The sequence below is a fragment of the Nelumbo nucifera genome, chromosome 1, assembly GCF_055504915.1.
Source record: "Nelumbo nucifera cultivar China Antique chromosome 1, China Antique-T2T, whole genome shotgun sequence".
Lineage (NCBI taxonomy): Eukaryota > Viridiplantae > Streptophyta > Magnoliopsida > Proteales > Nelumbonaceae > Nelumbo > Nelumbo nucifera.
The window spans coordinates 133,492,003-133,563,540 of record NC_142649.1 but is presented as its reverse complement, the minus strand read 5'-3'; the positions used below and the strand labels follow the sequence as shown (position 1 = coordinate 133,563,540).

General features: G+C 40.9%; 4 protein-coding genes and 1 long non-coding RNA gene across 8 annotated transcripts; 2 read left to right on the top strand and 3 right to left on the bottom strand.

The window, feature by feature from the left end:
• Positions 1–8,795: 8,795 nt before the first annotated feature.
• Positions 8,796–11,113, bottom strand: LOC104608244 (uncharacterized). Of its 2 annotated transcripts, none has more exons than XR_016080185.1 (2): positions 9,213–11,113; positions 8,796–9,119 (listed from the first exon to the last, which is right to left on the bottom strand). It is a non-coding gene; the product is annotated as an uncharacterized LOC104608244 (long non-coding RNA). The 2 variants fall into 2 exon arrangements; XR_737069.3 differs by having other exon boundaries at positions 8,796–9,077.
• A 2,035-nt stretch (positions 11,114–13,148) lies between these two features.
• LOC104608243 (uncharacterized) lies at positions 13,149–19,608 on the bottom strand. The gene is made up of 4 exons (XM_010274179.3): positions 18,968–19,608; positions 15,728–15,880; positions 14,014–14,085; positions 13,149–13,888 (listed from the first exon to the last, which is right to left on the bottom strand). Exons 1-4 carry the CDS (start codon positions 19,118–19,120, stop codon positions 13,220–13,222), a joined length of 1,047 nt encoding a protein of 348 aa, XP_010272481.1. The 5' UTR covers positions 19,121–19,608; the 3' UTR covers positions 13,149–13,219.
• A 160-nt stretch (positions 19,609–19,768) lies between these two features.
• LOC104608242 (pentatricopeptide repeat-containing protein At2g20710, mitochondrial-like) lies at positions 19,769–26,281 on the top strand. Of its 3 annotated transcripts, XM_088894332.1 has the most exons (3): positions 20,032–20,170; positions 20,548–20,931; positions 24,822–26,281. In XM_088894332.1, exon 3 carries the CDS (start codon positions 24,834–24,836, stop codon positions 26,070–26,072), a length of 1,239 nt encoding a protein of 412 aa, XP_088750458.1. In that variant the 5' UTR covers positions 20,032–20,170; positions 20,548–20,931; positions 24,822–24,833; the 3' UTR covers positions 26,073–26,281. The 3 variants fall into 3 exon arrangements, with proteins under 3 accessions (XP_010272480.1, XP_010272479.1, XP_088750458.1); XM_010274178.3 differs by lacking the exon at positions 20,548–20,931 and having other exon boundaries at positions 19,769–20,170; positions 25,107–26,281; XM_010274177.3 differs by lacking the exon at positions 20,548–20,931 and having other exon boundaries at positions 19,769–20,170.
• Positions 26,282–27,239: 958 nt separating this feature from the next.
• Positions 27,240–29,795, bottom strand: EXPA12 (expansin 12). The gene is made up of 3 exons (XM_010274175.3): positions 29,468–29,795; positions 29,050–29,359; positions 27,240–27,868 (listed from the first exon to the last, which is right to left on the bottom strand). Exons 1-3 carry the CDS (start codon positions 29,619–29,621, stop codon positions 27,556–27,558), a joined length of 777 nt encoding a protein of 258 aa, XP_010272477.1. The 5' UTR covers positions 29,622–29,795; the 3' UTR covers positions 27,240–27,555.
• Positions 29,796–38,894: 9,099 nt separating this feature from the next.
• LOC148803845 (uncharacterized) lies at positions 38,895–42,413 on the top strand. The gene is made up of 3 exons (XM_088896758.1): positions 38,895–39,211; positions 41,584–41,858; positions 41,935–42,413. Exons 1-3 carry the CDS (start codon positions 39,124–39,126, stop codon positions 42,085–42,087), a joined length of 516 nt encoding a protein of 171 aa, XP_088752884.1. The 5' UTR covers positions 38,895–39,123; the 3' UTR covers positions 42,088–42,413.
• The last annotated feature ends 29,125 nt before the right edge of the window (positions 42,414–71,538 follow it).

Below are 71,538 nucleotides of genomic sequence, written 5' to 3'. Positions count from 1 at the left end.
TGCAAAACAAATGTTAGATTACAGTTTGCAGTTTCATAAACTGCAAATCGTAGATAGCGAAACCCTAATCTACAAAATCTCCTCCTTCTACGCGATCAGCTTCGAACTTGATTAAAATAAAATTGAAAAACCCTAATTTTCTATTAATATTACATTAAATCAAATTCCTATACATTCAGTCTAGAAAATTAAAAAAAAAAATAATTATAGACCAGAATGTAAAGAATTACAAATCGCAGTTTTCCTGCGCCATTAAAGAATGCGATCTCCACCGTACGAACATCCCATAAATCAAGAAAAATATAAAGAACTATTCTAAATATAATTCAAATTTATAAAATTTAATTTCAGATCAACAACCCTTAATCTGGGAATCGATTTCCCAGAAAATCTCTTATCTGCGCAAATCGAGTAGAACGCCTTCTGCCCATTTGCACAGTTTCAGATCTGATCAATTTTGGTTCAAGATTTGAACCTGGCTCTGATACCACTAAAGGGATGATAGATCCATCATATGGATAGAAGAACCCTGCAGGTAGGTTGGGCGAAATTTCAAAAATTTCTCTCTCTCCCATGTGGGAATCACATTCCCTATTTTAGAAAACTGCATTTTCAATGATCAATCTTGAACCCTAAACCAGACCAGATCTGAAACCAAAAAGTAGGAGAGGGAAATATCTGATACGAAAGTGTTCACGCTCAAGGAAAACGCCAAAGACTGCTCCCACTGAAGATGACACAGCGTAGGGTGGAGCAGAATCAACAGGTGGTTCTTCAGCAAGAACCGAACTCTTCAGCAAAAATTCGATGGAGGGTGAGTGAGCACGACTTCAGATCGGTTTTTCACCAAAAACTGATATCAAGAACTTTTCTTGATCGCTCCTACAGGTGAAGATCGAATTGGCAATGGCGGCAACAATAGGAGGAGGCAAGAATAGAAGATGGCGTCAGTCTTACTGGAGCTGTCTTCCCTCTTGAATCTGTAATATGATTGGGTGTAGTAGGGTTCGCCCTCCTCCTCTATTTATAGCCTTAAAGAGAGCTTCTCCTAATCCCATTAGGAGTTTCCCAATCCAAATCTCATTTGGATCTGGACTCTCTTTAAGAGATAAGGGTAAACCCTTATCTTATCTACAAATAAAGATTAGCCCTCCTAATCTTATTAGGAGTTTCTTAATCCAAATCTTTATTTAGATCTAGACTCTCTGAGTGGATAGGGATAACTCCCTATCCTATCTGCTGATCTAAATCCCAGAATCGCCCCTCTTTAAATAATCATATTATACTCGTTTGAATTGGGCTTTAGGCCCATTAAGTCCATGTGCTCACATATTCTCCAAACTATTGCCCAGTTGGGTATCTTTGCATGGCATGGGACCCAAACATTGATCTACACATCAGCCACATAAGTTCAGCCCAGTCTCTGTTACAAGGCCTGGCCGAATTCACTGTAGAAGACAGTGAACCCCTGAGTCCATCACCATGGGCTCTTAATGGGCTCAACATTTACACTAAATGGTCCCTGGGTCAGGCCACCTTAGAAAAACCCAAGGACTGTTGGCAGATGCAAGATTAGCCCATCAGGTATTACCCTCAATGGTCTTACACTTAACCTCTCAACCCATAATAATCAAACATTGCCCGACAAGAGAGGACATCTCCCTCGGCTGCAAGGAATAGTGCTGCACTCTCTACTCACATGGATCCTGGGAATTAAAACCTTTTGCAAACATTTTGAAACCATAATATATAAATATATGTATATATATATATATTTATATCGCTATATAAATATATTTTGCAAAACAAATTTCAACGATTGAAATCGGGCTGCCAGCAGCTTTGGTTTCCATCAGAGAGAGTGCATCCTCGATCATTCACTTTGTCCGACAAAGGGGCTGATCCTGTCACTATGATCACCCACTTAGATGAATTCTCGGACTGTCCCAACATACCCAGGTTTTGACCCCCTCTAAGGATCTCACTAATTGGCATATCAAAGACAATCCAATCCGACACCTAGTGTAGTATCATAATCGAGTCTAGGGTTCAGGTGTAACATTCCAGTTTTGCCCATCTATCTCTAAGGTCCAGGGCAATACTGGAATTTTGGTCCAGTTCAGGGTTTCAAGAAAACCCACACTACATGTACCTTAGGTCTCACCCTGGTAGTTAAGACAAGCCACCGCAACCAACTTGGCGGCACATCAGTGTCAGCCTTGGCAGGATAAATCTCCCCAGATCTATCCAACGGCTATGAAGATTCTAAACTAACACGAGTCTCATATGTGTCCAGTTTAAGGGTATTACACAGAAACACACCATAATAACATGAAGCAAATATGTACTTTATTCATTTACATTAAATGTCATAATGTACATCATTCTGATTGGAGCTAAGGGCATACACTGTCTAACACCTACGCCCGTACGGGCCACGGTCACACAACCTTGACCTAGAACAATCCTTTACTGACATAGTCGACCTCGGCGCCTGCCTTCACACACTCAAGGTGGTCATCTCATCTTATCACCTCACAATGAAGTTCCCTATAAAGCGTGGTTTAGGAGTAGTCAGGGGAAACCAAGCTGCCAGACAATGCTACATTGCGGCACTAAAAGGAAAGAACAAACCCTACCACTAAAGGGGCTCGACCTCAGGGCAAACCATTAGGCCGAGGCCAGTCGGAAGAGAACCTCATCTCGGTTCCCCTAGATGAGGCCAAGCCTAAGAAAATGGTATAAGTCGGGTTTCACCTCCCTTAGGAAACACTTTCTGAATTGGTAAGCTTCCTCAAAGCCAATACCGGCGTGTTTGCTTGGTCTATTGCTGATATGCTAGGAATTAACCCATCGGTCATTAATCACAGGTTGAGCGTGGACTTGACTTGTAGGCTTGATCGACAAAAGAATAGGAGTTGTGCACCGAAGCATCGAAAATCCATCAGAGGGGAGGTGATAAGCTACTCGGGGCAGACTTCATAAGAGAGGTAAACTGCCCTAAATGCCTATCTAACATGGTCATGGTTAAAAACGCTAATGGGAAATGGCACATATGAATTGAATTCATAGATCTCAACAAGGCCTGTACCTATTAGTTGTGAACTAGGTGAATAGGGAACATGAGGTCAGGGAGCTAAATATGGTCAAATACTTAGCCAAGGTTCAATAGTTAACTGGTCACTTCCAGTACTTTGCTTTGCAGCAGGTCCCACGGGTCGAGAACGCACGAGCTGATGCCCTGTCAAAACTTGCAAGCTATTTTGGATCAGCCCTCGGTTGCACTGTGCACATTAATAAGTTAACACATCCCAACATCGAAGAGAGGCAAGTGTATCCCATCCAAGCTGAACCTTTCTGGATGGATCCCATTCTAGCATACTTGGAACATAAGCAGCTACCATCCGATAAGAATGAAGAAAGGAGAGTTCGATGGTAGTCAACATGGTATGTCATACTTGAAGGCAAGTTGTACAGAAGATCCTTCACCCTATCCTATCTCGGATGCCTCCTCCAAGAGGAGGGTGAATATGTGCTAAGAGAAATTTATGAAGGTATCTACGACAATCATTTAGGGGGTGGGGCCCTGACACATAAAACACTCAGACAAGGATATTTCTGGCTGACCATCTAGAAGGAAGCTATTTAGTTTGTACAAAAGAGTGACCAATGCCAAAGGCACTCCAACATCCTCCATCGTCCTGCAACGACCTTCTTAGCCCTCAACAGCCCTAGGCCCTTTGCAAAATGGGGAATGGACCTACTCGGACCTTTCCCCTTGGCCACAAGGAACAAGAGATACCTCATCGTGGTAGTAAACTATTTTACCAAATGGGTCAAAGTTGAGGCCTCGGCAACCATTACGGCTAAGAAGAAAGATTCAAAGCTTCTTTTGGAAGAATATCATTTGCGAATTTGGCATCCCATACATACTCGTCACCAACAACGGTCGATAGTTCGACGACTCCAAATTCAGAGAATGGTGTGGAAGCCTGGGAATAAGGCACCAATACACCTAGGTTGGTTACCCTCAAACTGACGGGCTAGTTGAGGTCACTAGTAGAACATCTTATACGAATTGAATGCAAGGTTAGATAGAGCCGAAGGGCTTTGGGTGGATGAGCTGTACAACATTCTATGGACATACCGAACGACACCTCGGATTTCCACGGGAGAAACTCCCTTCAACTTGACATATGGGAAAGAGGTCGTCATCCCAATAAAGATTGTCCAGCCAATACTTCACACCGAGACATACTATGAAGCTAAGAACAATGAAGAGTTACGAAACAACTTTGACCTCTTGGAATGTGTCCGAGAGCAAGCCCAAATCAAGGTCGCGGCCTACTAGCAAAGAGTTGTAAGATATTATAACTCCCAAGTTACAGAGAGTCACTTCAAGGAAGGTGACCTTGCCCTCAAAAAGGTCATGGTTCCCGAGTCTAGCATCGGAAAGCTTGGTCCAAACTGGGAAGGGCCCTACAAAATCAAGCAGGTAGTAGGACCCGATACCTTTCGGCTAGAGTACATGGGTGGAAGGCCAATTTCTCATACTTGAAACTCTAAAAATCTCCGAATGTACTATCACTAGAAGTGTAAATACTTTATTGGAAAATTGTAAATGAAAAGTCCAAGTTCCTCTCACTTCGGATCTTTCTTTGTGTAAACGTTCTCATCCCCCTTCAGCCGCCAGGACCCCTTGGCCAACCAATCGCAACATACAACATTTCTTAAGGTTATATGCTCATATCAAACATTAGCCCCCACGGCTGACTGACTGTAGCATACGACCTTCTTTAAGGTTATACACTCAAACCAGACGTTGGCACAAGGCACACGACATTTTGTGAGTCATACGCCTAGTTGCCTTTTGACCTTCTTTAACTAAGGCAAGAGCTTTTGGGACCTCGGCAACTGTTGATAAATGGCCGACAATCCCGGCCTCGGCCTCAAAGACCCTTAAAGAAGCGAGTCTTTTTGAAGGCCAAAGAGTCAACGTCGACCAATTATCTAAATAAAAAACATGATGAATGACGTACTAAGTAAACAATCACTTCTCCACTAGGGAACTACTCGTGGCCTTGGCCGCAGAATCCCCGCAGAATGACACACTAAGAAAAGGAAATTTTTTCACTAAGCCAAAAAGTTTCAAGACCTCGACAACTATTATTGAGTGACTTGTGACATCAACCTCGGCCTAAAGGACACTAATATGAAACTTCTTCACGCAAGGCTAAGTAGAGAGCACTTTAGCAAAAGAGAAATACTTTATTTAAGGATTGTAAGTTTCTTAACAAAGATGCCTCTTCAGGTGGAGGCATCGACCCCTTGCACAAAAAATGCCTTTACCAAAAATATTGAGAAGGAACCATTGTAAAGACTCAAGTGTCTTTACAAAAAATGCCTCTTATGGTGGAGGCATTGACCCCTTACAGGAAGAAAAAGTATACAAGTTTTAGGGGCACGTAGGCCCAAACAAAAGAAAATTATCTATTGACCCCCTTCGGTTTGAGTAATGGCATTGACAGTCGATCTTTTGCCCGTCCCCAGTATATCCACTAACTGTTGAGCTTCAGTAGCGAATAGGTCCATCTGGTCGACGTTGAAGCTTAGAAGAATCTCCAACACTTGGGCCTTGCAATCGTCGAAGCCCTCTAAGTAAGACTAGGAGGCAAAGGAGGTTAGGTTCATCTCGTGCTCCTCCGAGGCCTTATACTTTTTGACCGCCTTCGCGGCCGCCTCCTACAATTGCTGCTCTATCGACGCTAGTGAGGACTTCAACTTATTCACGAGCTCACTCTTAGCAGCCACCTTAGCCTCGACCTTTTTGTGACATTTGTGCTCATCACAGATCCGCCCCTCGAACTCTACCAATTGCTACCTTAGGCGCTCAATCTCCTCTTGCGCCTATTGAAGCATCTGGATCAACACCTCTACCTTGTCGTAGAGAGCAACCAAGTAGGAGACCATCTGCACAAAAAAGGGAAAAACATTGGTCATATTCCACCAAAAAGGCCTCAACCACATAACGGACTCGAGAAGTATGCGCATATCTCCGAGTTGTGCTACCGATAGCACCCTTCTCGGCGGCTCTCTTAGATGCCACGGCCTCCAACAACTTCACGTTTTTGTTGTCGTCCATTTTTGCCAACAAGAGAAAACCAACATGTTAGAAAAGCGACCACGAAATTCAAGTAATGTTACAACTAGCAAACAACAAAAGTGCCCATACCGGGGGGGGGGGGGGGGGGGCAAGACTAAGGCCAGCCATCACTAAGGCCTCCTCCTTCACCTAGGGTTCGGCATGAATTGTCCCACCTAGCTGAAGCCGATTCATCATGGTCTTCTCTTCATCACTGCTATGTGGCACGATCCTCTCGACCAATGTATTTGAGTTCCCCTAACCGGACCGAAAGGACCAACCCTAGGGGCAACTAACAGAAAAGAATTTCTTCTTCCAATTATGGATGGGCAATGGGTTGTCCACCACCTTTCCTTGTCAGCCTTGGAAATACCACAAGCCTTCCCCGGGTGCTTCCATAATGCGAACAAACTCCGAAAAATGTTTAGAGTCAAAGTCACACCTCAGAGATGGGCCATCACCAACAAGGCCACTACCATCATAATGACATTGGGAGCAAGTTGGCTAAGGGTGAGGTTGTGGTGGTTCAAAATCTCGGGGATTAGGGAGTGTAGGGGAAAATACAACCCAAAGTGGAGGTAATGCTCGTGAATGCATACCTCCCCTTTAGGAGCAAGCCACTGCCGGTCAGCAACGTAGGGGAGCCAGTACTCTCATTGGCAGAGTCCCCACTTTGCTGGTCGTGCTCGACCCTTGAGACGTGACCCTCTCCCTCAACACCTGGACACTAGACGTCTGAGAGGAGCTCTTAGAGTCACTATTGTCTTTCTCATCATTCCTAGGAGTGCTATTGGGAGTACTCTAGTCGGAAAGGTTGTAAGATTCGAGGCTGACATGTCGAGGATGGAGGTTATTTACCTAAGAACTGTTTATGAAATGAAGTCTAAGGAACTGGTTGTGGAAAGCTGAGGTGTCCTCAATAGCTCCAAGACTAAAGGTTTCAAGCAAATGGTGAAGTCTCACTCAACCAGCCCCCCTATTTAAAGGAAAATGTATAGCCTAGATTCAATTGATCCAATGGCCACAAATTGACCGATCAAACAGCCCAAACCAACGGGTTTCATGTGGTATTGACCTCGGGAGATGAAATGACACCAAGAGACGAGGCCAGTTTGCCCATCGACTTTAGCTCAAGGACACACCGAAGTAAACCCCCCCCCTCCCCCGGTGTCATCTTGCAAATGGCTTCAATCAGTCAACCCTAGCACCCATCCTGTGTATGGACCTATGACGGATGGCATTAGCACCTGTAGAGGCATGGGCAATGCACACAGGTAGCCTAGGCCCATACGAAGGAGTTGTTTCCACACAACCATTGAGAAGAGCTCCACAATCAAGGCCTCAACCATGCTTTCTTTGGCCAAAGCTGAGGCCTCAATGCAACTCGCCTAACAACATCGACTGCTATGACCTCGAGAGTAGGGGGCAAGTGATGTAGGGATATTTGGCCGACCCGCAGATCTTGACATGTGGCATCAATCGGATGCATCCTGGCCATCCATCATCAAGCACTACCAACCACCACCACCTACTCCCAACTACCCCTCTTCTAAGGCAACTTCGGCTATTAAAGGGGCTCACACATTGAGGTAAACACACACAGATTTAAGTTCTAAGTTTATTCTCTTGCTTGGTTCAACCCCTCACAGCTCTTAGTTAACTTGACCATCAGAGTTTACGTTCCTAGGATAACTCTCAGGGCCTCTGATGTCTTCTTTCTCTCAATAAGTTGGACCCGTTGGCTATGGATACCAGAAATTACGTTGTTGCCTTCGACAATGTATTTGATAGCAACACGATATTTTGCATTAGATCGTTTCACAAGCATTCCATTTCAGAAGAATAAGTGTTTTTGAAAAAACACAAAAGACGTCGGGATGTAGGCTGACTTGGCATTTAAAGTGATTTGACTTAATATTATAGGGGAAAACTTTGGCTGTCTACAAGAGATAGGAGTTCTTATTGCCTACCTATCAACCTCTGTATGACACGTGTCTAATTTGTTTCAATTTAATTCTTAACTAACAATTTTTTTTTTTTTTTGACGTCAGGAAGGCTTAACTAACAAACCTAAATTTGTTTGTTTGAAATAAAAGACATTTTTCATTTTATAAAACCTTTTCCGCATTTTTTTTTCATTTTGCCCAATTCATCTCTCCCATTTGCCCCTTTCTTCCTCATCTCCTTTTCAGCTCTTCCTCAACTCTCATCTGATCAGCCACAATCGTTGTTGTCTAAATACATGACCATGAAAGTTTTTTTATTTGCTAAAATAAAATTTTATTTATTAAAAATGAAAACGAAAATACAATAGGAGGGACAAATGACCAGATTATTTGCACCTATGATGAAAATAAAAAGCAGCTAATCGGATAGATGACCTAAAAGATCAAAGCCAAGATAGGGAAGAATTCAACCAAAAAACGAAAAAAAAAATGAAAGCATTTCACAATTAAAGTCAGAAGAGAAGTTAAGTAAGAAGAAAAAAATCTCAGCCTGGATTTATGGAGAGGCACACCTAAAACCATACATGTTTCACTCAACAATGTCTCAAACCATGTAAGAACTATTAAGATAAGACGAATGTAATATGATGCAGAGAGAGTGAGAGAAAATGATTAAAAAAAAGAGAGTTAGAAATGAGTTCAGACAGTTAAAGAGAAAGATCTTCCCAAGTTATTAGTCAACACTTTGAGTGGAGTTTTCTGTAGAAAGAACAATTGATGCCTGAATTAATACTAGGCCAGGCCAGACACAGAGCAACCCAGAGGGAATTGCAAAGTCGATCTGCAACTCCAACACCACCTTTGAAGTCTGCAACTCCGACTAATGTCCCACTAAAGAGCTGAGGATCTAGTCATCAATCTCTTTCATGGCTAGAATGAGGTCAGGTGTCAAAGACCGTGGAAAACTCCGATCGAAGGTAGTGGCCAATCTGATGAGAGAGAGAGACAAAAGAACAACAAAGCAGGCAAGACTGTTTCAATAAGATATTTTAAAAAATCAGATTTTTAGGATAAAAAATAGGGTAAATTTCTTAAAAAACGAAATTGACTTGCGCTAGCCTTACTATTTCTCACAATTGATTAGACATTATCGCGCCGCTAAACATGGACGTAAAAATGTAAAATGATCATTTCACCCTTAAACTCAATCGTCAACCGGATGGAGGACGACGATGCTCTCTTCGCCTTCAGCTTTGATATTCTGAAAAAAGTGGCTGCTGCTAATGAGGACCACGACGACAAGTGTGAATCAGAGAATGACGGTGCTGACTGGTTTCGTTATGAGGTAGTTCTTCCTGGTCACAGCGGACGGAGAATGGAGGACTGACTGAAATGTTCGTGCAGAAGGCCGACTGGTTTCGTTAAGATGCCGGCTGGTTTCGTTACGAGGCAGCTCTTCCCGGTCACAGCAGACGGAGGACGAAGGATTGACTGAAATGTGCATACAGAAGGCCGACTGGTTTCGTTACGAGGAAACTCTTCCCTGTCACAGCGGATGGAGGACGGAGGACTGACGCGTGCAGAAGACTGACTGGTTTCATTACGATGCCGACTGTTACGAGGCAGCTCGGCCTTCTGCACGCACGTTTCAGTCAGTCGTGCCTAGAGGACAGGCCAGATACAACAGAGCGAAGCGATGACCCGAGAGCTGATTCCCCACTCGCAAGGGGACAGGAGACGGCCATCTCGAATCACATCACGACCTACAGGAAACACCGGTGAGACCTGCGAAGGCAACCCGATTGGGAGTCAGAGGATCCATAGTACCTGCAGCCTCCCGTTTGTTGATGCATTCAATTACTCCATGTGACCTTGAGAGAAGTAGAAAACCCTCTCGTTCGTCTGAGGAATGTCAGTGGCAGCTATCTCCACATGCCATGAAACCAGTTGCCGAAGCTCCCAGTATATAGTTGCGAAATCGCTGAGACAGGGGCTTTTTTGTTCGCTGACTCCTGAGTTCAAATGCTTGGTGACAAAGTCAAATTGCTTCCATTTAACAATCAGAGAGAGAAAGCATTAGATTGATAAGAAAGTGGGGGTAAGGGATCTCTTTTCTGCAACGGAAAAAAAGCAGAGCAAATTTGACTCGGCACAACCTAACGTGCTTATGAGGAAGTGAATCAGAATCCGCAGCTATTGAAGACAGTCTTCTTGGCTTTCGCTTTCCCGGGATCTCTCCTGTTGCTGGAATAACTGGTGTTGATGGAATAGAAGTTACCGCTGCAAATCTGATTCGGTCTCTCCGTCAGCCATTAGTATATCTCGATCAGCAGCCTCTCATTTCTTCGTGAGCCATCAGTATATCTCGATCAGCAACCTCTCGTTTCTCCGTCAGCCATCAAAATCCAGATTTGCTCCTCCGAGGATTACCCCTACACAGCTACACGACTCTAGGTAAGAGAGGGAAAAATAAAGAGAGGTAAGGGAAAAGAGACCGGAACTATGAGAAAGAAGGGGTTGCCGGTCAGAGGAAGGGGATAAGGGAGGGAGGTAATATTGTGTTTTAAAAGAATTTTAAATTAGTCAATTGTGAGAAACAACAAATGTAATGTCAGTGAATTTTCAAATAGTAAGGGTACACTTAGTCAATTAGCTAATTTAAAAGGGTAGTTTGTTTAAGAAATTTATCCTAAAACAAATATTAGAATAAATTATTTTCATTTGTTATAAGAATCGTTTAGTTTTTAGCTCTGGTTAGATTATAATGGTCTTAAACTGTTAAACATGCGTTATATTGTTGATAGGCAACAGTAATTCTTGTCGCCGGTAAGCAGTCAATGTTTTCCCATGGGGGCATTCTTTTTTTGAATTTTGAAAAGGAGAAAAGTTGGTTAATAAGATTTTGATTCCCATTGACTAAGAGATTCATGTTCTTTTTTCAGATTTATTAGGGATCAATTGAAGTTTATATTCTAGGTATCACTTACCTGAGTAAGTACTATCCATATCCTAGGTGGATAAATAACTTTCCCACTTGGGGGGAAAGTTACCAACACTTAATGGGGCAAAAATGCCCCTTTTAATGTTGGATTTTTATGGCTAAAATAGTCATTGCCTTATTTACATGGGAAATAAAAAAACATGGATAAATGCATTTACCTGGGCAAGTCTTTCTTGAGAAAGATTTACCTGGGTAAATGCATTTACCCTAATAACTAATTTATCGAAAAGTGAATAATGTATTTATAATGACAACTTTGTGACATCTAAGAAAAATAACTAGCTTTTTCAAATTTTGATGTGCCATGTCACCAAAGCAATTCAGTATGTGTTTGGTTATGTAGGTGTTTATCTTAAAATGTTTATTGCTTTAAGCGTTTATTTGAAAAACATTACTTTAAACTTTTTTTTTTTTAATTTTTGTTGTTTGGTTGAGCATAACTTCAAACATTTCTTACTTTCCACTCTAGATTAACATCCCATAAAATATGCCACATAAGCATTTCATTTCAAGAAAAAATATTGGAGCATTGGGGAAATAAGAATTTAACGTTTCCTCAAATGTCTCATGTACATAAATCTAAACATTTATGATAAAACGCTAAAACCAAAGAGTGGTTTCATGCACAATAAACACCAATGGTTTCATGCACAATCGCTAGGTGTTTCAAGAAACCCTTCATTTTCCAAATTCGAAAACCAAATGTTTTTTATTTGAAAAATCAGATCATCAAATGAGAGTTTTTTTGCCAATTCCATTTAATTGTTGATGTGACACGCATGACACATAACACTTAGATTTTAGATCAATGACTTGGCAACAAAAACTTCTCCCAAAAATAAATATTTTTGTTGCCCAAAGTTGCACAACAGAAATAGATAGATGAAAAACGAATGATATGAATCCTTACCTTCTTTTCCTAAGCATTTGGTTCTACTTGAAAACACAAAACCGAATAGTTGAGAGAGAATAATATGGCTGTTGCCAAATTTGAATTGAAATTGTGGCCCGGACAGTAAGAACCGATTCCAGCCCAATTATCATTGGAACACAAAACTCAAAACTAAAGGTGTAAATCGGGCTGCCGCCTGCGGCCCGGTATGACGGTCTGTGGGCCGTGCCAGGCCTAGTACAATCATGCAGACCGTGCTGGGCCTAGGGTTTTAGGTCCACGGGCTGGGCCGCATGACACAACCAAGCGGGCCGTGCTGCCTGTGGCTCGTGTGCCAGCAAGACCCAACCCGCAGCCCAGCCCAGTATCACCCATATATATTATTTATATAAATTATAATTATATAATAATATATGGTATATAATATATTAATAAAATAAATCATTTTTAAATTTTATTATACTAATTTATTTAATTTTTATATATATAAGCAATTGTGTACATCAAAATTCATATAAAATTAAAATTTTAAGGTTTTGGTCAAATTTTTTAAATAAATAGCTTTGGCCCAAGGCTCGACCCACGGGCCTGGGCCGTGGGCCATTCTGGGCCACCGACAGGTCCGTTTCACACCTCTACTCAAAACCGTAACTGGTATAATTGGTTTGGATCAGTTTGGTTACATCGGATAGATCCGATCCACTGTCGTTTTCTTTCAACGGATTATTTTCCATGGTCACACTACATGTAACCAAACAACAGAAGACGGCATTCAAAGGTGAGCTCTTCTCACTGCCTTACTTTTTTTTTTTTCTTTTCATCCAAGCCTTTGTAAAGTATATGAAGATTCAAGGAGAATAGCTCAACACAAGGTTGAGTGTAGCCAGTAGCCCGGCCAGACAGGTACATGTCCAAACGTCATGGATGGTCTAGAATGACATTCCTTCTACGCCAAACAAGTTATATAATAGACAACCGAAAAGAGATCAGGACTCGGAGGAAAGCCAATTTGACATCTGAATATCATACAGTTTTCACATCCTCTAATGGTTTGAATGGTTGTGGATGCGTTGCAATCTTCTCAAGCTTTTAAGGGCTAAAGACTGAGGCTAATTTGGTCGTATTAGATTAACTCTACTAATTCATACTGTCTTATTCTCATTGTTCTTTTATTAAAAAGCGAGAGAAAATTGGAAGAATTTATCATTGATGTGTAAATACAAAGTACAACAAAATGTTTATTTCATCAAATCCAAGAATACAAACCCATTCCATAGGCTATGCAATAGCATTGACGCTACCAAGTTCCTTGATCTTGCAAAGACAACACCCATCACCACCCCAAGGAAGAAAAGTGGTAGTATCCTCTGTGCATTGAAATGTGCCAAAGCAAAAGCCACTGAACTAACCAAGATTGAGCACCATACAGGCATGTATTTAGTCAATGAAGGGAGAAGGAATCCCCGGAAAACAATTTCTTCCCACACAGGAGCACAGATAGAAACTACTATTGCATATAAGGCCATTGCCACGGGGTCCCTAGCCACAATTGATTGCTCAACACTTGATACAACAACTGGTGTGGAGGGAAGAAGAGGCAAGAGATTGAGGTTGACCTGAGATAGCTGGTTCACTAAAGGAAACATGAGGCATCCCAATACAACATCTAATTGCCAATTCCCATTCAGACTGAACCTAAACCAGTCAGAGGGAAGAGGGCGGAACCTGTTAAGGCAACGTTGGAGGATTGCAATGCCAGCAAGACCCTCTGCCACATCCGTAAGGAGACTGTATAGGGCTTGGCCTCTATATGTCAGAGACTCCTTACTAAAACCTGCTGCATGAGCCAGAAATGGAACTATCCAAGACCCAACAAACCAGAATGAAGCAATCCAGAGAAGCATAACCTGCAGCACCAAACAACTTTTCTTTGTTTTTCCTTTCATCTTCCATTAACCCATATCATAAATTAATTTAAAACAGGAATGTTTCAAATAATTCATTCTAATAGTTAAAAAAACTTAATGCTTACCTGAATAATGGTTTCTGCTGTCCATGGCACTGTCCAAGGTTTTCCAAGTATTCCCAACACTGCATCTGCAGCCTGAAACAAAGATCAAGTAGTAGTAGCACTAGTGCTAATAATTATAATAATAAAACCATTTTCTTCATCTTAGGCTTTTTACAGACTTGTCAAAAAGTTAAAAACTAAACTAAAAATTAAAATATATAGAAAAGTGATTTTACCCAATTTTTAATCCATATTTTTCATATATGTACTCATAGTTGTCAAGGCGATGCCTAGGCAACAAGGGGTCCTTGGAGTCTCACCTCGCCTAATTGCCAAGCAGTTTTCTATAGTGTGTTATAACAAACTTTTATATTCTTAATTTTTTGAGGTTATAATTATAAAATAGACATTTTTAAACTAAAATATTCATTTTGTGTGTTTATATACTAATTTCTTTTTGTTATTTTGTTATTTGTTAGGGTTTAATCAACACAAACATTGCTAAATGCTATATTGAACCCTCAAAGACTTCAAAACCTGAACCAATAAGTAAGAAAGAACATAAAATGTTGTCCAATCAACACATTTTCTTCTTTTTCTTTACTAATTTTGTGTTTTTATATACTAATTTCTTCTTCTTCTTCCACCTGTTCTTTTCTTCTTTTCCTACAACAGAAATAGGGGTTCAGCCCCTATATTTTTTGAATTTTCTTTTCTTTCTTCTTTTTCTTCTCATGAATATGTTGGAATATGTTGATTTTCTATACTTTAACATGGTTATACTTTTCTTATGAAAATTATGGATATTTATTAAGGAAATATGATTATGGAACCTAGGTAACTACCCTAGGATACATGTTTTTAATTAAAAAAAATCCATCACCTAGGCAATGCCTAGGTGACTAGGAGCCCCCCTGTCACCTAGCCTCACCTTGGCGCCTTGAAAACTATGTATGTACTTAAAACAAAAGAATATACTATTTGTGCATTAGAAGCCTATGATGAGATAATTAAGTCAACTTGAAAGTCAAACTAATCCATATACCATGGCTTTTTAGCCTACATAAGGTGGTAAAAAAGTCAATGTGTTCCTAAAGTGTCTTAATAACCTAAATAAATCATTTTCTATTAAGCACTTCAAAACAAGAGTCTCTTGAAAGGAAGTAAAGAAACAAAGAAATGACAAGTAGAGAGACATCTTATTTGAATTGAATTGCATGAACTGTATTAATCATAAAATTCATGAATTGCTTTATGGGGTTCAAAAAGAATTGCAAGATTTATGCAGAAAAATCATTCAGACATAAGGTTTGAACTGAAATCCTTTGGATTAATGATTCAAATTGTAAATCATATCGTAAATTATAAGATTTTGAGAACTGTATGTATTAATGTTGTCATCATCATCAGAACCTTATCCCAACAAATCATGGTTGCATAAATGAGTCTTACTCCATGAATTATAGTTATAAACAATTGGTCTACATGATCACTAATCCAAACCAGCTACTAAATAGTGGTGGCACAGCAGACCCAGCCAAGCTGGTACTATGCTTGGGATACATATATGGCAACAGCTTGAGTCTAGGCCACAAGCCAGAGAGAGGCACCAAGTGAATTGTATGGTTACAAAAAACAAAAATGATCTATGGTAACCAGTACCATTAAACATTCTTTGAAAATGAAATATAAATATCAAAAAGATTGAGAAAAAAATGGATGAAAGAAATTCTACCTCTTGAAGATTTGAAACCCAGCCCCTTTCTACAACACTAGATTGACCTAGTTCAAGTTCGACCAACTCTTCCGGCAGCTTGTCTCCTGAAAACTCAGACTCGGGAATGTATGAAGAAGATTCCTCATCCTTAAAGCATGAAATTTTCCATTTCTACTAGAGAAGAAAAATCAAAATTAGAACTTTTTTAATCAGTAACATGATCAATCAGAATTTCATTAAGCAAGAAAAGAATGGGGGATACAAGACAGATTATAAAACAAGGATAAGCAAAAAGGTATAAAAGCTCAATATCTTGGTCTGACCAATCAGACCCCGATCTCCAAGCCAATACACCAGAAACACTCCCCCCAAAAGTTCATTCCTTAACACCACCTCTTGCCAATGAGTCAGGAAGCCATTAGCCATTTCAGGATCCAGCGAGTGTGGAACAAGATATTCCTCTTAGAAACCAAAGAGCCCATGACCCCCTCTCTTCCTCTGCTGCTCATCCAACTAATGGTAACCTGAGGATCTCTCTCCATCAGAATCCAAGAGAAGCATAGGGCATAATTTGAAGGAGGTTTCTGTAGCAATAGGATCCAAGCAAAGCTGCAACAATCCGTTATGGTTTTTGAAAACACCTATACCTAAGAGACTGGGGTTCCCCATGGAGCATCTTCAAAAATTAAAGATTGATCACATCCTGAGGAAGGGACCAAAATATGGATATCTAGAGGTGTAAAGTGGGTCGTTCCACCATCCCCGGTGAAAAATTAGGGAGTCGGCCTGGCACAGCCCACGGCCCGGGCCCATGTGGGCCCGTGCCATGCCGTATTGTGCCACGGTCCGGGCTGGCCCGTAGGCCGAGCCTTGGGCCAGCTTGGGCCGTGTATTGGGCCAAAGCTATTTATATTAAACAAATTGACAAAAAAACTTAAAATTTTAATTTTATATGCTTACATATGCAATAATTAAATAAATTAGTATAATAAAATTAAAAGAAATATTTATTTTATTAATATATTATATACTATATATTATTATATAATTATAATATATATAAAATATATATATGGGTCGTGCCGGGCTGTGCCATGGGCCGTGCTGGGCCAGGCGGTGAGCTGGGTCGTGCCGTGCCATGCCGGCCCGTGGACCTAAAATCCCAGGCCCAGCACGGCCCGCATGGTCATGCCGGGCCTAGCACGACCCGCAGACCGTCGTTCCGGGCCGTGGGCGGCACGACCCGATTTACACCTCTATGGATATCATAGCTATAGGCCTAGAGAAGCACAGAAACGATAGAATGCTGTTTGACATGGAAATTAGTCACTATTGTTATTTTTTTTTAAGTGCCTCCTGTGATAGATATAAACTGGGGTTCCAATGGAGCACTTGCCAATCTAAAAGCTTTGGGATTAGAGTAAGTGACACATCAACAACAGGATATCTTTACAAGGCCATCATAATTGGAATACAACTGCAAGCTGAACAAGATCTATATTTCTCATCATTTAATACCCTTTATTTAGAAATGAACTGATGTTTGATGGACTAAGTTATGAGAAACATATGTAGTCCTTTTTTTCTCAAATTACAGAAAGGATTTGGGAGTGCTTCCAAATATATAATCGATATCAACAAAGATTTTATTCCCACAGTTCAACATGTTACCTCCATTTTTTTTCAAAAATCTTAAAACTTTTATTGGCAGGAGAAACATAGAAAACACCACTTCCTAGATGGTATCTCAATCCAAATCCTAAACTCACCAAGTTAGACTTATTATATACTTAGCAAAACTGTAAAACCAATTAAATTAATATCATCCAATGTAATTACTACAAACCAGAAACAAAGAAAATGAATACAGTATTATCAAATTCAGAAGGTAACTAGACATTTTTTCCACAACTAATAAAATGACATATCTAACACGTGGAGCATGGTTGGTTAACATAAATTCATAACCCATGTACCATACAAAATCTTCCTTATGTGCAGCGTACATGGCTACAGTAGTTTCTATAATAGAAACAGAGCTGGTTCTTAATTGGAAAGAATGAGACTATATCTGAGTTTGAACCAATTATATATACCGATCATACATGTTTGAGATAATCAGATTGGATCTCTGGCTTAGATAACTGGGTACATTGACAACACTGTACTATTTCAGACACATGGGGAGATATTGTGGCTAATCCTAACCATCTATGATGAGCCCCTCTATGTTGTCTTCCCTAGTCTACGCTGGCTCTATCTTCTATGATCTATATCCAATCATGAAGTATAGTTTCAACCTTGTTTCAAGTGATTCTAGCCATTTGAAAATAAGAAGCTAGGCAAAGGGGCTAATTTAACTATTTTGGATTTCTTTGCTATATGGAATCATTAATCCCAATATAATTTCTGTTAAGTGTGCCAAGTCAATGTGAGGTCAGACAAAACTACCTCCAACCAAGCACTTCTAAACTATTGGATTGAGTTGAACCAAGTAGTTTATGTTCTTGATCCATCAATTGAATTGATTGTTTGTCAGATACCACTGTATGAGAATAATCAAGCAATTTGTGATGGGTGGGGTCCTTCCTATAAGCAGGTTCTTTCATAAAATATAATTGGAATTATAATTATTTTTTTCCTGCTTCCACCTTTAACTCTTAAAAGTCTTTTGTTTTCTTCCGCAGATTAGACATGATATGATATTCCATAAGGGGGGAATCACTTTGGACTTCAGTGACCAACTTGCAAGAAAATAAATTCACTTTATGTTATTTTTACTTCATAGAATTAGAATTGGGTCAATAAGCTCCACAGAACTCCATCCTCTCACCACATTATCTACCATGAACTCTATATACTCATACCATCTTTCCCCTAGCAGTACCATGGGATAGAAGGGCAGATTAATGAAGTACTTCCAAATCCTCAGTCAAAACAAAGGGGCAGGATAACTCTTTCAATAAAATAAATAAAAAACCAATATTTACATCAAAATTTCAATCTCAACAGGAAAATTACTTGAAAATCTTAATTTTAGAAAAAGAGAAATTGATCCTTCTTCACGATTCCCAAACAAATGACAGAGAAGTGAGGAACCAAACCACCCACCAACTAATTTTTAATCATTAAACCGTCAATTAACGTGGATTTTTTATGTATATAACAATAAGAACTAAAACCATCAAAACAATCTCATAAATTGAATACAAAACTATAAACCAAATTAGAAACAAAGGGGGTTATTCAGTCTCTTACATTCTTTGAAGACCTTGAATGGCATTCAACAAGACGTAAACTCTTATTGAGTGGCCAAGAGCTTCTAGTTGGCTTTGGAACTCCAACCCCAGAAACGAAAGGTGGAAGAAAAGAGGGACTTCTGCGGAGACAGTGGCAGCTAGTGCTCGACATGGGGCAATATCTGGATTTATTGAAACCCAGCGTACAGAGCTCCTACGTCTCTGTAATCCGCATCACAGAAACGGCACATAGTCCTTTGCCTTACACTATACCGATGAGACAGACCTTATTTCTCCTTATCACATACACAAAACCCTAATCTTCCACTCCATGCTTCAGCTTCGACGTCTACGCTCCCTGCCAATGAGTTAAAACACGAAATCGACAGGTTCTGATGACATTCGTTGCAACCGACTAACATATGGCTCATATCCATTTCATTTTAGGAGCTATTCTAAACCCTACGAAATATCTTGCACATAATCATAGTAAGAGATAAACCTAGCGATCAGACCAGAACAGGTCGAAACAAAAGCGGGATATCAAGATGTCAAAATGAAATTGCAGAAGATCGAGAAACCAAACGCGGTAATGATAACAAGGGAAAATCGGATAAGAAACAAAGGTGTAGAAGAAAGAAAGATGGAGACTTCCGAAAACCCTAGGCGACAGGCAGGCCGAATGGAATCAAATTGGACAGTAGATTGGGTCCCACACGATTCGCTAGAAGACGGTGTTGGAAGTTACCGTCCTAAACAACGGGTTGACTAATCCGTATCTGTAGCATCTCTTCAGCCAAACATCCCTCTCTGCCTGAACTCGAGTGGTCCAAGAAGTCAGACTTTCGTTCACTGGTTTGCAGTTCAGTAGTTCACGCTACACAGTTCACAGTCCCATTCCCATTTCCCACTCAGAGAGATTGAGAAAGAGAGAGAGAGAGAGAGAGAGAGAGAGAGAGAGGTGATGAAGCTTGTCTCAACGAGTAGAATCCTTCACCGACAGAGTTCTCGTTTCAGAGATTTGTTCTTCTCGACGGAAACCCTAACATCTCCATCCCCCGATTCTCTTTACGAGAGAATCGCAGTCACTGGGGACCCTAAGATTTCGGTTGTTCCAGTACTCGAGAAATGGGTTGACGAAGGAAGATCTGTCAACAAAGTTGAGCTTAATTTGCTGATAAGGAAGTTGAAGTTTCTCAGAAAATTCAAGCACGCTCTTGAGGTCGGTCTCTGTTTTTCCTCTCCTTGTTTTAGCTTCTTCTATTTAAAATTTCTTCTTGGGCGTGTCTTTTGGTGTGGTAGAAATAGAATAATCTTCAGTAGCTCTACGAAGAAAATTAATATTCGTTTATACGAAGCATGAAAAGTTGGACATTCTCAAATGTCCTTCAGACCGTAATATAGAACTCAGAGGGCGAAATCCTTGTTCTGTTTTAATCTGGATGAGTTCGAAACAACCTTTTGTTTATGTGTTCGATGAATGAACTTGCACTTTACAATGAAAAAAAAAATCTAGTCTAATTGTTACAGTTATATCATGATATATTTAGTTAAAATTATTTTTGTTCTTTAACCTCTGTGTTTTGCCTGTTTTTGTAGCCACTGGTTCTAAAATACTATGGCCTTTTGTGCTTTTATAAAGTTATTGAGTGAAGCTTTTATGACGGTAAGCGTAGCCTCCTCGAGCAACGGGACATGAATCTATGCTGTAGTTCAGCTTAAATGATCTTAACAGCACGCAAGGGTAATGGGTGAACGATCAAGGGAGACCCATTACTTTCTTGGTTGAAACAACAAGGTTGCAATCACTTTGCCTTATTGAATGATAAGGTGAATAAAACATTTATGGTAGTAAAATCAGCCTCCTCAACCAACGAGACTTGATTTTACACTGTAGTTCAGCTTGGATGGTCTTAACAGAATGTAAAGACAGAGGGTGAATGATCAAGGGAGACCCATTACTCTCTGATTGAGCACAACAAGGTAGTAATCACTAACTTTTCTTTCTTGAAAGATTAGGTGAGTGAAACTTTTCTGGCAGTAAAGGCAGCCTCCTCAACCAATGGGGAATGAATTTACACTAGTTCAGCTTAGGCGGTTTTAATTGCATACAAAGTAGGTGAATGATAAAGGGAGACCTCTGATTTAAAAGGTGTGCCTAGGTGCACAGGTGAGTCATAAGGCTTGTGCCTCACTTAGGACTAGGCACAGCCCCTTTGTAAAGGCATGTGTCCGGTGCGCCTTGCAATTCAGCTCAGGCATGCGCTCAAGGTTCGAAATTTCGATATGTATCGGCCAATGTGTGTTGTATCGGGGGCTTCCTAATTCGCTCCTATAGGGGGTGTTTCGGGGTTTAACCCAGTTCTAGGGGTGGATTCGAGCCAAGCCAAGCCAAATAGTGGCTCGGCTTGAGCTCGGCTTGCCAAGGTAGTACAAGGCTTGCGCTAGAGCTCGAGCTCGGCTCAAGTCAAAAACTTGTAAGCTCAAGCTCGGCTCTACTCGAGCTCGATTTGAGAAAAAATGTTTTATAAAAATAAAAAATTATATAAAAATATTTTTTATTTGATATTTAAAAAATTAAGAATTATAATATTTTTATTATATATATATATATATTTGAGCTTGGCTCGTTTATTAATCGAGCCAGTAAATTGGGCCCAAGCTCAGCTCGAAGCTCGGTTAAAACCGAGCCGAGCCAAGCTTTTCACAAACCGAGCTCGAGTAGCTCGTGAAGAGCTCAACTCGTGGCCACCCCTACCCGGTTCAGGGGGTAGACACGCCTTAAACCGACCCCTCTGAACCAGGTTTAAAAAAAACTAAAAAAATAGGGGAGCAAGCCCCCCGATACAGTTCGATACGCCCCTACTGGCGTATTGGGCTGTACCGATATTTTGAACCTTGTATGTGCCTCAGTTTAATTTTGCGTTTTTTGCTCTTTTTAAACCATGGTGGCTGGGCCCTTTTGTCATTTTTTCCTTTCAAAAGTTATTCATTCATTCTTCTTAATACAAGACATTTTTTTTAAAAGATAAGGAATTCTAATTAAAATTATAGAACCAACTTTTTATGTATGGGTTAGGAATTTAAAACCTTAGCATGGACTTGTTTGGGCTTGCCTCAAAGAGCTTGGTACAAAGGCGGCTCATAGAATTAAGAATGCAAGATGCTTAACATCACATTAGCTATTTGAAGTAATGCGATTGGAAAAGAAATGGAGATTGGAAGTTTCACATGCTTAAATTCTTGAGTGCTGGAATATGTTTTATATGTTATGTCTATGTATTTTAATTTGAGCTAATAGGATTTTTATGCAAAAAGCCCTTTGTGCCTTGTGCTTTTAAAACACTGAGGGAGATTCATTATTTTCTTTGTTGAAGAAACAAGGTAGCAATCACTAACTCTGCCTTCTTGAAAGATAGGTAAGCTTTTGGTAGAGAATACCCTGTGGAAGTGAGGTTCGTCAAGATGTTGAGATCCCAAATTCTTTATAAGAAATAAAAAAGCAATTACCTATTTAGATAGACAGAGGAAATGGTTTTTTCTTTATTCAAAGAAAGAGAGTAGATGGATGGGAATCTATCTTTGAGGGAGACATCCCCAAACCAGACATCTTCCCAAAATCAAACTTTATTCCTTGCATAAGAATCAAATCTGATAAACGGAAGAAAGGAGGGAAAAATGCCATGGATAGCTTTCCAAGGAGATGACTGGGATGCCCTAGGGTCAAGACCAGTATCCCACTTGTTTTCTGCCACCCCGTGTATACTCACTATCACTTTGTGCCACAAGTTGTCTTGTTCCAAAGGTAGTCTCCATAACCACTTTCCCAAAAAGGCTGTATTCCTTAGCTTTATGTTTCCTATACCCAACCCTCCACTATCTCTACTTCTAGAGACCACCTCCCACTTCACCAAGTGATCTTTCTTTGTATCCCCTGGTTCTCATAAGAATCCCTCATTAATTTCTCCAATTTAAAAGCCACACTAGTGGGGATCTTGAAGGTAGAAAGGAAGTAAATTGATAGGTTTGCCAAAGTTGATTTTATTAGGGTAATTCTTCCTCCCAAAGAGATGTAATTTCTCTTCCATCCTGCTAACCTCTTTGAGAATCTTTCCAAAACTGGCTACCAGAAGCTTTCTGACTTTGGATTCCCTCCTAAAGGTAATCCTAGATACTCTAATGGCCAATCACCAGCTTCACATCCCAACACTCTAGCAAGGATTCCTACCTCTTCTTCCGATTTATTAACCCCTACCACACATCTCTTTCCCCAATTAATTTTGAGATTAAAGGCCTTTTCAAACTGATTTACCAACCTCTTCAAATTGATTAACTCCTCTTGCTCCCCTCCACAAAAAACAATAATATCGTCTGCAAACTAAAGATGAGTAACAACCACTGCGTCCCTCCCAATTCTCCAACCTCTGATCAAATTATTAGAATCAGCCCTAGCAATTACAACACAAAATGAGTATTTTAGTTTAATAATGTCTATTTATGGTTATTATCTTCAAAAAAAGAATATAAAAGTAATTTATAATACAATGTAAAAAACTGCTTGGCGATCAGGTGAGGCGAGCCTCCAAGGGTGCCTTGTCGCCTAAGCGTCGCCTTGACAACGCCTAGTTTTCAAGGCGTCTAGGCGATTCTGGGTGACACTGGGGTGCCTAGTCGCTTAGTCGCCTAGGCGATGAAAACTTTATAATAGAAAAAACTAACTTTTGGATAGTTCCTTAGTTTTATATACCTTTCAACATGTATATTAATTGAAAAAAAAATAGCAATACTCTTTCGTAAGAACATTAAATTTCCTCTAAAAATGTGGCAAGTCGTCACATCTAAAATATAAAAATCTTTTACATATATTAATTTCATTATTTTAAAAAATAATACTATTCTAATACGTTTTTACCAGATCAATTTCATATCAATTACCAGCTAAAAAAGGTTATTAACTTTATATGGTAAATATTCAAGATGGAAAGTTAAATAGAAGAAACAAGGATAGAGTTTTTGTTTTATTTAACTAGAGAGAGAGAGAGAAAATAGAAAAAAAAAAAAAGAACATCTTTATAATTCTATTCTTTCTTTCTTTCTTTTTCTCTCCTCAAAACCCTTTTGTTCTTTTAAATTTCAATAGAGAAACATTAAAACAAAGTATAATTGATATATATGTAGCATATTATAAAATCTTTTAACGCATACATTAATAAGATACAACAATATAAATGATATTATAAAAGGTGCCCACCTTGTCATTTTTGTTGCCTAGGTGGGCGCCTAGTTGCTTAAAAGTCAAGGCGTTAAAGCGAGGTGCCCAGCCAAGGGTGCCTAGTCGCCTATGGGAGTAAGGTAGATTAACTTGGCAAAATTTGGGTGCTGGTACCTATTGTTTACGACTTTGCTCTATATAGGCTGTACTTGTCAATGAGTGTAACTTTGAAGATTAATACAGTTTTTTCACCTTTGCTTTTTTTTTTTAAAAAAAAAAAGGGGGAAAGAGAGAAAAAGAAATAGAAAGAAAGAAATTAACCTGGAGATGTAAAACATAGATTCAAATTCAATTTGTTTGTACATACAGATATCCATTTCAAATTCAATTTGATTAAAGTATCAGTAGATTTATGTAAAATTAGCATACATTTATAAAAATAAATATAAAAAAAGCATACATACAATAAATAGAAAACATAAAGAATTTTAATACTAAATGGATATCTGAATCTGACCTTAATGGATTGAAATTTGAAATTGAGACATTAAAATCCGATCCATTTCCAGCCCTTTATTTAGGCTCATAATCTGTCTGTTGCATGTTTTCTGTTTTTTCTACCATGTTTTGATATTTTTTCTTGCTTTTTTTCTTCCATCAGATATCTCAATGGATGACTAACCGTAGATATTTTGAACTATCACCAAGTGATGCTGCAATGCGATTGGATTTGATATCCAAAGTTCATGGCCTCGAACATGCAGAAAAGTATTTTGCTAGCATTTCAAATAAATTGAAAGCACTTAAGACATACGGTGCTCTTCTGAACTGTTATGTGCGAGAAAAATCTGTTGAAAAAGCAGAAGCCCTTGTACAGAACATGAAGAGCATGGGTTTTGCAACAACATCTTTTCCTTATAATATGCTGATTATCCTTTATTTTCAGACTGGACAGCATGAGAAAATAGACATCCTAATGCAAGAAATGAAAGAGAAGGGCATCCTTCATGACCAGTTCACATTGAACAACCAACTGAGTGCATTTGCTTCAGCTTCCAACGTTAGGGGGATGGAAGAAACCCTAAATCAGATGGAGAAGGATCCCTATATAACTATTGATTGGAATACCTATGCAATCATAGCAAATGGGTACATTAAAGCTGGACTTTTTGACAATGCTTTAGCAATGCTGAAGAAAATGGAAAGAATTATCATTACTCAAAGATCAACTACAGTTGGTCTTGACTATCTTCTCTCGCTATATAGCAGCATGGGAAGAAAGGATGAGCTTTACAGAGTTTGGAATCTGTACAAGTTATCTGGGAAGCGAAATTCATCTTATTGCTGCATGATAACATCACTGGCAAAACTGGATGATATCAAGGGAGCTGAGATGATCTTCAAAGAGTGGGAGTCCAACTGTGCTTTCTATGATTTCCGGGTCCTGAATCGGCTTCTTGTTGCTTATTGCAAGAATGGTCTTTTTGACAAGGCAGAGTTGGTTCTGCAGAAGGCAGTTGTGGGGAGGACGCCTTATGCAAGTACTTGGAACATCTTAGCAATGGGGTATGTGGAGAATAAACAGATGTCCAAGGCGGTGGAGATGTTGAAAAAGGCTATGCTGGTAGCAAGAGAGGGGTGGAGGCCAAATTTGGCCACTTTGGTTGCTTGTTTAGATTACTTAGAAGAGAAGAGAGATGTGGAAGGAGTGGAGGATCTCGTGAGGTTATTTAGGGCCACAGGTCCTTTGTCTAGGGATCTATACCACAGGTTGCTCAGAATTTATCTTGCAGCTGGCAAACCAAGCTCAAGCATTCTAGATCAGATGAAAGTGGATGGGTTACCAATTAATGAAGAAACACAAACGATCCTAAAAACAGGGCAAGATTTACAAGTGGAGATGTTAGATTAGTGAAGTGTGAGATCATAGTTGATTTGTTGGATGGCCAACCTGTTGCCTATCATGTCCAGAAATTGGGGTAAAGTTGTTCAAAATTTTGAGAAAATACAAGTTAACATCTTTGTCTCCATTGCTATTAGGATTCTCCTAAGAATTGTTGGACAGTTAAATTATAACAGGTTGGTTCAATAAATCTAACAGCATCCTTTCATGCTAAAAAACAATTTGCATGACCTTTTTTGTTAGTGAAATCTTGGTGTTGTGATGCATTTTAATACTTGAATTAGAACCTCATCATTATTTCTCACTATAATTTTGACACTTTCTTGGAAGAGGATTTTCCTGGCAAAATTGCAGGCTAACACCATCTACCATTCTACCTATTCACCAAAAACCTTTGTGTGTGTGGGATTGAAAGTAGAGAAACAGAAAGTTGTTGAGGAATTTCACAAAATTTGTTACCAGCTTTCGTTCAACTTTGCTTTGATCATGTGATCATCATGATCATGATCAGATAGAATATACACCGCTTGAAAGGATTAACCCCTAAAGGCTTTATTTCATATTCTTGCTTTGAAGTGGCGGTGATGGATCCATATGGATTTAGAAGCTATTTGACTAATAAACCAGTCATTATTGAAGACCTGTTTGGGTGAGCAAGCACCTTAATGGGCTCAGCGGCCTCAGCCTACTAGTTGTACGAATCCAAATGAAACAGGATGATCTTAGTCATCTTTTTGGTAAAATGGTCATTTCACTCCTTTATTCCAGAATATCAGTGATTTAAAAACCTACACGACCCTGGTCTTCTTCAAGCAAAAACTCTGAACACATTCTGAAAGTAGGGGCCTCTGGTCGTATATCGGGAGCATCTCCCCATAAATTTTATATACATGTATGGGCCAATGTGCGTCTGGATGCTGCGTGCATAGATGTTTTTAGTTTTTGCTTTTAGGAGATCCGAGGTCTGTAAAGCCCTAACAGGCCTCGGTTGGGGTTCCAGTCCTATAATATTAAAATATATAATATTTTGGGTACCGGGGTATTGTATATTCTTGTTATTTCCACTAATTATTTCTTTTTAATGCAACGTATCCAACCTATAATTTCGTTTAATGTTCAAATAAAATGATCGGTAATCCTTCTGTTTGATGTTTATATGATAATCTCACTTCAGAATTTCTATACTATATATTATTCTTATTAATTTTTGTTTATTTTGTTCGGGATAGAGTACATTTATGAAGCAAAGTTACATGAATATCATCCCCTTATACTAGCCACATGTATGTAAGCTTAATCAGAGGTTACAGGCGTTGTACACTCTGTAAACAAAATTAAATAAAATTTGACTACCAGCATGAAGAATCCTAGTCAATAATAAATTGATGAAAGTTAAAAAAAAAAAAAAAAATCCAATTATGGGTTGTTATTCGAACTATCAAAATGGTTATATATTGAATATTGATCCGCATGCTAAGGAGGCTGCAGGCTGCTAAGAGAACTGATATTGAGAAGAAAAGGTTTGTCCAGATCTCCATGATGAAGGAACGACGTTGAAAAATTCTAGGGTTTTGCCATCAGCCAAAGTGAGTTTGAAGGACAGTATTTGGCTTCGCAGATCGATGCTACTTTGCCAATTTGCTCCCCAGTTCCTGTGCATGGGAACCCATGTTCTTGTCCTTGATCCCTTAATCCAAGCAGCCTTCACATCTCCGCTCCCGCCTACGTTAGTGATCATCACCATATTGAAACTTGATTGGCCCTTGAGGGTGAAACGGACCCCTCCTCTCCTTCTGCATGGAATCCTTTCATCCACATACAAAAAACCAAAGCTTAATTAATTTGTTAGATAAATATAGGCTGTATTTAAACCCTTTAATCGTTTGTCGGATTGTGATTAGCAAAATGTTAGAAAGCTCTACTTTGTGCTGAAATACTAGCAAGCTAGCCTTGTGGGAACCAGGATCAGTTGTATCTCATGAACATACTTTTCTTAGAAAGAAGAAGAGGAGAAGAAAAAGCTTATTTTAATCCAAGTGGGTGCCTATAATTCTTTTGGTTGTAAGAGTGTAAGATATTGAAAATATTCTTTCCAACGGAAGTAGCAATTATTCATTAAAAAAACTGAAGTAGTTATTAAAAGGGTACTATTTTAAATTTTAATAATGTTTTGATCTTCTTTTGAATTAGTTATATGAAAAAGTAGGGACAGGCCTAATGCAGATTTCTGATTTCCACTGCAGTGCTATAAACAATCAAAATGTCAACAACCCACACTCTATGCATCAACACCCCCCCGTGAATTAGCATCAATTCCGAGCTGAGATCTACCCCAACAGTACTTTGAACCTACAAATTTTGACCCTGGGCTGAACCGTCATTCTCCCTTAATTATATTAGTCTGATTAATTATTGCAAAAGTTGCTTAAAAACAAATGTAACAGATCTTAGATTGAGATTGAAGTAAGTAAGAGAAATGTTTAAAATATATCGCAATGTATTGGTGGTGCATATCAATATGATCGGTTTTTAAACCCACATTTTTTTTAACCTTATTGTATCACTCATTTGAATCGTGCAATACACATAAGAGTGTTAGTTGGACTGGATTTGGTCCAATTCGATTCAGTTCAATGTGAGTCCACTACAAATAGGCCAGGTTCAATCCAATCCAATGCATTTTTTGGACCAGTCCAATTCAATGTCCGGACTGTCCAATCTGCTCAAATTGGTTTTAATTTAGATTGGTTTCAACTCAAATACAGTCTATTCTTATCTTATATCAATGGACCACATATTGACTTAATCCAACCCAATCTAATATAAATTTATTACGTCGAACCAAGTTAATCCAATCTAATAAATATTTTGGACCGGTCCGTCCAAATTGATTTTGGACTGGATGGGGTCCAGTCCAAAACCGGTGCATTGACACGCTCAAATAGGCAATGAATAGTATGAAAGTTGGAAGGAAAATGATGAGTACCTTGTGTAGAGCACAGGAATGATGCCTTCATTTCCTTGACGTGCAATGCGAAGGAAAGCAGGCAAGGACATATCGAAGTGGTGACGAGGGAGATCGCACCACCCTCCATGATTATTGGGAGGGCAGAAGTTGGTAGCGGTGATGGCTACCGTCCTACCCCGGAGGCACCATTTTGGGTCAATCTCTGCATTGCACATTACCTGGAAGCATGCACCACAGGCCTCACCACCTCGGAACAGCGCACTGCTCAACGCTGCAGTATTTACACCAAACCCAGCATGAAATGTGTTATCGTACCCACAAGCCCCTCCTACACGTACCAACCACACTTGACCAAGTTAGTTTCCATCTGACTAATAATAATTTAACTACCTCTCTCTCCCTCTCTCTCTCTGAACTTCTGATCATGAATACTTACCGAGGGTGGTGGGGTTGTCGGTGGCTCCATAGAAAGTTGCATGGCCGGAAAGCCAACCGTTGGGTTGTCCATGGATTCTCCCAAGAACGACGCTGGTGATAAAAGGAAAAAGCCAAAGCAAATAAACAGAAGGAATCACAACGGGTGATGCCATTTTCCTTTTTCTGTATATGTATTTGGAAGTTGACAATTGATCAAAGAGATACTGCACAGCATCTCAAAGCTAACCCACCTCCATTTATAAACGCTTAGCCATGCAACTCGACGCGGTTGTCGGTGATTATTAATATAATCTACTATTGAGAATTTGTTTCTTTCCTTCCTGAATTCGGGCTAACTGACGCGGTTTTTCACGTTCTCGATCGGCCATTAATGGCTATGTATGCTTCTGGTACGGAGGAACATGTACGGCTTGAAAATAAGCTCATCTGGGTACGTTAAGTACACATGCTTGTTGTCGACTATTAACTGTGTATTTGTTTATTAATTGTATGATGATTGATGGTGTTTGTTTTTTAATTTTATATTTAGTAGGTTGGGATAGAATATAAGTTTTTTCATTGAGGAGATAATGGCTGCACATGGTTTCCAAAAGCAGAAAAGAAACCGAATTTTGTCTCTGTTATTGGTTGACAACTTGATACAACACTTTAGTTTATGCAGCAGTTGGCATTGTTGTTGGTGTTGGGATGACAATTGACAAAACAGTGGTAATAGCTAGCACATTTTTGTTCATTTCAGATAGATCCGTTTCCAAAGAAGGTGGTCTGTTTACTGTTTTAATTTTCACCCAACTTTGTCCTAGTATAGTTGTTTCAGTAACTGAGCCAAATTTAGATGGATGACTGCAGCAACCTGATGAAGCTATATATGGACTGAGGAGAAATGGGCATGTTGATCATAAGACTGAGGAGAAATGGGCATGTTGATCATCAGCCAAGGTAAACCCATTTCTATATATGGCAGTGTAGACTGTTATTACAACTGTGGAGGTAAGTATTTGAAATTGAATTGAAATAGAGAGTTCAATTTTGCGTGTGGGACCTCCGCAAGAGAATGAAGGGCAAGAGGGTCGAAAGCAAAGAGCAAGCCTAAACCACATGTTTGTAGGTCTTTGGGTTTCTTGAGGGGAAACAAAGTACAAAACTATGTTCAGACAAAGTTTGCGATCGATCCTTTACTTCGTGTCTGTGTGTGGGTCAGTAGAAGCTTCCCACTGCAGCTAATATGCCGGTGGCGAGAGAGAGATAGAGAGAATTCCAAGTGTTTAATATTAGAATTATCTATCTATTTAATTTTGAGTACTTTTTCTTTAATTTAGAGGTCGGTGTAGTGGATCAGTGTGGACAAGTTAAAGAGGGTTTGGGTTAGCTGTGTAAGTTTCTTAAAACAGTCCTTTTGGGTGTTCATCCAAACCATTAATCACCATGTGTTTTAATTTCATAGAAATTTTCAGGAAAGTTGGAGCTTTTTCAGATGAGTCTCCGCCTCTTAACCTGTAACTGGGTTTTTGGGTGTTCATTTAATTAATTTCTTCAGCTGCTGGAAATTTCTCTCATCAATATAGTTTTGCAAAACCCAAGGCTCTTGATCTCCGCTCAATATGGTCTAGGAATTATTTTGGAGCCAATGATGATTAAGAATAACAGTGGGTGAACTGATCAATGACTTATGCTTTGTCTTTTAGTAAAGGAGTTATTCAGGAGGTAGATCGCCAGCAGCTCCTAAGCTGAAGTTTAGTTGATTACTATATCCCGGAATATTTCGGTGACGTGAAAGCCACCGAAAGTTTTGATTGTAATATGTGGCCTACGCCAGTTAAAATATATTCTTCCCTCTAGGCGGCAACGGTATGGAGCATAAGAAGTTGGGGTTTTGAGTCAATTGCCACTACTCCCTTTCAGCAATCGCGACCATATTTTGAGTCGTCTGGGGATTTGAAGTCAAGTGAAAGGGATGGAATTCTCGAGACCGGATCTGCTTCTCACACATGGCGCCTCGTACTGACCTCATGTGTTATTATTTATGGAAGATGTTCTTGTGAGGCGCCCTGAGTGAAGAGCAGAACTCAATTCGAACTTCTTGAGCCTTGTAAATTCAGTAAAAGGAGAAAACTACATTGGGTGAGTGGACATCAATGTATTTTTTTGTTTTGGTCTTCGCATGGAAAGACTTGCGTGAAAGACATTCCTTAACCAAATGGGCTTCAAACTATTCAGATTTCAATGCAAAAGCTCAATGCATCTTCTAATTGCCAAAACTATCAGAAGATCTTCTCAAAAAGACTTGCCAAATGATCTCATAATAAAAAAGAGCCGATCAAATTGATTGACCCCATAAGAAAAAAGAGCCGATGAAATGATTGAATCATTGGCATTTCTACCTAAAGGCTCAGTTTAAAAGGAATAAAAATACAAATATGTACGATGCAAATACATACATAATATAAAATTTTGCATTCTACATATTTATATTTGTACTCCTTCCAATCTGAGCCCAAATGCATTTTTTTTTCTATCTGAACATATATTTTCACCGATTTGTATTGACGATCAACCCATTAACGTTTTAGGTGGAAACAGATATAGTACCAAAAACAGCCTAAAGCAGTTCCACGAAGAAATAATAACCAATTACTGTTGGCTTGGTAGAAAGCATCTTCGTTCAACAATAAACGAAACCAAAAACAGACCAACACCCATAGAATTAGCTAAGAAACAAGAAAGAAGAAAGAAATAAAGAGAAAAAAAATATACACTTACACGACACACTACTTACCCTACACCACTACTAGTAGTGAGTACAGCCACCATATGATCTACCTTGTTGCCAGCCACCACCATATGATCTACCAATTAGAGATTGTTCTTTTTCGGTAAAAATCCAGTCTGAGTAAGGAGTATTGATATTTCTCATCTAAAATTAATAGTTGTTGTTCTAGCTTCTATGGGTTCTTTGCTATTTCTTTATGCTGTGTTTGGTTGCAGTGCAAATTTATTTGCACTGATGCAAAACTATGGCAGTGCAAATATTTTGGGTGTAAATTTTGATTTTTTTTTTTTTTGTTTCAAGTTTTACCTTACTTTGTTTGGTTGCAGTGCAAATGTTTTGTATTCTTTTCATTTACACTCTCATATATTTGTACTAGTACAAATTGCACTGCAATCAAACACAGCCTTAGTTCCAAGTACCAAGTTTTTCCTATACACAACACGAGCCTAGTCTTCAAGTCTGAATCAAGTCTTTTCTCTTAGTCCAAGTTGCATTACTATTCGTAGCCCATTAGGCCCCGCAAAATAGCCACTGTCCACATCATATATTCAGCATATGCAAAGTTTTGTGATGAAAAGGGCTAGGACTGCAAGTTGGGTTGTTCTGCATGGGCTTGATTAGGGTTTGAGCCCATTTAAAACTTAACAAATTCTCAACCCAACCCGACCCAAGTTGCACCACTACAAAGGGCAAGTATCCTATGTCACTTTATTTCAAAGGTCTTCTAATCTATTGATTGGCCTAGTCATCACTATCGTCCAAGTCTTAATCCAATTATATGGGATTTATTTACCAAAATAATTTGATACTTCTAATTGAGAAATGAGAAAAGGACACAAGTTAATGGAGAAAATTTTGGCTCTCCACTTTTATCAGCGTGTGCTGTCTACAAGGCTCTATACAGACTCCCTACACGAGTAACACAAGTTAGAAATACTGTTTTATTAGTCCTATGCACCTAGAATTTCGCACTAGATTTGGTTTTGCATTTGTTTGTTTGACTATAACTTGCACTCCTACTCCATACAAAATTTATATTCAGTTTAGAAGGAATACAAATACAAATATGTACAGTACAAATACATATAAAATAATATAAAATATAAGGATTTGCACTCTTTGTACTCCTTCCAAACTAAGACTTATTTACACTCATTGGCAGTGCAAACCAATGGGGATTACACTCATTTGCTTCCTACCTTACTTATTTACACTCATTGGCAGTGCAAACCCTTATTTACACTCATTGGCAGTGTACTCTTTCCAAATAAATAACCTTCCTCACACCTCCATTCTCTTTCATATAAGATGGTGTTTGGTAGTGTGACCATTTTTTGGGACTGTTTTTCGAATAAAACAGCCATTCCTACTACCCCATTTTTTGCCATATTATGTTTGATAGTGTTTCTACCACATAGGCAGTGAGCATCGTTTTTTCACTCTTGTTCTGTTTGGTAAGGTGATTTTCGTCACCGATTTTCGTGTAGTTACACCCACTACTATGTATGATGGTAAATGCCATAAGAAACTAACAATGATAATCAAATGGTCCACATTATTTGGACGATTAATCAACATTATTCGGCCTCAAAAATTAAATCCAACGGGTGGAATTGATTCTTGATTACATCCATGATATGAACGTGAATAGGTCTATCATGTCCATTAACCGAGAGTGGTATAGTTTTGTGGATCTTAGGTATTTTGCAACTATTCAAGAAAAAAATGAATGTAACTAATCAAACCATGTTTCTTCATGTTATAGACCTTTCAAATATTCACCTATTGGGCCTAATTGCTAATCAATATTGGGCCCAACAGCTAATTGCATACCTTCCAATATATAGATGCTAATAAGTCATGATTAATCTCTAACAATAAGGTTTCAAAATATGTATCACACGCATAATGTCTATCAGTGGCACCATTTTTTCATCAAGTTTGCTACGAACATAATCATCCTATTTAATAAGTTTCAAGACTAGTAGAATAATTACTAGCCAAACCCAAATAAAAAGACAAATGATGTTCCATGAGTATACCTTTGAAAATCAGGTATGATCGATACCTTTGAAAATGTTTGAAAAATTCAATTTCAATCTCTAATTTACCAACCTAAAACAGTAAACGATACCTTTGAAAAAGTTTGCAAAAATAAATTTCAATCTCTAGTTTACCAACCTAAAACAGTAAAGATACCTTTGAAAAAGTTTGAAAAATGAATCTCAAACACCTTCCCTAAACATGCTTCAATCCTACAAACCCAAACCTTGGACTTAAACCATTGAGATCACCATTTACATTTTAATTTTTCTTAAAATTTGTTGCCATTTTTTTGGCTAAGTACCTTGTCATTTGGTCTGCTTCCAAGTGGTCGATGACTCAGAGGCCGAAGTGGAGAACTTTTGCTGGATGAGGACCTGGATGCCGAGCTGACCAGGCCGAGCTGGGGGCAAGTAAGCATATTCTAACTCTCATACTTTGTGATTTTTAGCACCCGTCTTACTCGGTACAGACCTTCCCAATTCGGTCCGAGCTTACCAACACCGGGCTCAGGTACCATAACCTTCCGAAGAACCAGGTCACTGACACGGAAGTGTTGCTTCTTGACCCGGGCATTATAGTACTGAGCTACTAGGAACAGGAGCCTGTCTGCTGTCATTGTCGACGGGCCAAAGTTATCTGGCTGCCAACCTCGATGCGAGGTGGATGCCAGATCACCTGAAGCCTCTTGCTCCTCCCGGGGTGATTCCACCTCAGGAGGATCTCGGACCGCATCTTGACCCGAAATAGCTTCTTCAGTATGGCGATCTATGACCTGAGCCGAGGTACCTACCTCGGCCCCAGCGGATCCACCGCTCCCATCTAAAAGACTGTCGAAACTAAAGCTAGACATGGAAAAGACACGGAATCGAAAAGGAGAGCTAGGGAACATTCACTAAAGAGAAACCGAATTGAAGGAAGATGACCTCGGGAAGACACCGAACTGAAGAGACACCGAGCTAAGGAACTTGAGTGCGACCTTAGACCAAAGGCTAGCGAATTTGTGGCGAAGCAAATGAGTCTCGGGCCCCCTATTTATAGTCGCTGTGTCCGAGAATCAACGGTCGAGATCGAAATGATCCAACGGCTCCTAGGAAAACCGGTTGCGCGACCCCTGAGGTTGAAATCGGTTTAGCGCGTGTTTTGACGTCTGCGGAGTTTATAGATCGTGTGACGTCTGCGCGTAGACTAGACGCGACCTGGGTTATTCTTGGTTGAGCCAGGTGGCCGAACAGGTCCGACCAACAATTCACCCAATAGCCGCCTGGACCTCGGGCCAAATCCACCTGGACTTGTCATGAACTCCCCGCACTAGGTTAGGACCCCTGGCTCGGGGAGTGGGGGCAATTGATGAAGGGTGATTTGGCCCAACCTAGTAAAAAGGGGACACGTGGACACAACCTGACCAAGAGATGACAACTCAGCTTGACAAGTTCAGTTCGCAACAATGGAGCTCACGTATTCAGTCACCTCGGCACAAAGGCCACGGCTTAAGGATCACCTCGGAGCAAGGCCACCTCAATGCAGGTCGCACCTCGGTATCGAGGCACCTCGGTATCCAAGCCAGTTTGGAACTAAAAGGCCGAAGTACCAGTTTGGAGCCAACAACTCGAATCGACACATAACCGACTCCCGCGTAACCAACTCCAGAGGTCTCTCCAACGACTCCCGAATCCCTCCAGATCACGATAAGTTAACAGACCCCGACCTTTTCGATATCACAATAAGCACTTATCCACACTCTGCCGGAATCGGAGGAACGAGATAAGCCTTACCTGTATGTTGTTCCTTCGGAAGCGGAGCGAACTCCATCTCCACATCCCGGATATCCTGGAACTATTTCGTGTGCCCCACGAATACTCAACTATATAAAGGCTCCAACCCCGATGGCATGAGGTATGCATGATTTCTCTGCTCTCTAGCTCTCTACATTCTCAAAATTATTCAACTCGCAACAGCTTACTAACTTAAGCATCAGAGCGACTTCACCGGGATAGCCACCCCGGATTCTTTGATCTTCTTCTGCATATTTACTTAGCTCACCGTCCGACTAAGAACCAAATCATCCTCCAACAGGGAGTAGTCAGATCGCGCTACATCAATTGTTATTCTAACATTGGATTATATATCAGTCCTACATGAGGTGCCTAGTAACCACCGGAATTATAGTAGTGCATATTATAGCTTGAAAGAAGAGACATTCAGGCAAAAGTGTTAAATCCAGCATTTTCAATTGGTAAGACTCTAAACATACACAAAAATATACCCCGAAATACTCTAAACATACACAGAAATTTTTCAAAAAAAATTTGGAAATACTCTAAACATTTTCGTTTGGTAAGATGAGATGATAACCTCTTTGGTTGAACATGTCAAGCAATGGAGCCAGTGTGAATTCTCTGTAAAATCATGATAAATCTGATGCTACACAAGAAAACGGGAATATTAGAATAATCTCATATGAAAACAAAAACGACAACTGGGTATTTCGGGTCTGGATCCCATACATAACGGCAAAGAACCCACAGCTGGGTATTTCCGACGAACTGTTCCAGGTCTACAGTGAGGTATCGAAGAACAAGTTCATGCAAAACAGTGTCGGAATGTTTCTTACCGACAACAAGAATCAACGAACAACATATAATAAAGGAAAAATCAAAAGAGTTTCTTACTAATAACGGCGGTCAGTGGTGACTGTTGCACTGCAACACATGAGCGGTCAGGAGGTTGGCAGTGAAGGAGGCAAGCGAAGGAGTTAGCAATTGAAACCCTACTTACAAACTATTTTTTGTGGTTTACTGCACCGCAATGCACTAGATCGATTCTCCTCATGACATGTCATTATACACGTGGGATGACATGTCAGCGTCACATCAATTAACCGTTGGGTGCAACGGCTCACATCAATTAACCGATGCATGAATCATCAAATTTGACGATTCGTGCATCGAGGGCGTCTCAATTTACGATATGTTGCCAATTTTTCCCGTTTTTTAAATAACACATAAACCAAATAACTTTGTAATGGGAACGCCTACGTGTCACCGACGTGGCACTGTTTTTCGTAAAAATGGCACCGAAACCAAATCATTTTACTTTTTACTCCCAAAAAAAAAGGTTAAATCAAAGTAAACGAGTATTTACACTCAGTCCATTTGCACTCCTTTACATTTATACTAGTACAATTGAACCCATACAGTATTTACACTCTATTCACTGTGTAAATAAGCGGAGCCTAAGGGATGTACAAGGGTGCAAGTCAGAACCCCTATACAGCACCAAACTTGGATGCTGTAAATCAGGTGCCCGATTTAAGGCTCAGTTTGGAAAAAGTATAAATACAAATTTGTAAAGTGTAAAACCTTATATTTTGTATGTATTTGTATTCTACAAAGTTGCATTTATATTGTTTCCAAATTGAGTCTAAAGAATATCTATACACCAAACTCGGATGCTGTATGGGTGCAAGTGAAAACCCAATTTAAAGAACTCATACAACAGCAAACTTGGATATTCAGACATCCATTCAAATTTCAACAAATGTTCAACCTGAACTTGCCAAAGTTGCACCCCTACTAAGGTCGTTTTAGGGTTTTTCTGCTTGTTTTCTACTGATGTGGCAGATGTTTCTGTTTAAAAAGAAAAACTCTACACATTGAGAGTATCCCCTTAAAAAGCAAATCTAAAATGACTCAGGAATCTTGCCCCAGGAGCCTTGTTTTTCTCCTATCATTCTTTTCTCATAAAATTCAGCCCAGAACACCTTTGCATGTATCCAAAATAGATCACACCTTGCGACTTTTACATCAAAAGAAAAAAAAAAAAAATTAAAAGTTCGATTGATTATTATTGATCAGAAAAATTCAGCACAAGTTGGGTTATATAGCCTTAGAGGGCTTATGCTGAACGCGTTATTGATCCAGAGAACCCCTATCTAATACACTACTTGGATCATCAATATTTGATTCAATTAGAAGAATAGTTGGGCGGGCGGGCCAAGTTTTAAGGTCAATGCAGATCCAACCCCCTAAGAATTGGGCCTAAGATTCGTGATTGAGCCCAAGGTTATACCTGAACTGTTAAACTTGAGCCCCCAACGAAACTAAAATTTGATGCACTCGAATTGGGTTCAGGCCTGAACCCGGGATTGAATCCAACTATATACTGAAAAGACGTGATATTGGAAAAACTCACAGCCATCAACCAGTGTCATAAAATATTATTTTCTCTTTTTTAAGATTAATATGATATCAAAAAAAGGTTTCAAAATTTTTTCTCTGAAGTTAATGTACAAACCATGTTATTTTGCCAAATAGTTATGATATGTCAAGTGATAGAATTACTTGCCACTCATATTAACCATTAGGGTTCAATTCCCACTTGCAGTCAGACTGCCTTTAATAAGTAAGTAGTCAATTAATTAAATTTAGGGTAAATTTTTTAAACTACCCTACCCTTATGATCATAAGTTAAGTGATTAGGTATATCGCTACTGTTTGAAAATTGAATACTCTTATTATTTTTAACAATTGCCCAAGTCTTATCAGTGCCGTTAAACATGGACAGAAACTCTAAAATATTCATTTTACCCTTTAACTCAAACATTCGATTGGTCAGTAAAATTACCTTTTTATCCTTTGTTTAAATACATGTGCGGGTTCACTTAATTTGGATGAATGGCCACTGATCTCCGGCGACATTAGCATCAGTGGAGGGGAGAGAGAGAGAAGCTTATTGGGGTTTCTCGGCGAGTGTCACAAACCCGGGAAATTCCAATCTGCCTCCTCTTTTCTCTTTCTCTGTTCTTGTATTTCACTGAGATTACTTCAGAGCTGAAGACGATGAAGATTCTGATAGAGAGAGTGGTGCAAATTGAGCGGAAGACAATGAAGATATTTAAGAGAGAGAGAGAGAGAGAGCGGCGCCAAGGTTAGTTTGATATGAGAAATCTTATTTTTAACAGAGCCAAAGACAACGAAGATTTCTGAGAGAGAGAGCCGCGCCCAAATCTTTTTAACAGCAGCTATTGCCGGTCTCTGGAAGCATACCTGCCAACGATCTCTACCGCTACCAAAACGAACCAGATTTAGATCTGAGTATTTCTCAGATCTAGGGAGACGCCGGTCCGGTCCCTCTCTTTCTCTCTCTCTCCTTTTCCTTCTTCTTCATCCTTTGTTCTCTCTCCCCTGTTTCATCATCGCCGCTAGCAGCGGACCCCTCCACCTCCACCTTTTTCTCTCTTTCTTATGTAGCGCGATCTGACTATTCCCTGCTGGAGGATGACCTGGCTTCCAGTCAAACAGCGAGCTAGGTGAATTGTAGTGCGAGCTGAAAGCTTTGAGAGTTTGAGAGTTAGAGATAGAGAGTAGAAAAATCATGTGCATGCCCTGTGTCATTGCGGTTGGTGCCTTTATATAGTTGAGCTCTCACGAATTTCGCGAATCGGTTCCGAGATCTTCGTCTTGAGGGGATCTGTTTCCACTTTAATTGGGGAGTAATGTATCAATTAATAAGGTTTATCAATTCCGCCTGATCCGGGCGGGGAGAAGATTAGGCCTACCGTTACGCGACGTGATCCCGTGAGGTACGAAGTCTACTGGAGAAACTTTCGGAGTCGTTACATGGCAGCTCGGGTTGATAACCCCGAGCTGACACTTCAGTTCTTTAGTTCTGAACTGGATTGAATGCCGAGGTGACCCTGCGTAGAGGTGACTCTGTTCTAAGGTAACCGAACACCCGAGCTCAAACATTGCGAACTAGTCTTGCTAAGCTGAGTTGTCATCCCTTAGTCAAGTCGTGTCCACGTGTCCCCTTCTCGCTAGGTCACGCCAAATCACCCATCATTAATTGCCCCCACTCCTCATGCCAGCGGTCCCAACTCGGTGCGAGGAATTCATGGACGATCTAGGCGGATTTGGCGTGGGGTCTGACAATCTGAAGAGCGAACCGCTGGTCGGGCCTGTTCAACCATCTGGCTCAACCATGAAATGACCCAGATCGCATCCCGGGTACGCGCGGACGTCACACTGTTTATAGACTCCGCGAACGTCAAAGAGTGCGCTCAACCAATTTCATCCTCGGGTGTCGTGCAACCGGTTTTCATGAGAGTGGTTGGATCGAGCAGGTCTCTGTCATTGATCGTCATGCGGTGAGCTATAAATAGGGGGCCGAGGGGACCCTCTTCTTCTCCAAAAATCTTGTGATTGAGCTCTCCCGAGGTCGCGTCGGAGTCTTTCATCTCGCCACTTCCTCCCTTGTGTTTCGAGGTCATTTTCATCTTTTTGGTGAGTTCGTTTTTTCTTCGTTAGTTTGTTCTCCTTTCCTGTTCCAGTTTCAATATGTCTAGTGCTAGATAGATAGGCTTCTTAGTGACTCTAGTGAGCTTGAGGGTGCCGAGGTGCAGTCCTCAGCTCCCGCTGGTGAGGTCAGCTCCTCGCTAGGTAGTTCCCCCCCCCCCCTTGCCCCTTAGGAGAAATTCCTTTACCCGAGGTCGGGCCATCTCGGCCCGAGGAGCCTGTAGCTCGGGAGGAGGGACCGACCTCTAGGGAGGGGGTCCCGTCTTCTTCTTGGGGTCGGGATCCAGATGACTTCGGGCCTTCCACTATGACCTCGGACAGGCTACAATCCTTGGTAGCTCGTTGTTGTCTTCCCGGTAACCTAATTTTCAGCATTCCTTTGGGTCGGTACCCTTGGGTTCATGGTCACCATGAGCTCATGATTTTCGAAGAGCAGCTCGTAGTTGGGCTGCGCTTCCCGCTCCACCCATTCATTGTAGAAATAATTAAGTTCTTTGATATCACCATTGACCAATTACACCCAAACTCCATCCGAACTATAGTAGGTACAATCTCCCTATTCCACGAGTATAACCGACCTTTGTCCTTAGACATTTTTAGCTCGATCTGTTCAATCAAAATGAACTCCGCTTGCCTGCGCAAGGACATCCGACAGAGTTACTATATCTCTCCTCGCCCCGGGTTCAAAATCCTGTTTGGCAGCCCGAACAAAATACTTGCCCGGAAGAGGAGATACTTTTTTGTTCGGAACCCTGAGGGGTGGCCCTTCCCGACTCACTGGCGGGTGGGCATTAAAAACCCCGAGGTGAGGCTAGATGTAGAGACCAGGGTGGTCGTTAACTCTTGGAGGGACCTCGGCCTAGAGATGAGGGTTTTCTTGGCCAAAGAGAAGCTTGTGCGAGCTAGGCTGAGCCCTCTTATTAGGCCTCCACCTCGGCGCTGATATTCTTTTTTATTTTGAATTTTCTTCAGTTCGTGACTAACCCTTTCTTTTTTCTCTTGCAGTCGCCATGCCGGAGGTCGATGCAGAGAACCTTCTGAGGAGCTTCCAGAGAGGAAAAAAGAGGAAGGCCTCAAAGAAGTCTCGCGTCAGAGCCGATTTCAGCCAAGCTTCCAGAGGAGGAGGTTCGTCCCCAACCTCCTATCGTGGACCTGGACGAAGACCAGGACGAAGGAGCTCTGCCTCACGAGCCGGAGAGCGCTTCTGTGCCCGAGTAGCGGAGTGGGCTGACATGCCCACAAGCCAACTCGGAGGCCGGGCTACCAGTTACTATATGGTGGTGAGTACTTTACCTTTATTCTTCATTTCCTTGTTCATTTTTTTAAAGGTACTTACATCTGCTTTCTTTTTTCCAGGTGAACTCTGCCATTCACTCGCTAGTCTACCAGTCCGAGGTCCGCCTGAAGCAAGCTCAGGAAGCCGAGGGGAACGCTCAGAAACTTTATCGCGAGCTAGACTTAGCTCGGGGTGAGGTTCTTCAGGCTAAGAAAGGAGCTCGGAGTCAATAGAAGCTGATCATGGTGCTGACTGAGGAGAAGGAGAGGCTCCAGCGTGAGAACAAGAACCTCGATGCGATGATCAAAGAGCACACTGAGATCTTCGAGACCGCTATCCAAGAGGCGCGAGCTGAGGAGAGAGCGTGCCATCGAAGGCTTCAAAGAGTCTCTGGAGTTCCACAATCTCCAGGTCGAGTATGGATTAAGATCTTACCGGTCTTGCCTCTTTTCTTAGACCTTTGTGATGTACACCCCGAGCCTCCGAGCTCGGATCAGAGCGATAGTTTCTTCTTTCTCTTTTGTACTCAAAGCTTCACATTAATGAAATACATGTATTTTGGGAATCTTTGTGTGTAAAAAATTTTCTAAGTGTAAATAACTCCCAAACTGGAGAACTGAACCAAAAATCGGAGTAAATTTTTTCTAAGTGTTGGTTACCTTGAATTGTTGAGCTAACGAGCTAGACTACAAATAGGGATAACTCCGCATCGTTGTACGCCGAGGAAGGCGAGCACTGTAGGGTATATACTCGACCTGTCCACACATGGGCTACTCACTTAGGTGTCGATTATCCTCTAGTGTCGAGCCATCAGGCCTGACTTCAAATGGGATCAACCTGTTGTTATATGCCGAGGTGGGCTAGACATAGTAGGTTTGTACCCGAACTGTCTATACCTCAGGCATGAGAACTGGTTTGCCTATGCCAAAGTGGTGACTAGGACTTGTCTGCCTATACCGAAGAGGCGACTAGGACTTGTCTGCCCATGCCGAAGAGGCGACTGAGACTTATTTGCCGATGTCGAGGAGGCAACTAGGACTTATCCTAGTGTCGAGGTCTTATGTCAGCTCGGCATCATGGCCCTTGGGCTTCTAGGAGTGACACGCAGTCCTCTCTCCAGTTCAACAATCTTTCTTGACTAGTTCGATGATCACGAGTAGTACCTTCTTAGGTTGCTGATGTTCCACACTCGAGGTACTTGCTTCCCTTCCAAAGTCTCGAGCTCGTACGTACCTTCCCCAAACACCCGTCTTACTCGGTACGGACCTTACCAATTCGGTCCGAGCTTACCAATGTCGGACTTAGGTACCATAACCTTCCGAAGAACTAGGTCGTCGACGCGGAAGTGTCACTTTCTGACTCGGGCGTTATAGTATCGAGCTACTCTCTGTTGGTAGGCTGCAGTCCCGATGTACGCCAGGTCTAGGTTGGTACAAAGCTCGTCATCATTCGTCTCCTTGTCATAAGCCTCCAAGCGTAGTGTAGGCACCTCAATTTCTGCTGGGATCACCGCTTTTGTGTCGTAAGTGAGGTTGAAAGGAGTCTCACATATGGTAGTCTTAATGGTAGTCCGGTAAGCCCAGAGGACACTGGACAGTTCATCTACCCACAACCCCTTGGCTCGAGCTAAGCGAGCTTTCAGTCCGCAAAGTATGGCTCTATTAGTGACTTCCGCTTGCCCATTCGCATGGGGGTGTTCCACCGAGGTGAAATTTTGCTGAATTCCCATTTCGGCACACCAATTCTGAAACTTAATATCCTCGAACCGCTTCCCATTATCGGATATGAGTACCCGAGGTAGCCCGAAGCGACATACTATGTTCTTCCAAAAGTTGTATGTTGTGGGTTGTGATTGTTGACAAAGGTTCAGCTTCCACCCACTTCGTAAAGTAGTCTACTGCTACGACCATAAACTTCCTTTGTCCTGTTGCTGGCGAGAATGGGCCAAGGATGTCAATTCCCCACTGCGCGAAAGGCCATGGGCAGGTGAGGTATTTTAGATCGGCACCAGGTTGGTGCTGGATGTTAGCGTGCCTCTGACACTTGTCGCACTTCTTGACGAGCTCGAGTGCATCTATCTTCATCATGGGCCAGTAGTAGCCTTGTTGTAACGCCTTCTGTGCGAGAACCCTACCCCCCAAGTGTCCACCGTACAAGCCTTCATGGGTGTCGCGGAGTACGTACTCGGCTTCTGAGGGTCGCAAGCAGCGCAAGTACGGGAATGTGAAGGACCTTCTGTACATCTATCTGTCTATAAGGACGTACTTAGCTGACTGCCTTTCTACCCTTCGGGCCACGTTGCGTTCTACAGGGAGGGTCCCGTGAAGCAAGTAACTCACGAGTGGGTTGATCCAGCTTCGTTCCGCTTGTGCAATAGGAGCGACCTCTCCTGCCCACTCGAGAATGCTAGGTCGAGGTAAGTCCTCTATATACACGGTCTACATGGTGTTACTGCTTGTGCTGGCTAATCGGGACAAGGCATCTGCCTCAGCGTTCTCGGACCTCAGGATCTGTCTGATGAAATAGGAAATGAAGCCGCGTAGGATCTCCCTAACTTTGGTTGACTACGAGCTGTGAGTTGCTGCATATGATGAGGTGCTTTTCCTTCATTTTCCTTGCTAGGGTGAGCCTAACGACCAATGCTTCGTATTCCAGCTTCACCTCACTTGGGCCGTACAGAATTATTCCTGCACCGCTTCCTTGTTGGTTGGATAAGCCGTCAACGTGGAGAATCCAGGGCTCCTCATCCCAGGTGGGACCTACTGTGACCGAGACCGGTGCTGCACTGGTTGAACCTTCCATTATGTTTTCAAGCTCGGTCAGCTCGGGAGTTGCGGTACTGAATGTACATTCTGCAACAAAATCGGCTAAGGCTTGGGCTTTGATTATCGTTTTATGTTCATAACGGATGTCGTACTCACATAGTTTGATAAACCACTTCGTCAATCTGCCAGACACCTCGGGCTTGAGCAGAATCTGTCTCAGAGGTTTGTTGGTGATGACGAAGATGGTGTGGGCTTGCAAGTATGGATGAAGCTTGCGAGCTGCTATGATTGGCACGTATGCTAGTTTCTCGATCTCCGGGTACCTTGTTTTTGCATCCTGCAAAACTTTGTTAACATAGTAGATGGGTCATTGGACCCAATCTACCTCTTTGATTAGTACCAAGCTTACCGCCTCATCACTCGCGGAGAGTTACGGCTTTAATACATCCCCTTCCTCGGGTCAGGTTAGAACTGGGGTGCTAGCTAAGTTTATTTTTAGCTTGTCGAAGGCGAGCTAACATTGTGCAATCCACTCGAAGTCTTTACACTTTTTATGGCTTTAAAAAAGGGTAGATAGTGTTAGACAGTTGTATACCCTTAGCACCAATCAGAATGATGTACATTATGAATTTATTGTAAATGAATAAAGTACATATTTGATTCATGTTCCTGTGGTGTGTTTCTGTGTAATACCCTCAAACTGGACACTTATGAGACTTGTGTTAGTTTAGAATGTTCACAGCCGTTGGATAAGTCTGGGGAGATTTATCCTACCAAGGCTGACACTGGTGTGCTGCCAAATGTTGGGGTGGCCTGTCTCAGCTGCCAGGGTGAGACCCAAGGCACATGCAGTGTAGGATTAATTGAATCTTTGAACCAGACCAGATTTCCAGTATTGCCCTAGACCTTGGAGATTGATGGGCAAAACTGGAAAGTTACACCTGACCCCTAGACTCGATTATGATACTGCCCTAGACTTTGCAGCCGAGGGAGAGGTCCTCTCTTGTCGGGCAGTGTTTGATCATTATGGGCTGAGAGGTTAAGTGTAAGACCATTGAGGGTAATACCTGATGGGCTAATCTTGCATCTGCCCACAGTCCCTGGGTGTTACAATGTGGCTTGGCCCAGGGACCACTTAGGGTAAGTGTTGGGCCTATAGAGCCCATGTGATGGGTTTCAGGGGGTGCACTATCCATAACAGTGTATTCGGCCAGGCCTTGTTACAAAGGATGGGCTGAACCCATGTGGCTGATGTGTAGATCAATGTTTGGGTCCCACGCTATACAAGGAAGCCCAACTGGGTAGTAGTTTGGAAGGCTAAGTGAGCACATAACCTTATTGGGCCTAATGCCCATTTCGAACTGGGCTGATTTGATCAGTTAAATAAGGGGTGAATTCTGGGATTGGATTAACAGATAGGATAGGGTCTTAACCCTATCCACTCAGAGAGTCTAGATCTAAATGTGATTCAGATCTGGAAACCTCCTAATGGGATTAGGAGAAGCCTGATCTAATCTGCAGATAAGATAAGGGTTTACCCTTATCACTTACAGGGAATTCTGATCCAAATATGATTTGGATCAGCAACTCCTAATGGGATTAGGAGCTGATCATTTTAAAGTTATAAAATGAGGAGGGGGCGGTAGCCTTTAGAAGATATACTTTCACATCCTCTTCAGAGCTGAAATAACAGAAGAGAGAATTCAGCACAACTACGAAAAATTCTCTCTTGCTGCCTTCTTCCTACCGCCGCCTCACTTGCCAGTTCGATCTCCAGTTCAGTGGGAGAAATCAAGATTGGATCTTGATATCAGTTCCTTGTGAAGGGACTGATAGGAAGCTGTGCTCACGTGTTGTCCTGCTAATTCTTGCAAAGGATTAGGTTCTTGGGAAGAACATTGCTAATTCTGCTCCATCCTGCACTACGCCATCTTCAGTGGGAGCAGTCTTTGGATCCTTCCTTGGCGTGAACACCTTCGTTGGGAGATATTATTTCTCCATATCAGGTATACCCCTCTCCTAAAGCTTTTGTTCAGATCTGGTTCGGTTTATGGTTTAAGATTGATCCTTGAAAAATATGATTTTTCTAAAATAGGGAATACGATTCCCAGTAGGATGCAGAGAAATTTTTTGAAATTTGCCCATTCTATTCGGCAAGATTTGGGCGTCCATATGATGGATATCTCATCCCTTCAGTGGTATCAGAGCCAAGTTCAAGTCTTGAACCGAATTGGATCAAATCTGAACCTGTGCAAATGGGCAGAAGGCGTTCTACCCGATTTCATAGATATAAGGTTTTTCTGGAAAATTTGTTTCCAGTTAATAGGCGATTAATCTAAAATTAAATTTTATAAATCTGATTATTATGTAGAACCGTTCTTTATGATTTTCTTGATTTATGGGCTGTTTGTACACATGGAGATCGAAATCTTGATTGGCACAGGGAACCTACGATTTTGCAGTTTCTTGATTATTTTATTACATTTGGTCTATAAAATAATTTTTTTTTTATTTTTAGACTAAATGTATAGGCATTCGATCTGATGTAATTATAATAGAAATTTAGTTTTCTATTTGTTTTTATTTTGGATCGAAGATGACGGCGCAAGGAAGGAGATTTCGTAGATGAGAGAATCGCTATCTGCGATTTGCAGTTTATGAAACTACAAACTGTGATCTAACCTCTGTTTTGCAGGATGGATTGTGCGAACAGCCCTATCTGACTGATTCTTGAATTTCTTTTATCAGTACTTTATTTCAGATTAATTTATTGAATTAAATCTTTAATTAAAGATCAAACCCTACACCCATTCGAACCAAAATTTGTCCAAACTGGTTGGACCGAATTTAGGGTTCGATCAAGGCTGAATGTCAACCCTAATTTTCCCACTTATGGGCCTAAGGATTGATAACTAATTGAATATTTAATTCGGCCCAACCTATAAAGGCTCAGTTTTAATTTGTTAAAACTGCCAAAAGCCCACTTCGCAAATAAAGCTAAATGGACAAAATTGATCAACCCTAATTTCGGCCCATATACCTAGATAATATTAATGGTTAATATTATGGGCTTTACAGATATTAATTGATTAGATCAATTCTTCCCTGCATGTGATGTATGGATGTGTGATGTGCTACGTTCATGGGCCATAAGTGCTTGGCCCATGCTGATTCGATAATGGCTCTTGCGCACACCATGGCTGAATGCACATCATTGCCATGGTGTCCCTACTGGTCATTGGATGACTGTTAGACAGTTTTGTATGCCCTTAGCTTCAATCAGAATGACGTACTTTATGAGTTTATTGTAAATGAATAAAAGTGCATATTTGATTCATGTTCCCTTGGTATGTTTCTGTGTAATACCCTTAAACTGGACACTTAATGAGACTCGTGTTAGTTTAGAATGTTCACAGCCAGTGGGTCGGTCTGGGGAGACCTATCCTAACAAGGCTGACACTGTGGTGCCACCAAGTCGGTTGGGGTGGCCTGTCTCAGCTGCCAGGGTGAGACCCCAGGCACATATAGTGTAGGATTAATTCAATCTTTGAACTGGACCAGATTTCCAGTATTGCCCTGGACCTTGGAGATTAATGGGCAAAACTGGAAAGTTACACCCGACCCCTAGACTCGATTATGATACTGCACTAGGTGTCGGATCGGGCTGTCTTTGATGTACCAATCAGTGAGATCCTTAGCGGGGGTCAAAACCTGGGAATGTTGGGACAGTCCGAGAATTCATCTGAGTGGGTGATCATAGTGACAGGATTAGCCCCTTTGTCGGACAAAGGTAATGATCGGGGATGCACTCTCACTAATGGAAACCAAGACTACCGGCAGCCGATTTCAACCGTTGAGATTTGTTTTGCAAAGTATATTTTATATGAGGTATAAAAGTATATATATATTATGGTTTCTAAAATGTTTGCAATAAGGTTTTAATTCCCGGGATCCATATAAGCTGAGAGTGCAACACAGTTCCTTGCAGCCGAGGGAGAGGTCCTCTCTTGTCGGGCAGTGTATGATCATTATGGGCTGAGAGGTTAAGTGTAAGACCATTGAGGATAATACCTGATGGGCTAATCTTGCATCTACCCACAGTCCCTGGGTGTTACAAGGTGGCTTGGCCCAGAAACCACTTAGGGTAAGTGTTGGGCCCATAGAGCCCATTCGATGGGTTTCAGGGGGTGCATTGTCTTTAACAGTGTATTCGGCCAGGCCTTGTAACAAAGGCTGGGCTGAACCCATGTGGCTGATGTGTAGATCAATGCTTGGGTCCCACGCCATACAAGGAAGCCAAACTGGGCAACAGTTAGGAAGGATAAGTGAGCACATAAGCTTAATGGGCCTAAAGCCCATTTCGAACTGGGCTATTCATTTAGTTAATTAAAGGGGCGAATTCTGAGATGAATTAGCAGATAAGATAAGGTCTTAATCCTATCCACTCAGAGAGTCCAGATCTGAATATGATTCAGATCTAGAAACCTCCTAATGAGATTAGGGGAAAGCTAATCTAATCTGCAGATAAGATAAGGGTTTATCCCTATCACCTAAAGAGAAGTCTTATCCAAATATGATTTGGATAAGCTGCTCCTAATTGGATTAGGAGCTGATCTTTTAGGTTAACAAAAGAAGGGGGTGGCAGCCTAAGAGACACACATCAGATTTTCTTTAGTGCTGAAAACAAGAAGAGAGAATTCTACACCCTGCGAATACTCTCTTGCTGCCTTCCTGTTCTTGCCGCCCTGTTTGCCAGTTCGATCTCTAGTTGTGGGAGAAGTCAAGATTGGATCTTGACATCAGTTCTTTAAGAAATGATTGAAAGGAAGTTGTGCTCACGTACCATCCTGCTGATTCTTGCGAAAGACAGAGTTCTTGGAGAAGAACACTGCTGATTCTGCTCCATCCTGCACTACGCCATCTTCAGTGGGAGCAGCTTTTTGATCCTTCCTTGGGCGTGAACACCTCCGTTGGGAGATACTACTTCTCCGTATCAGGTATAATTCTCTCCTACTCCTTTTGGTTCAGATCTGATTCAGTTTAAGGTTCAAGAATGATCATTGAAAATATGATTTTCTAAATAAGGAATGTGATTCCCAGTTGAAGGGAGAGAAAAATTTTTGAAATTCCCCCCCTTATTTCGCAATCTTTGGGCGTCCATAGGATGGATCTCTCATCCCTTCAGTGGTATCAGAGCCATGGTTCAAATCTTGAACCATCTTGTTTCAGATCTGAACCTGGGCAAATGGGCAAAAGGTGTTCTACCTGATTTGCACAGATATGGGTTTTGGGAAATTCTGTTCCCAAAATTAATGGGCGAATAATCTGAAATTAATTTTACATAAATCTAATTATTATTTAGAATTGTTCTTTATGATTTTCTTGATTTATGGGTTGTTCGTACAAGAGGAGATCGAATTCTTGGTTTGCGTAGGGAACCTGCGATTTTGCAGTTCTTGAATTATTTTTGGTCTGTAAATATTTTTTTTTTTTATTTTCTAGACTCAATGTATAGGTATTCGATCTGATGTAATTATTAATAGAAATAGGATTTCTATTTATTTTATTTTGGATCGAAGATGGCGGCGCAGAAAAGGAGATTTCGCAGAGAAGGAGATTTCGCAGATGGGAGAATCGCTATCTGCGATTTGTAGTTTGTGAAATTGCATTCGGTGATCTAACCTCTGTTTTGCATGATGGATTGTGGAATAGCTCTGATTGACTGATTCTTGTTTTTCTTTTATTAGTATTTAATTTCAGATTATTTTCTTGAATTAAAGATTTGATTAAAGATCAAACCCTAGAACCATTCGAACCAAGATTGGTTCAAATAGTTTGAACCTAATCTAGGGTTTAATCAAGGCTAAAAGTCAGCCCTAATTTTCCCACTAATGGGCCTAAGGATTGGTGTTTAATTAAATGGTTAATTCGGCCCAACCTGTAAAGGCCCAGTTTTAAAAGGTTAAAACTGCTAAAAGCCCACTTGACATTTAAAGCTATATGGGTTGAACCATTCGGCCCATATACCTAGATAATATTAATAGTTAATATTATGGATTTAAAATGGGCTTCAAATGGGCCTTACAGATGATTAATTGATTGGATCAATTTATCCCAGCATGTGATGTATGGATGTGTGATGTGCTACGTACATGGGCCATAAGTACTTGGCCCATGCTCCATCGACAATGGCTCTTGCGCACACCATGGCTGAATGCACATCATTGCCATGGTGTCCCTTTTGGTCATTGGATGACCTCCCTCAGTGGTTGGCTCCACACCTCAACAAGAGGTTACGTGCGGAACCCTAGTCGATTCAAGCCCACCGAAATCTGGCTTTATGAAAGTCAGTGGGAGCCACTTTGGTTTGACCTAAAATGAGAACTAGGGCGTAATTAACTGTTCCCTCTAGCTAATATAAGTGCATGTGATAGGGAGATTCATATGATGAACTCTCTAAAGGCCTTCCATCATTAGCATGAGGATGGGTCCTTCAGTAATGAGGAAACGCACCAGAAAATGGGCTATCCATTTGCTGTTGGGCTTGTCTGAGTGTTTCATAAGATGATAGGGGCGTCATAGACCGATGTGGGAGAGGCTTCACCAGAAAATGGGAACTCTCTCACGGTACCTTGGCGTTCACGAATATGATGGGTAAGCACTCACTGGACAGAAAGGTTTACCTGAAAACGACTCTGAACCTTGTCTAACAGAGGCCAAAGGGAAAACTCATATGATGAGTGGATATGATCCTTCACAGAAAGGTGGTGGGGTTATGCAGCTGAAACAATTGGCTCCATGCACCCTATGTGATTTCCCACATTTCCAGAGATAACCCGTGGTCTCCATCATTGAGAAAGGAGGGAAATCTCAGAGGAACATGAATCAAATTAGGTTGTGGACTAATGTTTTCTCTTTTATCAGAAAATGGCAAACGGATCATTTGCAAAACTGCTTGATGACAACAAGTTGAAGGGCCCAAACTATGCTGACTGGTACAGGAACCTGATACTGGTCCTAGCTTTTGAAAAGCTGGACAAAGTGGCAAAGAATCCTGCCCTGGAGCGTCCGGGTGATAGGGCTTCTGAGGCCCGAAGGAGAGACTATCAAGAATGGGAGGAGAAAAACTCCCTTGCCCGGTGTTACATCATTGCCTCCTTGGCCAACTCGATATAGAGGTAGTTCGATCAGATCGAACTTGCCAAAGACATATTGGACAGTCTCAAGACAATGTATGAAGAGCAGAATCGTTCTACTCGACAAAAGGTCTTGAAACAGTTCATGACCGCACAAATGTCCAAGGGTTAACAAGTTCACGACCATTGTCTTCGGATGATGGGATACATCAACGAACTAGAGGCTCTTGGATCCGGGCTGGACCTTGCAACCCAGATAGATGTTATCCTTAATTCTTTGCCTCCTTCCTTTAATCCGTTCATCATGAACTATAACATGAACAAGCTGAATGTCAGCTTGCAAGAGCTCAGCAATATGTTGCAAAGAGCTGAAGAACTAATTACAAAGGATGAGACTGTAGCCATGCTTGTTGAAGCTGGCAAGACAAGAAAGAGAAAGAGGAAGGCAAAGAAGCCTCAGAAGAAAACCACTAAGAGCAAGAAGCAGAAGAAAGATAAAGCATCGGATGCCTGTCACTTCTACAAGAAGACCGGCCTCTAGAAAAGGAATTGTCCTGCCTACCTGGAATCCAAGAAAGGTAACTTCAAAACTTGTGTTATAGAAACCAATTTATTGGTAGCTTCTGCGTCCTGGTGTACTGACTCTGGGGCTTCAACTCATGCGTGTAACTCACTATAGGGGTTCAAGGTAAGCAGAAGGCTGAGTGAAGGAGAAGTCACACTCTACTTAGGGACTAATGCAACTGTTGCAGCCGCGGCCATAGGAACCGTGGAGTTATTTTTTAGAGAAGGAACAATTGTACTGAAAGATTGTCTTTATGTACAAAATTTAAGGAGAAATTTGATTTCTGTTTCAAAAACTGTGTGCAGATGGTTATTCTATCTTCTTTAGTAATACGATTACTATTAAAAGAAACAACAGATTCATCGCATACGGGGAACTAGAGAACGGTCTCTATGTTCTACATCCTTCTCTAGAAACTAACATAACCGAAACTACGTCAGCTGAAATCCCTAAGAAGAGAGCCCGTGATACAGTTAATCCCACGTGTTTGTGGCATTACCGACTTGGCCACATCGGTATTGACCGAATCACAAGATTGGTAAAGGATGGTCCTTTGGATTTTCTAACTATAGAAGATCTTCCCACTTGTGAGCCTTGCTTACAAGGCAAGATGACGAAACGGCCATTTAACGGTAAGCCTGAAAGATGTACAGGCACACTTGACCTAATACATACTGATGTATGTGGTCTCCTGAGTGTTAGGACACGAAATCAACACGTGTATTTCATCACCTTCACAGATGATTTTTCACGATATGGTTACGTGTACCTAATGAGACACAAATCTGAATCCTTTGAAAAGTTCAAAGAGTTTAGACAAGAGGTCGAGAAACAGTTAGGGAGAGAAATTAAAGCCCTTCGATCAGATCGAGGTGGCGAGTATCTCTCTGACGAATTCAGGGACTACTTAAAGGACAATGGGATAGTATCACAATTAGCTCCTCCTGCTACACCACAACTTAACGGTGTTTCAGAGAGGAGGAATAGGACCTTATTGGATATGGTCCGGTCGCTTCTCATACACTCAGAGTTACCCACATCCTTTTGGGGTCACGCATTAGAGACTGCGATTTACATGCTAAATCGGGTTCCAACCAAATCGGTTCCGAATACTCCATATGAACTTTGGACCGGAAAGAAACCAAGTGTCAGACACTTGAAGATTTGGGGTTGTCCAGCACACGTTAAAAGAACAAGTGCAAACAAGTTGGAATCCAATACCAGTCGTTGCCTATTTGTAGGCTACCCAAAAGGCTCTGTAGGTTACCTATTCTATGACCCAAGTGAGCAGAAAGTGTTCTGTAGTCGAAATGCGCAATTCTTGGAAACCAATTACATCCTGGACATCCATCGTCAAGAAATTGTTCTTGATGAGGAGAGCACAGGAGTAGTGGGATATGTCCCACAAGTTCCAGGTAGTGACCAACCTAGAAGATCCACTCGGGTATTCAGGCCACCAGTCCGTTATGGTTATGACCAGGATAGTTACCTGGTGGAAACCTTGACTAGTGAGGAGGATCCCTTGACTTACGCAGAAGCTATGTTGGACATAGATTCCCAGAAGTGGGTGGAGGCCATGAGAGAAGAGATGGACTCAATGGAGACCAATGGAGTCTGGACTCTAGTAGATTCGCCCTCCGGGGAAAAGCAATCGGTTGTAAATGGATTTACAAGAGGAAGAAGGGCCCCGATGGTAAGGTTGAGACCTTCAAGGCTTGTTTGGTGGCAAAAGGGTACACTTAGAAAGAAGGCATCGATTATGAGGAAACCTTTTCGCCTGTGGCCATGCTTAAATCCATTAGGATCCTGCTACCTGTACCAACATACCATGATTATGAGATTTGGCAAATGGATGTCAAAGCTGCATTCTTGAATGGAGATCTTACTGAAGATATCTATATGCAGCAGCCGTAAGGCTTCATTGCTGCAGGATAGGAAAACATGGTATGTAAACTTAACAGATCCATTTATGGACTTAAGCAAGCTTCTAGAAGTTGGAACATCTGTTTTAACTCTGCTGTCAAATCATTTGACTTCAAGTAGAATCCGGATGAACCCTGTGTCTACAGGAAGTACAGTGGAGATAATGTTACCTTCTTGGTTCTGTATGTAGATGACATTCTACTCATTGGGAATGATGTAGGTATGTTAACTACGGTGAAAATATGGCTATCACAGCAATTCTCCATGAAGGATCTTGGAGAAGCCTCCTATATACTGGGTCTTCGACTCTATAGAGATAGATCGAAGCAGATAATAGGATAACCCCAATCTACTTACATTGACAAAATAGTCAAGAATTACAGCATGGAAAACTCCAAGAAAGGAAATGTTCCTTTCAAGCACGGAGTCACTCTCTCCAAGAAGATGTCTCCCAAGACTTTTGAGGAGATTGATGGCATGAAAGACGTTCCTTATGCCTCAGCCGTAGGGAGCATCATGTATGCCATGCTGTGCACTCATCCTGACATAGCTCAGGCAGTGAGTGTAGTAAGCAGATTTCAGGCCAACCCAGGGCACGAGCATTGGACTGCTGTGAAAAACATACTTAAGTACCTTCGAAGGACAAAAGAGTTTTGTCTAGTATTCGACGGTAGCTCATTACAGATCCAAGGGTATACAGATAACGATTTCCAATCAGACCCAGATAATAGAAAGTCTACATCTGGATATGTTTTCACGATAGGATCGTGTGTTGTTTGCTGGAAAAGCAGCAAACAGGGGTCCACTGCAGACTCCACGACCGAGGCCGAGTACATTGCCGCAAGTGAGGCTGCCAAAGAAGCCGTGTGGATGAAGAAGTTTGTTCACGAGTTGGGAGTAGTTCCGTCCAGCACATCACCCATCCCATTGTTGTGTGACAACAATGGAGCCATTGCTCAGGCTAAGGAGCCACGAGCCCACTCGAAGTCGAAGCACATTGAGAGGAAGTACCACGTACTGCGGAAGATTGTTGGTAGAGGGGACGTCCTGATTCAGAAGGTAGCATCAGCGGAAAATGTAGCAGACTCATTGACAAAGCCACTATCACAGAAAGTGTTTGAGAAACACGTGGAAAGCATGAGACTCCGGCGAGTACCTGATTGGACCTAAGTGCAAGTGGGAGCTGTTACACAGTTTTGTATGCCTTTAGCTTCAATCAGAATGATGTACTTTATGAGTTTATTGTAAATGAATAAAAGTGCATATTTGATTCATGTTCCCTTGGTATGTTTCTGTATAATACCCTTAAACTGGACACTTAATGAGACTCGTGTTAGTTTAGAATGTTCACAGCCAGTGGGTCGATCTGGGGAGACCTATCCTGACAAGGCTGACACTGTGGTGCCACCAAGTCGGTTGGGGTGGCCTGTCTCAGCTGCCAGGGTGAGACCCTAGGCACATACAGTGTAGGATTAATTGAATCTTTGAACCATACCAGATTTCCAGTATTGCCCTGGACCTTGGAGATTGATGGGCAAAACTGGAAAGTTACACCCAACCCCTAGACTCGATTTTGATACTACACTAAGTGTCGGATTAGGCTGTCTTTGATATGCCAATCAGGGAGATCCTTAGCGGGGGTAAAAACCTGGGTATGTTGGGACAGTCTGAGAATTCATCTGAGTGGGTGATCATAGTGACAGGATCAGCCCCTTTGTCAGACAAAGGTAATGATCGGGCATGCACTCTCTCTGATGGAAACCAAGACTGCCGGCAGCCGATTTCAATCGTTGAGATTTGTTTTGCAAAATATATTTTATATGAGATATAAAAGTATATATATTATGGTTTCCAAACGTTTGCAAAAGGTTTTAATATCTGGGATCCATGTGATTAGAAAGTGCAACACTATTCCTTGCAGCCGAGGGAGAGGTACTCTCTTGTCGAGCAGTGTTTGATCATTATGGGCTGAGAGGTTAAGTGTAAGACCATTGAGGGTAATACCTGATGGGCTAATCTTGCATCTGCCCACAGTCCCTGGGTGTTACAATGTGGCTTGGCCTAGGGACCACTTAGGGTAAGTGTTGGGCCCATAGAGCCCATGTGATGGGTTTCAGGGGGTGCACTGTCCATAACAGTGTATTCGGCCAAGCCTTGTAACAAAGGCTGGGCTGAACCCATGTGGCTGATGTGTAGATCAATGTTTGGGTCCCACGCTATACAAGGAAGCCCAACTGGGCAGTAGTTTGGAAGGCTAACTGAGCACATAACCTTATTGGGCCTAAAGCTCATTTCGAACTGGGCTGATTTGATCAGTTAAATAAGGGGCGAATTCTGGGATTGGATTAGCAGATAGGATAGGGTTTTAACCCTATCCACTCAAAGAGTCCAGATCTAAATGTGATTCAGATCTGGTATCCTCCTAATGAGATTAGGAGAAGGCTGATCTAATCTACAGATAAGATAAGGGTTTACCCTTATCACTTAAAGGGAATTCTGATCCAAATCATATTTGGATCAGCAACTCCTAATGGGATTAGGAGTTGATCCTTTTAAAGTTATAAAATGAGGAGGGGGCGGTAGCCTTTAGAAGATATACTTTCACATCCTCTTCAGAGCTGAAATCACAGAAGAAAGAATTCAGCACAACTGTGAAAATTCTCTCTTGCTGCCTCCTTCCTGCCGCTGCCTCACCTACCAGTTCGATCTCCAGTTCAGTGGGAGAAATCAAGATTGGATCTTGATATCAGTTCCTTGTGAAGGGACTGATAGGAAGTTGTGCTCACGTGCTGTCCTGTTAAATCTTACGATGGATTAGGTTCTTGGGAATAACATTGTTGATTCTACTCCATCCTGCACTGCGCCATCTTCAGTGGGAGCACTCTTTGGATCCTTCCTTGGACGTGAACACCTTCGTTGGGAGATATTATTTCTCCGTATCAGGTATACCCCTCTCCTAGTGCTTTTGTTCAGATCTGGTTCAGTTTATGGTTCAAGATTGATCATTGAAAAATATGATTTTTCTAAAATAGGGAATACGATTCCCAGTAGAATGTAGAGAAATTTTTTGAAATTCGCACATTCTATTCCACAAGATTCGGGAGTCCATACGATTGATATCTCCTCCCTTCAAGTAGGGCGAAATTTCAAAAATTTCTCTCTCCCATATGGGAATCACATTCCCTGTTTTAGAAAACTACATTTTCAATTATCAATCTTGAACCCTAAATCAGACCATATCTGAAACCAAAAGGTTTGAGAGGGGTTCACTTGATATGGAGTAACAGTAACTCCCAACGAAAGTGTTCACGCTCAAGGAAAATGCCTAAGACTGCTCTCACTGAATATGACACAGCGTAGGGTGGAACAGAATCAGCAGGTGGTTCTTCAACAAGAACCAAACTCTTCAGCAAGAATTCGATGGAGGGTGAGTGAGCACGACTTCAGATCAATTTTTTACCAAAAATTGATATCAAGAACACTTCTTGATCTCTCATACAGGTGAAGAAGGAACAGGCTATGGCGGCCGCAATAGAGGGAGGCAAGAGCAGAAGATGGCGTCAGTCTAATTGGAGATGTCTTCTCTCTTGAATCTGTAATCTTGAAGGATGAAGTGGGGTTCGCCCTCCTCCTCTATTTATAGCCTTAAAGAGAGCTTCCCCTAATCCCATTAGAAGTTTCCTAATCCAAATCTTATTTGGATCTAGACTCTCTTTAAGAGGTAAGGATAAACCCTTATCTTATCTACAGATAAAGATCAGTCCTCCTAATCTTATTAGGAGTTTCTTAATCCAAATCTTTATTTAGATCTGGGTTATCTGAGTGGATAGGGATAACTCCCTATCCGATCTGTTGATTTAAATCCCAGAACCTCCCCTTTTGTAAATAATCATATTATACCAGTTCGAATTGGATTTTAGGCCCATTAAGTCTATGTGCTTGCATATCCTCCAAACTGTTGCCCAGCTGGGTATCTTTGTATGGCGTGGGACCCAAACATTGATCTACATATCATCCACATGGGTTCTGCCTAGCCTCTATTACAAGGCTTGGCCGAATTCATTGTAGGAAACAGTGAACCCCTGAGCCCATCACTATGGGCTCTTAATGGGCCCAACGTTTACACTAAATGGTTCCTGGGTCAAGCCACCTTATAAAAACCCAATGACTGTGGGCAGATGCAAGATTAGCCCATCAGGTATTACCCTCAATGGTCTTGCATTTAACCTCTCAGCCCATAATGATCAAACACTGCCCAACAAGAGAGGACCTCTCCCTCGACTACAAGGAACAGTGCTACACTCTCTACTCACATGGATCCCAGGAATTAAAACCTTTTGCAAACATTTTGAAACCATAATATATATATGTATTTCACTATATAAATATATTTTGCAAAACAAATTTCAATGATTGAAATCGGCTACCGACAGCTTTGGTTTTCATCAGAGAGAGTGCATCCCCGATCATTCACTTTGTCCAACAAAGGGGCTGATCCTGTCACTATGATCACCCACTCAAATAAATTCTCGGATTGTTCCAACATACCTAGGTTTTGACCCCCTCTAAGGATCTCACTGATTGGCATATCAAAGATAGCCCAATCCGACACCTAGTGTAGTATCACAATCGAGTCTAGGGGTCAGGTGTAACATTCCAATTTTGCCCATCTATCTCCAAGGTCCAGAGTAATATTGAAATTCTGGTCCGGTTTAGGGTTTCAAGAAAACCCACACTACATGTACCTCAGGTCTCACCCTAGCAGCTGAGACAAGTCACCCCAACCAACTTGGTGGCACATTAGTGTCAGCCTTGGCAGGATAAATCTCCCCAGATCTATCCAACAGCTGTGAAGATTCTAAACTAACACGAGTCTCATATGTGTCCAATTTAAGGGTATTATACAGAAACACACCATAATAACATGAATCAAATATGTACTTTATTCATTTACATTAAATGTCATAAGGTACATCATTCTGATTGGAGCTAAGGGCATACACTGTCTAACACGAACCTCGCAATATTTGGCCACGTGCCGGCCTCCACGGGTACTGAGACTCGCCTGAGAGGTCTGACCTCCTCGCCGCTGAAGCCTACCTGGGGAGTGTCTGCCGTCTTTAAGTCACTTTTCTAGAGCTGTAGCTTGTCGAAAGTGTCCTTGAACAGTATGTCTGCCGAGCTACCCGAGTCCACTAGGATGCACTTGACTTCGAAGTCGTTGAGCCTCAGTTTTATCACCAGAGCGTCGTCGTGAAGATATTGAATCCTGTGTGCATCATCCTCCATGAAGTAGATTGGTTTCTTCAAGTCGAGATCGCTTTGGTGGCTTCTCCTCTTCATTTTGTAGCTCGCGGACTGAGGTCTGTCCGGTTGTCGATGTACACCCTGCGATGATGGACCGGCCAGTAATCATATTGATTACTCCGTGGATCAGTCTCTCTTTGGGCAACTGCCGTGGCGGCTGCTCGTTCTGCTTGTTGCTGGTCTCAGGAGAATTCCTTCTCTGGTCTCCCTACCGGTCTGCTTGTCGATCTGCTTGGCTTCTCTCTTCTCGCTGTATAATGTTTTTCAAGTATCCGTGGTGGATTTGCTTCTCGATCTCGTCGTGGAGGTTCCTGTAGTTCTCCGTGTTGTGCCCATGGTCTCTGTGGAAATGACAGTAGACGTTCTGGTTCCTTGTTGCAGAATCTCCCCTCAACCTGGGAGGCCACTTGACGAAGGAGGAGTCCTTGATGGCCATTAGGATTTCTCCTCGTTTAGCGTTGAGAGGTGTGTAGTTCGTCCTTTCAATAGGTGGGGTCCTAGAGCGCCGACCTGACTGGCGAGCTCACGAAGGAGATCGATTTCTAGATTTATTTCTTCCCCTGCTCGGGGACTTGCTCTTTCTTCTTTTGTGCTTGCCATTACTTGTGTCTTCATTGTCTCTTTTTCTTTTTCCTGTCGGGTTGTCAGTCTTCTGGTTTATTTCCTATTCGGTTTCGATGAACTGGTCAGCTTGCTTGAGGAATTCAGCGATGTCTTTTGGCTTATTGGCCACCACATGCCATTTAAACTCCCTGTGAGTTATTCCTTTCTTAGTTGTCGTGAGTCTTACCGCCAGGTCTAAGTCTGGGATCTGCAGGCAGGTGTTGTTGAAGCGCTTGATGTAGCTTCCAATCGACTCTCCTTCTCTCTGAACCACATTGAGGAGGCTTTCCTGCGACCTCGGGCACTTCTTGCTGGTGATGAAGTGCGAGGTAAACAAATCTGCAAACTATGCCCAACTCTTGATCGATCCCGGCGTGAGGTTCCGGTACTAGGTCCGAACTACCCCCTTAAAAGTGGCGGAGAAGGCCACGTACATACAAGACTCATCAGCCCTAGCTAGGTGCATTTGGGATTGGAAGGAGTCCACATGATCATTAGGATCAAAAGACTTGTCATACTTGTCCAAGGGAGGCATCTTGAAATATTTGGCCATCGGGGTCGCTAAGAGCTCGGGAGACAAGGGAGACGACCTGGAAAGTAGGGGAGGAGCGGCCTTTGTAGCTACCGAGCTCACTTCTTCCTTTCCTTTAGCTTGCCCTTCTTGTTGGCTCGGTCTTGCTGACTGGCCGTTCTAAGCGGAAGTACGGCGTACCTTGCGACGCCTTCGTTGTTGCCTCTTTACCGGCTCGACATTGGTGCTGCTAATTTCGGTATGCTCCGGTACCGTTTTGCTGCGAGGTAGCTCCTGGTTCCTTGTGGGATTCTGGGGCTGGCTATCATGGATGGAGAGGCCCTGTCTTGAGTTCGCACCCAGAACCCCGAACTGGTTACCTGCAAGTGAACCGTTGTTTTCTTGCTGTGAATGCCAAGAAAGATTGGCCCTGTTAGGTTGAGTAACCCCAGATCTGTTTCCGAGGTTCCCTTGTGAGGCAAGTGGAATAATCTGACGTCTCTTCTCCCATGGGGTGAGACCTGACTCCTGGGGGGAATCGGAACTTGGGGTGTCTCTTCACCTCAGTGGGGAGATCGGATGACATCTTGGTTGACGCAAGGTCGGTTCTGATTCTGCTGGGCTCCTAGGTGCCGAGATGGAATAGGCTGTTGGTTCTGCGGCAGTGGAGGAAACTATTGGAATTGCTAAACCTGCTGCATCTGGATCTGGATAGCTCGGATGCACTGCACCAGGTCATTGAACTGGGACGGCCTAGCTCTGGGAGAACCACAGAAGGCTCAGAAAAGGTTGTGCATACCACTGGGGGAAGTGGGGCGTTCACTTGTGTGGTGCTCGGTGGAACGGTTAGCGTTGGAACTCCAGTTGCAATAAGTTGGATGGTGAACTGGCCGATGCACACTGAAGGGAGTTGGGGTTGTCCCCCAGAGACGTTCATCTCGCTACTTTGTCTGGCGTGACTGGAAGATGCCATTGACGTAAGAGTAAGGTTGATGACTGTAAAAAAGGAGATGACTTTTCGGTCGTTCCTACAGACGACACCAATTGATGTAGCGCGATCTGTCTACTCCCTGATGGAGGATGACCTAGCTTCTAGTCGAGCAGCGAGCTAGGTGAATCTGCAAGACAGCAGATCAAAGAACCCGGGGTGGCTAACCCGGCGAAGTCGCTTCGATGCTTAAGTTAGTATACTGTAGTGCGAGCTGAAAGCTTTGAGAGTTTGAGAGCTAGAGAACTAGAGAGTAGAAAAATCACGCGTGTGCCCTGTTTCATTGCGGTTGGTGCCTTTATATAGTTGAGCTCTCGCGGGTTTCACGGATCGGTTCCGGGATCTTCATCCTGAGGGGATCCATTTCCGCTTTAATTGGGGAGTAACGTATCAATTAATAAGGTTTATCAATTTCACCCGATCCGGGCGGGGAGAAGATTAGGCCCGCCGTTATGCGACGTGATCCCATGAGGTTCGGAGTCTACTGGAGAAACTTCTAGAGTCGTTATGTGGCAGTTCGGGTTGATAACCCCGAACTGACACTTCGATTCTTTAGTTCTGAACTGAATTCAATGCCGAGATGACCCTGTGCCGAGGTGACTCTATGCCGAGGTGACTCTGTGCCAAAGTGACCGAACACACGAGCTGAAACGTTGTGAATTAGTCTTGCTAAGCTGAGCTGCAATCCCTTACACAGGTCATGTCAACGTGTCCCCTTCTCACTAAGTCACGCCAAATCACCCTTCATCACTTCTCATCTTCTTCCCCTTCATATGTTTTGACTTTTGGAACTGTCACCTGTTTCGCAGCAAATCATACCGCTATCTGGCTCAAATCCTAACTTTGTTGGTTATCGAAACACACACCACACACCACACAGACTTTGAATCTTGGACACCTAAGGAGGGTTCATATCTCTCATACTCGCACCTCCGGCGCCACCGTACATTTGTCGTCTCAATGTTTCCGATGTGATCGATATTTCTACATATACATTCCGTTTAATATAAGTCGAGATTTCAGATTTTGGAATCGCTTCTCATGAACTTGTATAAACTAAAAAGCCAAGCTGGAGCTCCCCACGTTTGGCCTCCATTCTTCTGCAACTATGTTTCAAGATTCAACATATTTTTTAACACCAGAAAAGTTGATGAAATTCTCAAAAAACCCAAGTGACCTAACGAAGAAAACAGTCTCAACAACTAAGAAAGATGAGTACGTGGCTAGCAAAATTCTTGAGGGGACTGCTACCTAGCTGCTCCACTGCTTGAATGAACCGCCTGTACAGATCTGGAGTCCAGTTGATCTAGACCCAGTTTAATAAAACAAGCCTCTAAACGACAAAGGGCCCTCACTTCCAGGTTCTTGATTCTTCCCAAACCACTGAGGTGGAAAGTGATTCCAGTAACGCAAGAGAATGGAAGTAAGGCGAATAAGCAACACAGAGGATCCCCTTCTTTCATCACCGCCGCTAACAGCAGACCCCGCCACCTTCGCCCTTCTCTCTCTCCCCATCGTCTTCCCCTTCGTACTCTCTCCCTTGCCGATCTGTTTCATCTCCATAAACTTTGATCACAGCAGGGGATGAGGCCTCTAAGTCTGTGAATGAACTCAGAGAAAAACGCTGATACAGAAGTCGGTGATGTTGCAGAGAGACGATGACATCAGTGTAACATGGTTCGGGGAAGATTTGGGCTGATTGTTGCCACTGTCCTAAACCTGGGCAAGGTGCCGCTGTTGACAGAGAGGAAGACGGTCAGAGGAAGATAGAGGGAAGAGAGAGAGGTCGGAGGATAAAGGGGTGTCGGGTCGAGAGGAGGGAACGAGGGTAAAACAGGGTTTTAAAAAGTCTTAACCATCACATGATGTCACATGTATGCAGGTTTTGACAAAATATTAAGCGGACCCTAACAATACCTAATAGTAACCCTTATTTACACAATTGTTAGAAACAGAGTCAATTTTCAAATTGTAAAGATATACTTAGTCAATTAAGAAATTTATCCTTAAATTTGAATGGAATTTGAATTTACCTTACATATATTAGAGTAAGCATATTAAAGGTGAATTGAATTTAAAATTTCCTTAGATGGGAAAGTTAGCATTAATTAAGGGTGTGATTTGAATTCAAATTTGTCTTAAATAGGGAATCAATTAAAGTTAATTAAGGAGATCACTCTATATAACAATTAAAGACCTCAAACAAGGAATTAGGTGGGAGTGCATACATAAAAATTGGCCCACTGTGTTGATACGGGTGGAATGGAGCAAAGCAGTGATTGAGAGTGCTTACCAGTAGCTTAAAAATTATCCATAAGTAGTGATTCTGCTTGTGAATAATTTTTAGGGTAAATTATAGATACCCTAAACTTTGGGGGTAGTGATAGATGGATGCCCTGAACTTTCAACTGCAACACCTGAGTATTTTGAGCTTTCAAAATAGACATTTGGGTCCATCTGTTAGTATTCCATCAATTAAATATTACATAATGTCAAAAATACCATTCTCATTTACTTTTGATATCATTCTACGGAATAAAATCATCACTAGAGAATGTCATCATCAGGAAATTTGAATATGTTATTTGCTGTCCATGTGAGAATGTCCTCATGGGGAGATGTTCAGTTACCTTAGAATGATCTCATAAATACATGAGAAGGGTACTTTTGGTATTATGTAATGTTTAACTGACAGAATATTAATAGATGGACCTAAGTGTCTCTTTTTGAGAGTTAAGGATACTCAAGTGTTGCAATTAAAAGTTGAGGGTACCTATTTGTCATTACCCCAAAGTACAGGGCACTTATCTCTAATTTACCCTAATTTTTATTGTAAATGGATAAGCACAAAGAGAAGTGGACAAATCTGAATTTTATAAGCATTGGGGACATTCTAGTAATTTTAGTAGAAACAAATAATTGGAAGCTTAATTTAAACATTTTAAATTTTTAAGGGTTAATAATCATTTAAAATAAAAGTTTGAGGGCATTGATGGCATTTAAGAAAAGGAATCTTAAAGTTTAAAAATGTGCAGGTGGGTTTATTATTGTAGACATTGAAAAGCAGTATCCACAAGCCCCTAAAGAATGGCTTTGCTTATCCCATAAAATGGCTGAAAATTTATCCACTAAACCCGACATGCCAAACGGTTTCAACCAGGCTTTTGCCTTCTAAACGCAAAAAGCACCCAAAAAAACCATTGAGAAAACCCTCCCAAACACAGCCCAAGTTTAGTCGTTCCACCCTTTATTCATAATTAGGGGTGGCAATGAGCCGAGCTTTTTACGAGCAGTTTAAGCTCGGCTCAGCTCGGTAGAAGCTCGAGTCTACTAGAGCTCAACTCGTGAGATTTGTGAGTCGACTCGAATATATACATATATATAATAAAATTATTTAAAATAATATATATAATAAAAATATTATAGTTCTTAATTTTTTAAATATAAAATAAAAAAAATTTATATATAATATTTATTTTTATAAAGTATTTTTCTCAAAATCGAGCTCGAACTCAAGCCTTGTAGAACAATTTCGAGCCGAGCTCGATCCTAGTACTATTTGGCTTGGCTCAGCTCGAATCCACCCTTATCCATAACCCCAAAAGCTGATATAATATTTTGAACCTTCGACACAACCGAATACTATAAACCTCCTTTCTTCTAACTTTTGAATTTCCTAAAATTCTTTTATCATCTTTAACTTCAAATAAGAATTAAAATATCAATATATTTTATACCGAAGTTGGGTATTAGAGCATATCGATAGATACTTTTTCTTTTTTTTTGTATCTTATAATCATTAGTGGATTGAGGCTCATAATTCCAAACTTTTAAATTTTGGATAATGCTTTTGTATTGGTGTATCTATGCGCATATGAGTGTACTATCCTATATTACCATATCTATTTGTTATGTTTGTGCCTTGAATTTTTTGTGTCAATCTGCATCATGAATCTGTTTCGAATTAATTTGAGAAAAACTCGAAGACAAAATTTCATAGTAGTTTGTGGTGGATGCGTACCCATAGCCCACCACAAGTCACCATTGGGGGTGTGCAGTATGACCCAATCCATATTCATCTTATAGGTTTGAACCGAATATGAAAAGTTATGTATTTCGAGGGTTTTCTTTCTTATAAATAGTCTTTGTCTTGTGAGGAATGAGTGAGACATTGGGTATATTTGGGGCTTAAGGTTATTCTGTGAGGATACAACTCTATATTTCTTCTCCATTGACAGTTTCATAGTGAATTTTTGTTCCTCCTTCATCCGTAGACATAGGCTATAAGCCAAATCACGTAAATCCGTGTGTTTTTCTCTTTATTTCTATTTTTACTTTTATTTTAGGTGTCATTCGAATCAATTCTCTTGGTTTTTTCTGCAACAATATACTAGGTATATATCTTAGGGACCAAAGCAGCGTCCTTCCCTAAAATTCTCTCTCCTATTTCTCTTCTCACATTCTCTCACTCCAGAAATCCATCCTCTTATATTGGATTTTTTTAATTTTTTTAATCTGTGTTTGCATCCATGGATCTGCACTAGCTCTCCTATTAATTTATATTAAAAAAAGGGGTATCTTTTGACTGTTAGATGCGTGTTTAGACAGAATTACACAATTCAAAGAAAAGGACATGTTGGGTCCTCCATGAGAGCTAAAAGTCATTGATTCAAGGCCAACAAACTTTTGTGAGAGTTTCACCACATAAAAAAAAAAAGAAAAAAAGAAAGAAATATCACAACAATCAAAGGGTTTAACTTGAATTGAAGTTAATCAAATTAACCACAAGATATATTGGTCCCACAAAAAGAAAAAGAAAGAAAGAACAAAGAAATCATTAAAAGTAACTTAGAAGTAATAGACAAAATATAATTTAATATAACAAATTAATTAACCATGAATCCTGTCAATTCCATAAATTCAAAACATAATCAACAAGAGGTGCATGAATGCAAACAGATATCCATTGAGAGAGCGGGAGGACAGAATCCAAATGCATCGTGCATTCAAGAGAGAGAGAATCCGTGGTTTAATTTGCTTCTATGCACATTTTACATATAGGGGGTGACCCTCATTTTCAATATTAGCAATCTCTTTCTCTCTCTGTCTGGATATAGTTGGATGTATTGCAAAGTATCATGTGAGATGAGGATAACCATGATAATGATGTTTGAACCAATAGACTAGCCTAATGTCTCCTTGTTTTATCTCTTTCCATCTGTGGCATTTGTGCTAACCTGTGGGTATTTCTGCTAAACATGATGCTTAGATTGGTAATCCATGTTTAATTTATCTTCATTTGCACTTAATAGACATATTATGGCTCGTGGCACTTAGGGGCGTCAATTGGACTGGATTTGGTCCAATCCGATCCAGTCCAATGTGAGTCCATGCATTATAAATGGACCAGGTTCAATCCAATTCAATGAATATTTTGGATCATTGTGGATCGGTCCAATTTAATGTTTGAACCGTCGAATCTGTTCAAATTTGTTTTGACAATAATTTAGATTGGTCTCAACCCTAATCCGGTCCATTGACACCTACATTCTTATCTTATATCAATGGACCAAACATTGGCTTAATCCAACCCGATCCAATATAAATTTATTATGGATGGACTATGTCCAGTCCAGTCTAATAAATATTTTAGATCAGATTAGTGCAATCCAGTAACTTGTTGGTCTGTCCAATCCATTCAAATTGATTTTGGACTGGACAGGATCCAATTCAAAACTGGTCCATTGACACCCTTAGTGGCACTGGCACTCTTCTTTATTAGGATCATTTCTTTCTTATTAACAATTCATTAGGAAAGACATTTCTCTGTGTTTATTTCTATGTGAAATAATTAATTGAAGTCTGTTCCCGAATAAAAAATGCAACTAAAAGATCATACATCTTTATGACTCTGCTATTGTTCATTACTCTATGACTTTTGTTGAAAGCATAGGCTTCATTTTCATGACCATAGAATTTGTGTGGACATGGTCCTCTGACATATAACTCAAACAGGCTCTCACCGAGTCGAATCAATATTCACAAATCTAATATATATAAAAGGATCCTTCAACATCCAATCATCATCATCTTAGCCTTGTCCCAATCATGCATATAGGGTCTACCACATGAATCTTGTTTCGTGTTAGAGTAAATATAATACCTGTTCACTTACTTTACCTAACGGTTTAAGCTTTTAGGTTAAACGGTTCATTGACATGATGGTACCCAAGTCTGTTCAACCAGATGATCTAGTGTTTGATCTTCATCGCCTCCATTATAATTAAATAAATTTCAGCACAAGATATATATGAATGAATTTGTGCTTGTCCACACTTCCATTCTATTTCTGCCCCAAGCTCTTCTAACCCCTTCAATTCATAACAGATCATCCATCATCAAAATGCATGCATCCAATACGAAACTAGCTATGATGAATATTGTTCAACCAGTCAAATCTGGACCTTGTTCTAAAAGTGCTAAAATTGTCTGGGGCACTAAATAGTTGAGAGACCCACCTCCTCCTTAGATAACAACTTCTTTGTCTATTTCAAAATAACAATATATACATCCAAAGATGCAATTGATAAGGCCTCTACTTGGTATCACGTACAACACCCATCTTAATTATTGATTGATACAGCTACCAAAACAGGGACCATTAGGTATATATGCATAAATAAAACAAAGCTAACAAATGAATTATGCAAGTAAGAAAACAACACAAGGTTGTTGATGACAGGAGATTATAACCATAGAAGAGGATGTGTCTCGCATTTAGACCGTGGGACCTGAGCATGTGTCTTGTCTTCACCAACTGTAGATCCCTTTCATCACTTGTCGAGTGTGAGTTCTAACTAGAAAGGGCAGTCCTCTTTAGCACAGTAGTTTGATGGTTATACAACTCAATAACCCTTTTTCCTCTCTTACTTCTCACTGGATCATTAACCAGCCGGTTAGATCATTCAGCCTTAAAATGATCGGAACCCGCAAACCTCATCATTGAGTCACCAGTTCATCAGTACTCTAACCATCTATGATTCTAGGGTGGTTTTGAGTAACACTGTTAAAAAATGCAACCAACATAAGAAAGGTGGTAGAGGAGAACTGGTTACCTGTTGAGCAGGTTAAACCTCATGTCTCCCATTGGTAGGGGTACGACTCAGGTTGGTTTAGTTAATTGACTACCGAACCAGCCCGGTTTGCCACTGCTGAAAGGAAGAAGAGGGTGAAGGAGGAGAAGAAAAAGAAGAAGAAGGGAGAGGGAGAAGAATGAAGTGTAAAATAATATATATATATATGCCATGTGATATCATGTGTGTACGGGTATTAATGGAATATTAACGGATGCTAATAGTAAAGATAGAATTAATCAATTATCAAAAACAGTAAAAATAGCATTAGACAATAATTAAACAAAAGGGATATACTTAATGAATTATCTAAACCATAAGAGTAGTTTAAAAAATTTACCCATTAGCATTTATACACTACTTTGAACTTAAAACTGTGGGTCATCCCCTAATTTATAATCCCTTTATCACCCCCCTCACACCTTCCTTACTCTTTCCATTAAATTATTCACATTGCCCAAACCTCCTACCTAATTCACTGCATCTATCCCACCATTTCGTAGGGCTGCTTGTTTGATAGTGGGTGAAGTGGGTGATATGGGTGGATACGTATGGATCCATTAAATCTTACCCCATCCTTTAAATATTCTTCCAACAACAACAATTAATAAACAAGGGCAGTTGCTGACTTAGAAGAGAGTCAACTTTTCCAAAGCTTATGTGGTAATCACTTGCCAATGGCCCATTAGTTGCTGAGATGGTGACTCGGTGTCCTACACTGAATCAAATTCACCTAACTTTATAAGCTTTTAATTCGTGATAGGATCAGTGAACCTTATTATGTGCATTAATCTCCCATAACGTGTAATAGTTCCAAACCTAATGAAGTAAAATAGTTCCCAAACTTGTCAGTTGGAAGACCTCTGCCTACCTTAACATAAAACGCTGAAAATGAAGTAAAATAGTTCCAAACCTAATGAATTGAGATGGCAACTGTTTCAATTTTGACGTATACTTGCTATCTTAACCCTCTCTCCATCAAACACAGTTAGAAGAAATCTTTCGGAGGAGTACTTGGCTTAAAAAGATTCTTGAATCTTGTGTAAAGAAAGAAAGAAAGACACGCCACCAAATCACGTGTACAGGCCATATTAATACGAACAGAGAAATGCGATGGATGCTTTAGTGACTGACCGCCCATTTTTGGTTGTTTCTTTCATGTGCTAGGCCGACCTCATTACACCATAGGCTGAAGGGCTCATCAATTCTATTATCTTGGCCAGAGAACGACAACCAGTTTAGCCATTACTGTTATATATTCAATATTTTCGACCCGCCATTGACCTGATCCGTTGAAATTGTCATCCAATCAGGATTTAGAGGCTATAATTTTACATTTCGATTTTGGTTAGGGTGATTTTTTTTAGTTTGAGCAATTTTTGGAGATTTATGCATCTCAAAGGGTTATAGGTGTTTTGTCCTGTTATTTTTGTAAAAAAAAAACTTTTTTAACTTTAAATGACAATTTTTAATATTTTTTATAGATAAAAAAATTAAAAACTGAATTAAAAATATAAATTAAATATAAAGTAATACATATAATATATCTAAAACATATTTATACATTATTATTGCTAAAATATATATATATATATATATATATATATATTTATACACACATATATGTATATAAATATATATACTTGTACACATACATATGATGATGTGACACAGTCTGAACCGTTCAATCTAACGACCTATGACAAAGAGGCAAAAATGGTTCAGCTTCCGGATCGGTTTTTAAAACATTGTATATACTAATCAAGTAAAAAATGGGTAGATATAATAGCAATATAGGAGGGGGGGCATCTTGACCATCTAATTAATCCATCACCATCACTAATTTGGGCAAAGTTTGCATCAAGAATCAATGCTCAAGCTGTGTCAAGGGGACTATTTGGCTACAGAGCATGATGCAATCGTTACAGAATAAAAATGACTGATACACACAAGGACCTAATTTACTGATGCTTACGACCAAAGTTCCCAACAAATATATTAGGACAAGACACCAGACTCCTACATAGGGTGTCAAAATGCCTGAAGCTTTAGCTCAGTTTGGAAGGTGTATAAATACAAATATATAGACTGCAAAACCTTGTATTTTATATTATTTTATATATATTTGTGCAATACATATTTGTATTTACACTCCTTTTAAACTAAGCATTTGGCTCCATTTAGAAGGAGTATAAATACAAATATATAGAGTGCAAAACCTTATATTTTGTATTATTTTATATGTATTTGTATTGTACATATTTATATTTATTTTCTTTCCAAACTAAGCCTTTGAAATAAATGATTTGCATTATATCACTGCTTATAAATGATTTCTCTTTATCCAATATAATACCATACCAGAGCATTAACTCAAGTATCTTTTCTTTTGCATCTTTACCGTATAGGCATAGCTGTGGATAAGTGTAGTTATTCGGGTAATTGCTTTGTAGGCAACACTTTGGATAGGGATCTAATACCAACAAAACACTCCTAATATTGTACCAATGTGCCACTATGGTGCAGCCATAGACTGAGAGTATCTCCCTTGTCATTAATGGAATATGTTCCCAATTTGCAGCTGCAATGCCAATTGGGATAAATTGGGAGCGTTTGGTTTGGTTGGTAGTTGATAACTCTGCATTTTGATGCCTTAAGGGTATCAAATCAAGTATATTTTCAGTCTTAGAGTAGTCAAATTGTATCATTTTTTCAGTTAATTTCAATGTTGTGACCTCTGAGGGTCTCTGTGC

Bases quoted from the DNA above. Each gene is read 5' to 3' on its own strand.
- LOC104608243 (XM_010274179.3), bottom strand. From the start codon at position 19,120: ATGTCGAGCACTAGCTGCCACTGTCTCCGCAGAAGTCCCTCTTTTCTT. The intron at 15,881-18,967 runs GTAAGAGACTGA...CTTCTCTAGTAG, and splicing joins ATTCAAGGTCTTCAAAGAAT to AAATGGAAAATTTCATGCTT. The intron at 13,889-14,013 runs GTAAGCATTAAG...TTGGTGCTGCAG, and splicing joins CAGCAGAAACCATTATTCAG to GTTATGCTTCTCTGGATTGC.
- LOC104608242 (XM_010274177.3), top strand. From the start codon at position 19,913: ATGAAGCTTGTCTCAACGAGTAGAATCCTTCACCGACAGAGTTCTCGT. The intron at 20,171-24,821 runs GTCGGTCTCTGT...TTCTTCCATCAG, and splicing joins AATTCAAGCACGCTCTTGAG to ATATCTCAATGGATGACTAA.
- EXPA12 (XM_010274175.3), bottom strand. From the start codon at position 29,621: ATGGCATCACCCGTTGTGATTCCTTCTGTTTATTTGCTTTGGCTTTTT. The intron at 29,360-29,467 runs GTAAGTATTCAT...TGGTACGTGTAG, and splicing joins CGACAACCCCACCACCCTCG to GAGGGGCTTGTGGGTACGAT. The intron at 27,869-29,049 runs GTACTCATCATT...TGTGGATGAAAG, and splicing joins ATTCCTGTGCTCTACACAAG to GATTCCATGCAGAAGGAGAG.
- LOC148803845 (XM_088896758.1), top strand. From the start codon at position 39,124: ATGAAGATTCTGATAGAGAGAGTGGTGCAAATTGAGCGGAAGACAATG. The intron at 39,212-41,583 runs GTTAGTTTGATA...TTTCTCTTGCAG, and splicing joins AGAGAGAGAGCGGCGCCAAG to TCGCCATGCCGGAGGTCGAT. The intron at 41,859-41,934 runs GTGAGTACTTTA...TCTTTTTTCCAG, and splicing joins CTACCAGTTACTATATGGTG to GTGAACTCTGCCATTCACTC.